Below are 72,089 nucleotides of genomic sequence, written 5' to 3' on the forward strand. Positions count from 1 at the left end.
CCCGGCACCAACTCGCCCCGACTCTCCCGCAGCTCTGGGCCCACACACACTCACTCCTTCGACCCTTGCCTCTCCTCCAGCCACAAGGGCCGATACCTCACCAGAGTTCCAGTCACCAGGCCCACAACCTCCATGATGAAGACAGCACGTGGTCTGACTCTGCTGGGTCCTAGAGCTCCTCACTTCCTACAGGGATCGTCGCCACAAACATATCTAACAATGTTTCCCGACTTTTAATAAAAATATGCATTGTAAACGATGAAAAAACACCACATTACTCTGCATGAATGAACACTTATCATAAAAAAGTGAATTTTCAAGGACTTAAGGACCTATGATAAATCCAAGGACATTCAATGCTTGAAAAACAGAGTTTCAAATTCCAGGACTTTCAAGGACCGTATGAGCCCTGAAAATAACACGTAGAAATGTGTTCTGTCCAATTCATCTGAAATAGAAGATATTATACAAGACACTGTAAATTTCATCTGCTTAGGTAATCTCTCAGGATTGGGGATGTTGTTTTTTTTAAGTTTAGTTTAGAGACACAGCACGAAAACAGACCCTTTGGCTCCGAGTCCATGAGTTCGTGGTCGGATGCAAGCCTGGGCGATGTCATATGGAGGACAGGCTGTTGCCCATGCAGCACGTCACCCCTCTCCACGTCGCTGATCGATCCAAAGGAACACAGGGCCGTTAGTTTGGCACCAGCTCCGTCGCAGGAGCTGCCAGAGCAAGGTTGTAGACAACGACGAACTGCCTTAGGGGCTCCGACTCCGGGTTTTCTTGAGGTTTACTCCTGGAGCCTTTTCCATAACTGGATATAGCCACAAGGCAGTGGAGGTTTTAAATCAGAGCTTTCCCTCTCCGAGACGTACTGCCTTCCCAGGCTGACGAGCCCCATCTGCCCGAGACTCATGGGAGGGGGGGGGGGGGGGGGGGAGTTGGGAGCGTCTACCTTCCCGTGCAGGTCGATAGCACCTGCCCACTGCCCATAAGGTATTCCCTTTGTATTACACAACTTTCAATAAGAATATAAAGCAGGATAGTAAAAGCTTCTTTAGGTATGTGAAGAGGAAAACATTAGTTAAGACCAAAGTTGGACCCTTGAAGACCGAAAAAGGTGAATTTATTATGGGGAACAAGGAAATGGCAGATGAGTTGAACAGGTACTTTGGATCTGTCTTCACTAAGGAGGACACAAACAATCTCCTGATATAGTAGTGCCAGAGGATCTGGGTTGACGGAGGAACTGAAGGAAATCCACATTAGGAAGGCTGCTAAATCCCCAGGGCCTGATGGTCTGCATCCCAGGGTACTTAAGGAAGTGGCTCTAGAAATTGTGAATGCATTGGTGATAATTTTCCAATGTTCTATAGACTCAGGATCAGTTCCTATGGATTGGAGAGTAGCTAATGTTATCCCACTTTTTAAGAAAGGCGGGAGAGTTAGCCTGACATCGGTGGTGGGGAAGTTGCTGGAGTCAATTATAAAAGATGAGATAGCCGAAAATTTGGATAGCAGTAACAGAATCAGTCCGAGATGCATGGATTTACGAAGAGGAAATCATGCTTGACTAATCTTCTGGAATTTTTTGAAGATGTAACTAGGAAAATGGACAAGGGAGAGCCAGTGGATGTAGTGTACCTGGACTTTCAAAAAGCATTTGATAAGGTCTCACATAGGAGATTAGTGGGCAAAATTAGGGCACATGGTATTGGGGGTAGATTGCTGACATGGATAGAGAAGTGGTTGGCAGACAGGAAACAAAGAGTAGGGATTAACGGGTCCCTTTCAGAATGGCAGGCAGTGACTAGTGAGGTACCGCAAGGCTAGGTGCTGGGTCCGCAGCTATTTACAATATACATCTATGATTTGGATGAAGGGATTCAAAGTAACATTAGCAAATTTGCAGATGACACAAAGCTGGGTGGCAGTGTGAACTGTGAGGAGGATGCTATGAGAATGCAGGGTGACTTGGACAGGTTGGGGGAGTGGGCAGATGCATGGCAGATGAAGTTTAATGCGGATAAATGTGAGGTTATCCACTTTGGTAGCAAAAACAGGAAGGCAGATTACTATCTAAATGGCATCAAGTTGGGAAAAGGGGAAGTACAACGGGATCTGGGGGTCCTTGTACATCAGCCTATGAAAGTAAGCATGCAGGTACAGCAGGCAGTGAAGAAAGCGAATGGCATGTTGGCCTTTATAACAAGAGGAATCGAATATAGGAGCAAAGAGGACCTTCTGCAGTTGTACAGAGCCCTAGTGAGACCACACCTGGAATAATGTGTGCAGTTTTGGTCCCCTAATTTGAGGAAGGACATTCTTGCTATTGAGGGAGTGCAGCGTAGGTTTTCAAGGTTAATTCCCGGGATGGCGGGACTGTCATATGCTGAGAGAATGGAGCAGCTGGGCTTGTACACTCTGGAGTTTAGAAGGACTAGAGGGGATCTCATTGAAACATGCAAGATTGTTAAGGGTTTGGACATGCTAGAGGCAGGAAACATGTTCCCAATGTTGGGGGAGTCCAGAACCAGGGGCCACAGTTTGAGAATAAGGAGTAAGCCATTTAGAACGGAGATGAGGAAACACTTTTTCTCACAGAGAGTGGTGAGTCTGTGGAATTCTCTGCCTCAGAGGGCGGTGGAGGCAGGTTCTCTGGATGCTTTCAAGAGAGTTAGATAGGGCTCTTAAAAATAGCGGAGTCAGGTGATATGGGGAGAAGGCAGGAACGGGGTACTGATTGGGGATGATCAGCCATGATCACATTGAATGGCGGTGCTGGCTCGAAGGGCTGAATGGCCTACTCCTGCACGCACCTATTGTCTATTGTCTATAAATGTCTGTTTCAGGAATCTGTTATTGGCATGTTGCTGAAATGGCCTATCCAACAGGACCACACCATTTATAACCATTCTATTGTCCAATAAATTATAAATGAATATTCAATAAAGCCAGGCAAATAACAAAATCCAGAAAATTTTGAATTCTACATAATAATTTTTCAAGAATTATTCATAAGTTTCTAAGCAGAGAGTTTAGATTCTTGTGCATCCTTAAAGTTGCAAATTTGGAAAATCTCTTGCCTCTTGCTTTCGTCTTTGGTAAAAGATGACTTGAATCTTCAATGTAAGCAATACTAAAACTGTTCGTTTGTCATAAAATGCTTAGATTATTGTTAATGCAAATGTAAAAACCATAAACTCTGAACACAACTGGATGAAGACATGGATGCTGGGGAAGTTGGAGAAGGTAGTAGTGATGTCTTGAAGACAGTCCAGTTTATAGCTGAGGAGATGCTGGCAAAATCAAAAATGTCCCTGGGACCTGATCAAGGTTATTCTAGGGCATTGTGAAGAGCTAGGGATGACATTGCTGGGCAACTGGCAAAGATCTTTATATTATCAATAGCCACAGGTGAGATGCTGAGAAGTGTGTTCAGCTCTGGCTGAACAATTTTTAATCATGTGATGTGGACTCGATAAGAAGTTGTCCAATATCACCCCTTCTGAATGCTCAACCCTCCGTTCACTCAGTAACAATCCCAATAATGTCATCAAGCCCGTTCACACAGGTGTTGTTGTATTCTGGCAATCTGACCTCCACCACGCTAAGGCTAGGCGTCAGCTCTCAGACAACTCATACCTATCCTTTGACAATGACCCCACATAATATCACAAGCCACCATCTCTCAGACCTCACTAATCTCATCACCTCTAGTGATCTCCCCTCCACACCCTCCAACCTCAGTTCCCCGACTATGTCAGTTTTTGCTGGGTAGGTGGAACACTCTTTGATCCAAACATACCCTGGCACCATTCCCCAACTGGTTCTCCACTACACTTACATTATATCGGGGTAGACTCCTGTACCCATGCAAAATTAATTAATCTGATTAATTTTTCTGCTGATTTTCATCCTGCCCTCAGATTCATTTGGACTATCACCGCCACCTCACTCTCCTTTCTCAATCTCTCTATCTCCATCACAGGGGACAGACGATGTACTGACATCCACTACAAACCCACTAATACCCACGGGTACCATGACTACTTCGTGGTTTGCTTGGCAGTTGTTTTGTACATGGGATAAAATGAGACTGACTTTTAAAATTAAAAACACCCATTCAGTAACAAGTCAGGATTTCAGCTATCCTTTACAATATATTTCTCTTAAAATCTACTTCCATGGTTCGTGATATGAAAAATCAGATTTATATTTTATCATGTTTGTTCACAATATATAACATTAACAGGGACAAAATTCACTGCAAACTCAGACACTGGTGTTATTTATGAATGGTACAATTTATGCTTTGATTCCCTGGTCCTCTAATGCTGACATTCAGTTGAACTTATTAATTGTGGCAAGACGGAAATCATTTCAAATAGAACAATTTATTTTGTATCTCAACAGCAATATAAAAAGATTCCTCCAAAACAGAACAGAAAATATCTCAAGTTTAAAATTTTTAAACGTGTAACAAATTCTGCATTTAAACAAAAGGAAATCTTGAGGCATCGAAGGATATGGTCATATTATGAGCAAATGGGATTAATGTGGGTGGGCAAACAGGATGGCATGGACATTGTGGGCCAATGTTCTGAATGACTATAACTGACGATCAAGCTGTTGGTTATCTTTCATTTCAGATGAACACTTGAATTTACTTGACTGTTAACAACAACTGAAGTATTGCTCTCCACAGCAGTTTTAACTACCTTTAACTACCAGTGAAGACAAGACAACATGAAAGTATTTTTGAAAAAGGATGCACAATCCAGAACCATCATTTTGTCCTTATGTTGCTGCTAACCCTTTAAGGGAGGGGTCAAAACTACACATTTGAACAAATTAACACTTTAGAGTTGAATGTTGGGCTTATAGGACTTGATATTACAATCCCTACTATAATTGGCACCTTCGTACTATCTTGAGTGAGGGTAGGGGAAAAAGCATTATTCAGAAATGTGACATTCTTAAGAATTACAAATACAACATAGAAGCAACCAGATTGGCTGCAAGGGCAAAAAAAAGATCTAATTTAAAAATTGCTGCCTACATTCTGATTCTATAATCAAGGTCCCAAAATAATCAGGAATTGATTTGAGAAACTGGGCTAAATATTCAACACTGGTTTAATTAGACAAATGTAATTATAGAATGGGTCTAAGAATCTCTGCAATCTGATTGGCTAAAAGCTGCTGCTGTACCGTGTAATTATTTTTACCGGACGTATGATTTGGAAAATAGCAGATTTTTATTTTTATTTTACTTTTTCCCCCCCATTCTATAAAACAGATGATACACAGGTCTATTTCGTGCTTTGGATGGAATTGTGTGCACGCGGAAACTTTGGAATGGTCTAAAACACACTCGGCTGCGCCTCGTGTGTTTAAACCATTCCAAAGTTACCTTGTGCACACAATTCCTACGACGCACTCAGACCTGTGCATCATTTGTAAACTGATCTTACCAATTTAAATAAAACACTAAAGAGACCTTTAATGCAATTTAAAAGATAAAGATAATTGTTAAAATGAATTGCTAAGCTGTGATTAATAAAGCAGATTGTTAAAATGAAGTGTAGAATCTTTGCTATAGCAAAATATTTTCCTAATTTGTGGGCTGAAGAAAGACACTGAAAAATCCACATAAACTAGTTTTATCCAGTACCTTCATTGTAATGGAAAGTCTTATTTTTCCTTAGACTATACATAAATAGACAATAGACAATAGGTGCAGGAGTAGACCATTCAGCCCTTCGAGCCAGCCATTCAATGTGATCATGGCTGATCATCCCCAATCAGTACCCCGTTCCTCCCCATATCCCCTGACTGCTATCTTTAAGAGCCCTATCTAGCTCTCTCTTGAAAGTATCAAGGTAGAAAATGGAATTTGAGCATCAATTTTTACTTCTGGTGTAAAATAGTGATTAATTAATGACTAAATTGATTAATCAGATATAATTTATTTAATTATTTTGCTACATTTATTTATAGACCTTTTGAAATTTGCACAACAAAAAAAGCATGGAAATGCATTAGGCCACTTTTCTTTGTGAATAGCTCTGGAATCCCTGGATTAGGCAGGATAAAAGCAAATAGATTAATCGGTAACTATCACTGGCAGGAATAAAAGAAACTCAACAATGTGAAAGACAATGAATGCAGATCCTATGTTAATTTAACAATCCAGCCAAGTGCTGATCATAAATCAACTTGATCCTGTGATGCTGGTTGGACACTTTATATTTTGGCAATAAAAGCAGTTGCAGGGACCGAGGAAGCAAATGTTCTTCTAAAACAAGTCCAGCATTTTGTTTCAGCCTACCGAACATTATATCTTGGGTATAGTTCAGAGTCTCTTACTGAGAAGGGCTGTTTGTGACTAGAATGGAATTCTGTCCAAGCAACACTTCACCTTTGGACCATGCAAAATACCTGTACAATCACATTCTAAGGTGACGAATGCAGACAACGTACTGTCTGAATACAAAAATGAGAGAAGCATTCCCATTGGAGGACACTCATTTTCTTCATGGAAAGGGTAGTTTCCTTTCAACAGGTTTTAAAACAGGTTCAAAATCTCCTGGCTAAGTTTAATTTTTGCAATCTGGACACATGTACACCTAACACGAGAGGTTTTGGGTATTTGAAGACCAGCTCACCTTTTAGTTCACTTCAATCCCACACTCCTGGTCTTTTGGCACCTGGTGCAAACGGTTGCGAGTGTTGGTTCTCTGGCTCCTTTGACCAGTCCCACGTGCTGCCAGGAAAGGTTCTTTACAGGTCTAGGCAGCAGGCTTGTCAGGGGGGTCACACTGTCCACATGATCAATTCTCCTTTGCTGTCAGCTTCACAGCTGGACAACAGTGTGAATGCATGGCATCACCTTTTAAGATTCAGGTATTTTGCAAATAATAGGCACTGCAGAACCCTAATTGCTGAGGAAAATATTTTAATTTGTATTGTTTTAAGTTTTTTGTGAAATAAAGTTTGTAGCAAAAAGCTTAGCTCACATGATCAAGATTAAATGTAGATTAAGGTTACATGAGAAACATTGATTGGTTACAGTGAAATGTTCAGTGATCAGTTGCCCAGGACTGGATTGTACCTTTCCCAAAAATAACAAAAAACAGTGCACCAAACACATCAATACAAGCAGCAATGTAAAACACAGTTCGCCATTCTGCAAGTGTATGCTGTGGAATGAAAACAAAAGAAATTAAATCCTGATTTAAGTAAAACAGACTACTAATGTAAAATGTACAGATAATCTCATTCTTGCTGTCAGTATTAAAGAAAACAAGATTTTATGGCTATTGAATACATTTCCAATTAATTCCGTTAATGGGTTTATGAATTAATTCCACTGAGAAAAAAAGTCTTGGATAGCCTTCCATACTCTCAAATAAAATATTTATTTCATAAAAACATACTTTACTTAATTTATAGCTCTACTTCTCTCCTTCTCCTGAGTTGAATGTTGTCATTTCAAAACAGGTTGCGGTATTCAGAAACTAAATATAATTCTTCAATACCATACCTAAACCCATCATCTCATTAACTAGAAGAGTGCTACCTCTGCCATATTTCTCCTCCACGTTGCATATTTTAATGATATGGAATTTCATTAGATCAAAATCCTGCAACTCTACTCAGTGTCATGCTGTAATGATTCAAGCTTGTGGCTCACTAGTGCCACCTATATGATTAGTTAGTGATGGGCAATACTTTCTGGCTTCATTAGTTCTGGCCATAACAGACAAAAGACCATTTCAAGAACTTCCAAAATCCTAAAGATTTGTCCTATTCTGTCTGCCTCTGCAAAAAGGCTAACATTCTATTTTCTACCATTACTGTGACATACAGAATAGGACAAATAATTTACTTACCTAGAAGTCCAATCTAAACATTATCATTTCAACAAATGAATGCTAAAATAGAGAGATTCATGCCAAGGTAGTCATCACTTTTCACTTGTTCAAAATATTTATAATACTTACATTGTATGTCAAGACTTTGGCAATAACTGGTCCTACCATTCCAGGAATTGTGGCAAATGTGTTTGTGATCCCAAGTAAAATTCCTGCATATCTAATGACCACAAAATAATCGATTTGAGTTCAATAATAAATGTACAGAAAACTATAGAAATATACATAAATTCTTCCACTCCATACAACAATGATATCACATGATATAGTGGATGTCGGTCAGAAGTCTATCACCTGCGATGGAGATAGTCAGGTCAAGAAATGGTAGGGAAGTGTCAGAAGTGGTCCAGGTCTATTTGAGTGCCGGATGGAAGTTAGTGGTGAAGCGGATGAAGTCAGTGAGTTGTGTGCGGGTGCAGGAGGTAGCACCAATGCAATCGTCGATTTAGCGGAGGTAGAGGTCGGGGGTGGGGCCCTGGTACGTCTCGAACAAGGATTGTTTGACGTACCCTACAAAGAGGCAGGCATAGCTGGGGCCCATGCGCGTGCCCATAGCTACGCCTTGTAATTTGGAGGAAATGGGAGGAGTCAAACAGAAAGTTATTAAGGGTAAGGACCAAATAATGCCTAATGGTAGAAGTCCAACAGAAATCTGTGATTGATAGGCTCAGCTTCTCGCCAAGAACTATGATATGCATTAGAGCCACTCCAACTAACAAGTTGAAACAGTCACATCCCAAGTAATAAAAACTCAGTTGCAACGGTATCCCTGCTGAAATCTTAAAATTCCGTAGTGTAAATCCTCAGGCATGAATCCGCTATCTATTTGTTCAAATTTTGAAAGGGGACAACCTACCAGGGGGATGCTGTAATCATGATCGTCTGTAAGAAAGGAGGCTACAAACGCTCTACTCTGATAAAGGAAAGATCATCACTAAGGTCCTTCCGAACTGTTTCCTCCTCGTTGATGAAGAGCTGTTCCTTGAATCGCAGTACCGATAGAGGAACCAGGACCAGAAACATTAACTGAATCTCATTCCACAGATGTTGCCTGGTCTACTGAGTTTTTCCAGCATTTTCCATTAGCATTACCTTATTTCTTCCAGTTATGATAAATGCCCATCATTGTATATGATTAATCGCATTGCAAATTACTTATCATTGCAGTTGGGGGAAGGTACTACCAAAGCATAATTAAAAGAAAGAAAACATCCAAACCTTCTGACAGAGATTAAGATGTTAATTTTGGAAGAACACAAATTGTTTGAAGTGGAAAAAGCAATTTCTCTTTCCCACAGTTTTAATGGGGGAGCTTTGGAAAATCATTTTGTTTTTCAACAAAATAAATCAGGTTCACTTACGATGGAGCAATATCCAGATGATTAATATTGAATCCAGACATACTGAAGCCTCCTAACGCAGAAGATATTGTAACAAATAACACAGCCGCTGTATAATTACAGCCTATATATCCAGTAGCAACCAGGAATATTGCAGGCCCGATCATACCTGTAACAAAACAAAAATTATTAGGGTTATTATACAGGTGTAAACAAGAAATTAGTTTTCCTTCTTCAGTTGCTACGTTTCTGAACTCTCTGGAGATCTTAGTTACTGCACTTAAAAACAATCAAACAATCAATTGTATATGGCAGGCACTGCTTTTAAGGGTCGGTTTTTGCTTCAGCAAATCTGAACGCAGCAAGTGAAAAATACCAGGACTAATTGCTCCAATTGTAGAAAATGAATTGCAGATCCAGGTTAATACACAAAAGGACACAAAGTGCTGGAGTAACTCAGCAGGCCAGGCTGCATCTTGGAGAACATGGATAGGTGTTGATTAAATTCAGTACCTAGCAAATTCCAATTTTACTATGAGGAGTCATTTTGATCTCACAACATGTCGATGATATGCTACAAAATACTAAGTTATCCTCTTGGTTCCAAACTATTTAGGTATCTCATACAAAATGCTTAGGTTCTTAAAAAAAAAAGTGGGTAGTAAGATAGTGGGTAGTAAGATAGTGGGTAGTAAGATAGTATTTGTTCCATTAGATTAAAACATAGCAAGTGGAACTATTCAAAATGGAATGGGGATAGAAGCAGGAAACTACATGCCAATTATCTTAACATCAGTCTTATAACCATATAACCATATAACAATTACAGCACGGAAACAGGCCATCTCGGCCCTACAAGTCCGCGCCGAACAATTTTTTTTTCCCTTAGTCCCACCTGCCTGCACTCATACCATAACCCTCCATTCCCTTCTCATCCATATGCCTATCCAATTTATTCTTAAATGATACCAACGAACCTGCCGCCACCACTTCCACTGGAAGCTCATTCCACACCGCTACCACTCTCTGAGTAAAGAAGTTCCCCCTCATGTTACCCCTAAACTTCTGTCCCTTAATTCTGAAGTCATGTCCTCTGGTTTGAATCTTCCCTATTCTCAAAGGGAAAAGCTTGATCACATCAACTCTGTCTATCCCTCTCATCATTTTAAAGACCTCTATCAAGTCCCCCCTTAACCTTCTGCGCTCCAGAGAATAAAGACCTAACTTATTCAACCTATCTCTGTAACTTAGTTGTTGAAACCCAGGCAACATTCTAGTAAATCTCCTCTGTACTCTCTCTATTTTGTTGACATCCTTCCTATAATTGGGCGACCAAAATTGTACACCATACTCCAGATTTGGTCTCACCAATGCCTTGTACAATTTTAACATTACATCCCAGCTTCTATACTCAATGCTCTGATTTATAAAGGCTAGCATACCAAAAGCTTTCTTTACCACCCTATCTATATGAGATTCCACCTTCAAGGAACTATGCACGGTTATTCCCAGATCCCTCTGTTCAACTGTATTCTTCAATTCCCTACCATTTATCATGTACGTCCTATTTTGATTTGTCCTGCCAAGGTGTAACACCTCACATTTATCAGCATTAAACTCCATCTGCCATCTTTCAGCCCATTTTACCAAATGGCCTAAATCACTCTGTAGACTTTGGAAATCCTCTTCATTATCCACAACACCCCCTAATTTAACCCCCCTCTTAGGAAAATGTTACGTTATTTTCAACCGGTTGAACACCGATTTTCTGGCACCCTGGGTTTCAGAGCCTTTCTGGATTATGTGTGTTTCTGGCCCAACAGCAGTCACGTGATAATAAAACGACAGTACACCTCTGGCCCACTCATGATACCCCTCCCATGTCTCAAAAGCACCATGAAGTGCCAGAAACTTAAATAAAACAAATATAAAATATAAACTGAATTTGAATGGAATGACCTGCCATCCCGTCCCTGGCTTGCACCATCTCCACAGCCGTTTAGATTCCCGGCTTCCGACGCCACTCCTGACTCACAAGGTGTACCAGCAAGCCTTTTATTAGGTCAAGCTCTCTGGAGAATAGATACTGTAGGTGACATTGAGACCTTTCCAAAGACTGATTCAGTCGGCTGAGTTACTCCAGCACTGAGTAATTTCACTTTAAAACTAGGCGACGATACCGCTAGCCTGCACCAGCGAGCCATTCTTTACTGGTTCACACGGCTGGTGCAGCTCATGTTGTAGCTCTTCAGTGTGCCCCCTCGGTCACCGTGGGACACCCTCCCCTTTCACCTGCTGTCACTTCCAAGGTGGAGTATGTTGGCGAATCAGGGGGAGGAGGAGGAGGCAGCGGTGGTGGGGCAAGGTGGGGATGGGAGGAGGAAGCCCTAGCCTCTGACAAGGTCGCCTCCCCCTTCTCTTCCCCCAGCCCCTTCTCTTCCCCTACCCCATTCTTCCCCCCCCCCCCCCCCCCTCCATGTAATGTGTGGTGTCTCACAGAGATTGGTGTTGGTGCCTCAGTTTCACAATTATATAAACAACTTGGATTAAGGCACTGAAGGGAGGGTTGCAAAATTTTCTGATTATGTTGAAATAAGAAGTACAATATATTTTGAATAGGACACAAGGAGACTACAAAGGGATATGGTAGGTGTATGGGCTAAATGTTAACAAATGGAATAAAAATATGGGAAAATGTGAATTGGTTCATTTAGTCTGGGTAAATTTAAAATACATTGAACAAAAAGGTGTGAGACTGTAGAATTTTGAAATGCAGAGAAAAATTGGTGTTTTAGTATTCAATTCATTAAAGGCAGTACACATATTTATTATGTAATTTGGAAAGCTAACAATGTTATCGTCCAAGTCCAGGGAAATTTAGTATGTGTAGGAAAGTAATGCTTCAATTATGTAGGACTCCGGCGAGACATATCCTGATTACTGTGAATTTTATTGGATTGCTTATTTAAGAAAGACTGTAAATGCTGGAAACAGTTCAGAGAATTTTTAGGAAACTGTTACTGCGATGAGTAAGCTGGAGGAAAGGTTTGACTGACTTGACTTGGAAGGGCTTGATTGAAGCACTTATGATCCGAGGAGGCCTTAACAGTGTGGATGTGGAGCAGACATTTCCTCATTGTATAATCTAGAACCAAGTGTAGCAGCTGTTTGAAGATAAATGGTCCTTAAATTTGAGACAGAGATGAGGCTTTTTATTTCTCCCAGAGTAATGGGCATTTTTGTTAACACTTTTCATCGAAGAGCCGTGGAAGCAGACTTACGTTTTTTTTTTTTAGGCTGATGTAGATACTTGATAAGAGGGTGGGTGAGAGGTTACCTGGGATAGGCAGGGATGTGGAATTGAGGTCACAATCTAACTGAATGGCAGAACAAGCTCGAGAGACTGAATGGCCTCTTGCAGCTTCTAATTCATGTTTTATGGATCACTTCACGGCACGAAATTTCGTTCAGACCGTAAGGTCTGAATGACAATAAAGGTATTCAATTCAATTCAACTTCACAGAGAAGCAATCTGCTCCACTGTTCCATTTGGCACCTTGCTTCCTTTCTTTCATATTTTTATTCCATGCAGTACCAACCTTTTTTTTAAATCCATTAGCCACTTATTTCCAAGATATAACAAAACATGTACGTTTGCATTATAAATGTGGAAATGCTGCTAATAATTATCTCTTTTTAAGCCAATTACTTATGTTACCATCCTTTTCTTCCTTTCACCTTTCTTTAATTTGCCCAACATATTGTCTTTCGAAAATCCAACACATAATTCTATCCATGTATTAAATAGATCCACGCTGTTTAATACCAATAGAGCTCTCAGAGTCATAACGTCATACAGCGCAGAAATAGGTCCTTCAGCCTAACTGATCCATGTAGATCAAGATGCCCCATCTAAGTTAGGCCCAACTAATAATGCAGAGTTCAGCAGCTTGAAGTTACCTGCCTAATTTCTGCTGTTCTGACATGCAGGAACAACATTAACTATCCTAGCTAATTGGCCAATTACCAATTTGACTAATTATTTTATTAATATTGGTTTTAATCTGTCAATTCTGGTTTATCAGAATCAAGACCCAAACCATGTCAGCAATTCCTCAGCAATAAAAACAAATATAAATTCTGAACCCCTTACCTATTAAGGTGAATATTTTCCGAACAGCAGATGTAGTCCAATTCTGTTTTTTAATCAGGTAATCAGCAATCAGTCCAGCACTGATCATTACTATCCAACAGAAGAGATATGGCAGAGCTGATAAAAATCCATTCTATATGTATATATATAAAGAAATATCATCATTATAGAGGATTTTCCCAATAATGGATTTATCTTTGGAAATCTTATACGGGAAATAATCAAGTAAAACTTAAAGCAAGCTCCTCCCAAATTGAATACAGCAATAGTAACCCCAATTTTCAGGTTGTGCAACACTCTAACATGAATTTGCATTAATCTGGGCCCTTTCATATTGACTCAGACTCGTGCCTGGAATGGTAATCAGCAGTCTACCCATTCACCAGGGCTGGAAGAAAAGGACTGATTTCACTGACTCTGTGCATGTCTATTATGTTGTCTAAACAGCATAATGGTATCAGGCAGACCAGCAAGGCGGTCCCAACTTCATTGTGCCTGAGATCTGACGAAGTAGCCATGGACTTTTGCCACATGTAAACTTGAGATATGTAAACATATAAACATTTTGAGATATTTGAAAACTTAAATATTTAATTTTTTTAATAACTTTAATTTTAAGTTAAGGTCATAAGGTCATAAGTGATAGGAGCAGAATTAGGCCATTCGGCATATCCAGTCTATTCTACCATTCAATTATGGCTGATCCATCTCTCCCTCCTAACCCCATTCTCCTGCCTTCTGCCAATAACCCCTGACACCCATACTAATCAGGCACCTATCTCTGCCTTAAAAATATCCATTGACGGCCTCCACAGCCTTCTGTGGCAAAGAATTCCACAGATTCACCAAACTCTGACTAATGAAATTCCTCCTCAATTTCTTCTTAAAGGAACGTCTTTAATTCTGAGGTTATGACTTCTAGTCCTAGACTTTCCACTAGTCGAAACATCTTCTCCACATCCAATCCATCCAAGCCAAAAAATATTACTTACTCCATGCCTCCGAAATCTTTGCTCTACAATCTCCATAGAAATCAGTGGACTCTTGGATTTTGCTCCACATTGGAGCTGGCAAATAATTCCCTGACCAGCCATTGGATTCCATGAGGAGTCCGGCAGTAGAGTAAACTGAAATTTTTGGCCCTGCAAGTCCCAGACTTAGCCATTTCACAAAATCATAAACGGAGGAGAAAGTCAAAATGGTATTAACTAAGTGAATGGCTCAAAAAACAAGAACAATATCAAAATTTGAGTAGCAGCATATATGACAAAAAACAAGAAGGCCAAAAGGTAGAACACAAAATGTTGGAGTAACTCAATGGGTCAGGTAACATCTCTGAAGGACATGGATAGGCAACGTTTTGGTCAGAACATTTTTTCAGACTGATGAAGTGAAGAGTTCAGACCCGAAACGTCACCTATACTTGTCGTCCGGAGATGTTGCTTGACCTGCTGAGTTACTCCAGCACTTTCTATTCTAATCAAGTTTCCAGCGTCTGCAGTTTCTTATCTCTCCACCCCTAAAAGGTAGGTTTGTAAGATTGTCTTAAAAGAGAGACTCAGGAAGGTTAGATCACATGGTAGGATGCTCTGGAAAGTTAGATCATATAGGATCCAGGGAGAGCTATCTAACTGGATACAGAACTGGCTTAATGGTATGAAACAGAGGGTTGTGATGGAAGGTTTTGTGTCAGGCTGGAGGCCTGTGACCAGTGGTATGCCTCAGGGGCCGTGTTGAGTCCATTGCTGTTTGTAATTCCTATCAACGATTTGCATGAGAATGTACATCGCAAAATTAGTAAGTATGCAGATGGCACTAAAGTAGGTGGTATCGTACACAGTGAATATGGCTACCAAGAATTACAGTAGGATCTTGATCAGCTGGGCAAGAAGGCTGAAGAATGGCAATTGGAGGTTAATTCAAATGTGTGAGGTGTTGCATTTTGGGGAAGTCATACTAGGGAGGGACCATCACAGTGAACAGCAGAGCCCTCAGAAATGTTGTAGAGCAGAGGGAGTGAGGAGTACAATTACATAGTTCCTCAAAAGTGGCATCTCAGGTAGATAGGGTGGTGAAGGCTTTGGCACACTGGCATTTATTTGTCAGTCAAAGAATTGAGAAAAGAAGGGGGATGTTATGTTCAAGACATCGGTGAGGCTGCATTTGGAATATGGAGTTCAGATTTGGTCATCCTGCTATAGCAAGGATGCCTTAGGCTGGAAAGAGTTCAGAGGGGATTTACAAGAATCTTGCCAGGACTCGCGTGCCAGGATCTTATTCCTTGGAGCATAGGAGGATGAGAAGTGATTTTCAAAAATCAAGAAGGTAAGGTGCATGCAGTCTTTTTCCTAGGATAGGGGTATCAAGTACTAATGGGCATAGGTTTACGGTGAGAAGCGAAAAATTTAATAAGAACTCGAGGGGGAATCTTTTTCGCACACAGGGTGGTAGGTATATGCCAGGTTAAATAGTCGAGGCAGGTACAATAATAACATCTAAAAAGAAATTTGAATGGTACATGGATAGGAAACATTTTGAAGATTTGTGCCTGTTGCAAGCAAATGGGACTAGCTTGGACGGGGCATCTTGACAGGCCTGTATGAATTGGGCCTTTTTCCATGATGTATGACTCTATGACAACAGAGAGATAGAGGAGTTAATGATGGGAATTCCAAAGCTAAAGTTCTAAATAGACAGCTACCCAATGATAGGAGCAAAGTGAGATACATTTTGGAAGAACAGAATAGTATCAAATATTTGCTGGGTTGAAGGTTGGACAAAGCCTTTGAGAGGGACGGCATAGTGGCGTAGCAGTAGAGCTACTGCCTCACAGTGCCAGAGACCCGCGTTCGATCCTGACTACCGATGCTTGTCTGTGCGGAGTTTGTACGTTCATCTCATGGCCTGCGTGGGTTTTCTCAGAGATCTTCGGTTTCCTCCCACACTCGAAAGATGTACAGGTTTGTAGATTAATTGGCTTAGTATAAATGTAAATTGTCCCTAGTGTTTGTGTGCGGGGATAGCTGGTCAGTGCGGACTCGGTGAGCCGAAGAAGCTGTTTCTGTGCTGTATCTCTAAACAAAACCAAACTTTTTTAAAAAATGCATATTTTTAATTGAAACATTGACTAGGTATGTTGCAAAGCCTACCTGAAGCGTCGTTGAAGATCTGCTGCTGAGGGTGTGCGCGATTTTGGCGCCGTTTAGAGGGGGCGGGTTTAAAACGCGATTTTCTCTAAGCTGTTCCAATCGAAAATGTTCAGCCTAGTTAATTATTAACGAAAAATCGCTGGAAGACCCCGTCGCAAAAGCTATTATTAGGTTTAAAGGCCTTGAATAATAGTTATAGTAGTTTAAAAATCAATCTCTAAACCCGCGACCGCCAGCAACCGCAGGGTCTCATAAAGCAAATAGCAGAAGTTAGGTTGTATATTTTTACATTAAAAAGGGCTTCTAAAGATCCCTTTATACTAAGTTTAATATTGCGAGTAGCTCAATTTGGGCCCATTATATCGCGCAGTATTTTTCTCGGCATTTGGGGCACAAATCTACCGCAATGTGAACGTTCTAAACCAGCGTGTTCCACAGGGACCCACTGGAAAGCTGATTTAAATGGGCATTTATTTACAGCAATTAAACACTAAATTCCTTCCATTTGGCCTATAAATTAATGTAAATGAGATTTAAAAATCATGTTTTATTGTGAATTATTTGTGAATATTATTTGGACATTTAGGCTATTTAAAAATGTTAATCATTTATTAAGAAATGGATAGATGTTTAGATCTAGTAATTGAAGTCTGAAATTAGCTACAATTAGGTAACTAACTAATTATATGCTTTAATTTCAGGTCATCCAAGTAAGATTATTTTATATTTGTTTCAGAATGCTTCAATCTATGATAACTGAAAATTTCATTCAGTTCTCTTAATTTTTAAGAAAGTTATGGGCTTTTGACTGTTCACGATCACAGCTTTTTTGTTATGTCCATAGAAAATCAATAGGGAACAAGATGCTCATTTCCCAGTATGAAAATGGCCATAACTTTTTAAATACTTGAGATATGAAAGTGAATTAGGTGTCAAATTAAACTTATTTTTATGCTTTATCTGATGGGATAAATTACAGACTTGATTTTTAAAATCTCAAAATTTTGTAACATTGCTACATTGACAGATCAGAATCCAATTGAGTTAGATACGTAGTGGATAAACAAGACCTGGCACAAGTTTAAGATATTGACAACAGCATTTTGGATGAACACGTTTATACAAAGGTGGTGGAATTACAGTGTTCAATTAATAATTAATTAAACTTTACTTATACTCAAACCTCCATTTATTTTGCTCATAGTTAATCGGAGAATATACAACTTACCAGGAGATTTCAGAAGGACATAGATTGGTGAAATAAGCACATGTAATTTTGGACAGAAATGTGGCAAGCGGTACATTTTGGAAAAATGGGGGGGAAAAAACCCAATGCCAAGCAACCCAAACTAAATGCTATAATTTTAAATGCAGAAGGAGAAAGAAATAGCAGTTCATCATTTTTGGTCGGTGACAAGTCAAGGTTGTTCAGGTATACGACATCGTAAACTAAAGCATTATATACCACTGGCCTCATCTGCAGCATTATGTGCTGATCTATATGAAAGTCGTTATGGCCTTTGAAGAAATTTTGGGACATTTACAATAATGTTACAAAGGATCGAGAACTTATGTTACATTTAGAAACTTGGATTGTTCTCCCTAACATAATCCTAACAGGAAGATTCAGCACACTCACAAAATGAAGGGTTTGATAAAGAAAATAGAAAACAACTCTTTCCTCTAAGAAAACTGTTGGTAACCAAAAATAGTAACTGGCCAAAGAACCAGAGGCAAGATGGAGGATTATTATTTTAATGCAACCGAGTTACAATCTGAAACAAATTGAAAATGTGGAAGTAGGTTCAAAGACAGTAACAAAGTGGTACATCATAAATGTGGTTTGACTAAAATTTCCCCATTATTATGTACTACACAATGCACTAAGACCACATTGGGAGTGAATTTTTACCTGTGGAATGACTATGTGAGGGAGCTCTTCACTCAGGAAATCTTAAAGTTTGGTTCTATTGTGTTCATTTCTACCATTGAGAAGAGATGCAGACATTTTCTACAACAGATCATGATTGGGTGTGGAAGTTTATGAATTTAATTGTAATCACATTAGTATAAATGCATTGCTTAGTATAGAAATTGCTGCTCCTAATATGCAAGAACACTACCGTGTGGAATATCTTCACTGAGTAGAGGCAATATTTGCTATGCTAAAATGCACGGACGAAAGGGGTTCAATGCCAGTTCTCAATGAGCCTAAACTGATATCAATAAAGTTGACGAGATACTGCTCATGAATATTACCCAAAGAACATCATCAGTGAGAGCAAGCAAATGTATGAGGGAACACAAATGTGTGTTGCAGATTCACATGTGTTAGCCAAGAGAAACGCGTATCTGTTAATCCTCACCCCCTTGATTGCCTTGTTTGTACAATGTTTACTGTATAGAGCAGTAAATCTAAAAAATACATTTATAGTGAAGTTCCTGTCATATTTTTGGATTTAGCTGGTATTAGAATAATTTAAACCAAACAGATAAACTGAGTTTCTTACTAACAGTGAAGTGGTGTTGGATATTAACAAAATAATAAATAATAATTAATATTAATGCAGAAATAATATCAGACAGAAATAATATTAACCACCATCAAGAACAATTTACCAAAGCATGATACAGCTTTAAAAAATCAAAAGATCTAGTTTAACTGTAGTTACTGCTTCCTCCAAATTTCACAGGAAACACTGTGGAAGCTATAAAAATGTGCACTTACCTCTTTAATGTCAAATTGTAAAATTTCTTCCATGTATGTTGGAAGCAGTGTTAATAATGTATAAAAAGTCCAATTGTAGCAAAAATGAGGAACAATTATAGCCCAGAGTGGCAAAGATTTCCATATGGATAGCCATGGTACATTTTCCTTAGAAGAACACTATGGAAATAGAAAAGGAAAAATGTCAAAGGAGAAAATAACCTATATAATTATCTGAATGCACATGTGAGCGTGGCAAAATAATCTGGAACTAGTGTTTAAGAAAGAGCAGCAGATGCTGGTTTAAATCGAAGGTAGACACAAAATGTTGGAGTAACTCAACAGGCGAGGCAGCATCTCTGGAGTGAAGGAATGGGCAACGTCTTCAGTCTGAATGAAGATGGGTCTCGACCCGACACATCGCCTTCTCAAATACTTGTTGGACCTGCTTGCTGCTTCTTGTGATTCATGCACTGAAATACCTAGATCCCTCTGAACTTCTTTCATTATCAAGCTCCCTCCATTTAGATAATAATCCATCTTTTGATTTCTCTTACCAGAGTGCATAACTTCACACCTCCATATTAACCTCCATTCACTGGGGTTTCTCCCATTCATTCAATCTATCTATCTATAGCCCACTGCAGAATCATAATGTATTCGTCACAACATGCCTTTCCACTTATTTTTGCATAATTTTTTGGGAAACTTGGAAACCTTACATTTTGTTCCCTCCTCCAGATCATAAATGTAAATATAAACTGAGAGCCAAGAAACAATTCCTGGGATACTCCATGATTTATATCCCTTCAATCTGAAAAGCATTCATTTGTTCCAACTCTTTGTTTCCTCTGTGACATCCAGTTTTCAGTCTAATGCTAACACATTTCTTGCAATATCGTGGGCCTTTAATTTATGCATCAGCTTCTTCTGTGGCACATTGTTAAATGATTTTTGGAAACTCTAAAACACTGCGTCGAGTTTCCTCTTTATCATTTTTCTCTGAGACATCCTCAAAGCATTTGAGCAAATTTGTCAAACATAATTTACTTTTCATAAAATCACATTGATTAGGTTTGACATGAAATCAATTTTCCTAAATTTCCTTTTCGATTATTGACTTTGTCAAGACATTATTTTAACATTACAAAAACAAGCTGAATTCCTCAAGTCAAGTGACAATGACTGTCCTTTGATATTAAGCAGCACAAAAGAAAAAAAAGTGACATTTAGAGGTCAGCGCCAAGGCCTCGCCATAGGAACTCCTTAGGATAATATCTTTGCTTTATCTTCAGCTGTTTCTGTAAATGAGCCTTTCTCCATTGGAGCATTGTATACTGGGCCATTTGTTAGTGATTGCAAATAATGCAACTATTTGTAGTCTCTAAAGTAACACAGTCCATGCAACAGAGATGGACAATATCTAAGCCTTAGTTGACTTGGCAAGAAACTCTCATGCCACACACGCCAGGCAATGACCATCTTCAACAAAACGCTACCTTAACTTCTAGCATGGATATTGAATGGCTTACCATTGCTGACTTTTTGATGACTTTTTTTTTGATGGGCCTCTGAAGTTAAAGTACTCAACATGTGTCAATTGTTCTGATGTGACAGCATAGCCTACCTGGCCACGAAGTGAATAAATTATGTAATCTTGCTCGGCATTAGATATAGTTTTGTGGGTTTTTGGCGAGTCACTCGCCAGCCAGAACCATAACAAACACCAGATGACTCCCAGTGCACCTGAAAAAAACAAGAAACTATTTCATCTTTAAAATGTAGGTAATCTATATATCAAAAACACAAGAAGATATACACAAAATGCTGGAACTACTGAGCAGGACAGGCAGCATCTCTGGACAGAAGGAATGGGTGACGTTTCGGGTCAAGACCCTTCTTCAGACAGAGTCAGGGGAGGGGGAGACTAGAGAAATGGTAGGGTAAGGTGTGAAAACGACAGATCAAAGCAGGCAATGTTCAAGGAAATGTAGAATGGTACATTGTTAGCTGAGGGGAAGGTGACAACGACGCATACAATCAATAAAATATCAGTGAAATTAATCAGGAAGACAGTGAAACTAGTTGAACTAAGATGGGGGAGGGATGGAGAGCTGGAAATCAAGGGTTACTTGAAGTTAAAGAAATCATACCGCTGGATTGTAAGCTGCCCAAGTGAAATATGAGGTGCTGTTCCTCCAATTTGCATTGGGCCTCACTCTGACAGTGGAGGAGGCCCAGGACAGAAAGGTGAGTATGGTAATGGGAGGGGGAGTTAAAGTGTTTGGCAACCAGGAGATTGCATAGGCCTCGGTGGACAGAGCGGAACAATCACTGAGCCTGCGTGTGGCACAATGCATAATACAAGAATCTTGTGCCTATGTACACCAATTTAAAGATTCCACCACCAAAAATACATTTATATAATACATATTAGCAGCTTCAGAAATTGTAAAACTTGACCAGTGAAATAATTCTGACGTGATAGGCTGTTTCCCTGCTAATGTTACTTGAAACATAAACAAATAAAAAATAGAAACATGCAGGGAATACTCATTTCAGACTGTATTTAAAACTATATTGTACAATATATTCACCATTCCAACTCTGAATTGGTGTAATATGCAATAGTTTGTAAAGATCCAAAAGGGTATTTACCAATTTTGTAGACAAATGTAAGAAGTAACCTTCCGACTAATCCACAATGTTAAGTTCCAGTTACAAAGTTATCCTCAACAAATTTGTTCTACTGCAGGTTTGACAAGCAGAAACGTAACCCTGGTACCCCCTCCCCCTCCTCCACAACCAACACAGTCAGACCCCAGTCTGTAAAGACTAGACCCTTCTACACCCACTCCTCCCCAATTACCACTTCGCACCTACTTAAAGCAAGACTCCAGTCTGAAGACTGGACCCTTTCCCACCCACACCTTTCCAATCACTACAATTAGTGTTTAAAAAATGTTGAGATTCTCTCTCCTGAAGGCCACGCCCCTTCCGGAGGGACTATAAAACCCGGAAGTGTTGAGTGCCTCAGTCAGTCTCTCTAAGATGGGGGAAGCGAGAGGGTCATGTCTCTCAGTCCGAGCTTAGAATAATACTGAATACATGTGTACTAAACCGTGAGTGCCCTTAATGTGGTTTGAAAATGCTTGCTAAAAATGTTTTTTGGTTTGAAAATGCTTGCTAAAAATGTTTTTTGGTTTGAAAATGCTCGTTAAAAGTGTTTTTTGGTTTGAAAATGTATGCTAAAAGTGTGTTTTGGTTTAAGAATGCTAAATTTGCCTTGCCTAATTGAAAAGTTGGTTTGAGAATGCTAAAGTTGCCTTGCCCAATTAAAGTTGCCTTGCCCAATTAAAGTTGCCCAGCCAAATGCCACAGGTTTGTTTTGAAAATGCGCCTTTTAACTGTGCCTTATAGAAAAGTATGCAACAGTTTTTGGAAGGAAAAGCAGTGAATAAACATTTTATTAGATCAGGACTGTGTTTAATGCAAAATTGCCGCTCATTCCATGACTTCCGCTTAGTGGAGAGATGGCGCTGAGTGCGTCGTTTCAGCTTAGTGGAGAGATGGCGCTGAGTGCGGAAGGCCCAGAGTGAAGACTCCACCCTGAACCATTTGAATAATTCAAGAGAGTTTACTGCCATGTATATGGTGAGTGTGTTTGTTGAAAGTTAGTTAAAGCACATTTTTGCTGTAGCAGCAGCTGTAGAGGAGTGTTTGAGTAAAAATGGCTTTAAACGTTTGAATCATTTGGTTTAAACACAACTGTGTTCTTATTTTCAAACTTCTTACATAGAGTATATGGTTAGTAACAGGATTCAATATGCTTACCATGTTCTGAAGTTACTTGGCATTTTAGCATTGGTGCTGTGTGTGTGTGTGTGTGTGTGTCTGTGTCTGTGTCTGTGTCCGTCTCCCAACCCTCTCGTGTGATGCTGGGTCTCACTTAGTCTAGTATTATATAAAACTCTCTTCGTTTGCTTGTTTGTTTGTTTGTTCGGTTGTCAGTCACATTTACTTCAAAACCTGACGCGGTCACAGAGAAATCTTTACATATTCCGGTAGAGATTTACCTCATTAATTCAAAAATCTCCTCATCTAAAAATTTGGTTAATTATTTCCCCGAGTTTTTTTACTAAAATTGTTTTAAAAATATAACTGCTGCATGACGTCACAATGTCTTTGCTCCTCGCGACCAGCTGTGCAGACTTTTCAATGCGCAGCCAGTTACGTGGATTGAAGCTCTGCTGGGCTTCTTGAAGTTCAACAACATAGCGGCGGCAGTCGTTATTGCAGAAAGAACGAGCAAGTTCTGCAGATCCCGAGGTCACCGGAGGTCACCGGCTTGATTTTGAATCCTCTCCGTCTCCCCCGCCCGATTGTCTGTCACGCTGGTGAGTGCGCTGCCGGCCCTCCGCTGTTTTTCAGTCCTCGGAGCGCTGCGGGCCTCGCTCTGGTCAACGACGCCCGTGGCCTACCTCGGGCCCCGGCTCCTGATGGGGAGGCGTGTACTCTACGACTTCGGTAGCTGCTGCCTCTACCCCCTCCTCGATGCAAAGAGAGAGGGGGGGCTCCCACAGCCCTGCAGCCGGCCGTACCGCCCCAAGCCCCCCCCCCCCCCCCCCCACGCCATAACTCGCAATCCGACGGCCAACCCGAGAGATGCCAACCAGCACCCGAGTGCAGATCCCGATATGACAGAAAGTATAAACACAAAACAAGTAACCCAAAGGCAGTTCCCCGTTTGGGAAATGCCTAATTCTTCTTTTGATCCGGCCAATGCAGTGAGTGCAAATAATCCCTGTACCGTAAACGTCTATACCCCATGGAAGCCGTATGAGATGATGGCAATTTTAAGTCAAATGCCCGATCATAGAAAATCACCTGTTTCCTTTGTGGATCACTTAAGAACTACAATGCGTGTATATCACGCAGACATATCACGCAGACTCCAGAGATTTATGGCCAATGATCCAGCAACTAATTACACCAACTGAACACTCTAGATTTTTAACAGCTTTGGGACATCCAACCCATGAAGCACTGGCAAATATAATTGTGGATAATGGTGCAAGGGAAGAGGCAGTTTTAACAAGTACTCTTCAGAAGCCGATTGATTTAGCCAGAATCTTAGATATAAGACCAAAAAAGGTGAGGGAGCAGATGAATTCTTAGAATGATTTTCAGATGTATATATGGACTGCCTTCCCACTAGTGTGGCTGAATCCATTAAAACCAATAAGATGGACTGGACAGAAAATAGTGCCAGTCAGATGGCTCGGGCAGTAAGATATCACTGGAGAGATATAAAGAAGCAGGAGAGTCAGCCTGCAGTAAAACCTAAGACTGAATATGTAATTAGAAAAGAAGTGCCAAAATCCGACTCTGAACCATGGATCCCCAGAGTAGCAGCAAATTATGGATTGGGAGAAATTAGGGTTCCAGAATATTTAGCTCGATATCACAGAAAAATACCTGACCTAGAGACAATCCCACAGAGACCACCGAACATCAGGAGTAGGCCAGTGTTATATGTATGGAGGAATAGGTCACTGGAGTAGGGAGTGCCCAACTAGAGAAGGAAACGAAAGTGGGGGTCACGGAAGAAATTTCCAAGACAGAGGGAATGGGGAAATTGTAGAGGCAGCTGCCTTTGAGTCACCGTGTTCAGCACAACAGGCTTTAATTCAGGCTTGCATTATTGGGGAAAATGTAAAGGTAAATATTTACACTGTTTCTCGGACGCATTTGGAGTGGTGCATGATTTTGAACAATTATGGATAAATTGGGGATTTCTTACTTCAGCAGGGACTCAAATTTCAAATAAACAATTGGTGACAGATTTATTGAAGGCCTTAATGCTACCCAGACAAATTTCTGTTATGAAATATAGCGCCCACACAAAAGGACAGACTCCAATAAATATCGGGAATTGTAATACTGATTTAGTGTCAAAGAAAGTGTCATGGGAATGTAAGATGGTAGTACCAAAATGATGAGGTAAACTAAAAGTTTAAATAACAAGTCCCCCTCGGAGAGACTGATGCCAACCATCCAAGAAATAGTTAAACTGCAGGAGGAGGCTACTAAAGAACGATGGAGACAGCTTGGATGTGTACTGGATTGTATGACTGGACTATGGACCACTGTAGCAGGGCAAACTTGCATGACAGATTCTTTGGCAGTATGGGTTATAGAATGTATGCACTATGCAACCCATTGTGGTGCAAGGGCAGTAGGAGACACTCTTTTGGCTACTTGGTGGCATCCAAGGTTACAAACTTTAGCTCAGAAGTAAGCAGTAATTGCCTGGTCTACAGAAATACCATCCATGGAAAGGAATAGGATGCGAAGATCGAAAAACACCATTGCCTATGGGTCCGTTCGAGACACTACAGATGGACTATATCGAATTAGAAAGGTACAAGGGTTATAAATATGTACTTGTCATAGTCAATGTATTCAGCCGGTGGATTGAAGCTTACCCAACCCTTGATAATAAAGTGGCTACTGTTGTCAAGGTGTTAATGAGAGAAATTGTCCCTAGATTCAGCATCCCTTTTCGACTTAGTTCAGATAATGATCCACACTTTATTGAACAAATCAATAAAGAATTTTGTGAACAACTGGGGATCCAGCAGCAATTGCACTGTGCTTATCGACCACAGGCTGCTGGACTTGTAGAAAGGGAAAATCAGACCCTTAAGACTAAATTAGCTAAATTAAAGGCAGAGACTGGACTTGGTTGGATTAAATTACTCCCAACAGCTTTATTTCAGATTTCAGAGTCACTCCTGTAGGGAAATCTATACTGAGCCCAGCTGAAATTGTTTATGATAAACCTTTAAGAACACCTTGGACTCAAAATGCAATGAAGATAATTAACTTCCATCATATGACTGCGGAGATGATCGACTACATTCTAGCTTTGACCAGAGCATTGAGGGGCTCGCACTGTAGAGTAAGAGCAGCCTATAGCGGGATGCCTTCGTTAGCAGCTTCAACTAAAGTGAAACCTGGAGACTATGTCCTTGTAAAGAATTGGGTGAGAAAAGGATTAGAAGTTCGCTGGAAAGGACCTTACCAGGTTCTCCTAACGACCCCAACAGAAGTGAAAGTAGACGGAAGGAATGCATGGGTACATCTCCTCCACTGTAAGAGTATCAGTGGAAATAGGGACTGCTAACTTACTTTATTCCGGGTTCTCTTAGAAATTTCATACTCTACTATGGATCAAGCACAGATGAATTATCAAATTGGATAGAGGGGATTTGCGCCCACGAAAACCCGGGAGGTGAAGACTCATCGGACAGAAATCATGAAGCTACGCCCACGAAAACTCGGGAAGCTTGATGAAATTCTGGGAAAATATATCAGCATCGTTTTGTTAAGATATCTGTTAGAATGAAGCGGCCACTGTTGTACTTTGGTTATCATTAATGATGGGTTATCATATGATAAAAGAACTAGACTAAGGGGGTTAGCTCTAGGAGCATAATTACATAATCAATAATGTGTTATTATTAATGTTTAATGTATTATGTGTCATTCCTAACTGTCACAGCATGTCATGTTGTCACTTGCGGGCAGAGCACTAAGGCAAATTCCTTGTATGTGAATACTTGGCCAATAAATGTATTCATTCATTCACTCAAGTTATCCCAAACAAATGTACAGTACAAAGCAACATTTCAACTTTATAAAGAGGAAAAAACAGACATTACAGACACATTAGGTGTATTATTATTTCATTGCAGGTATATTTATCTGTAGCCTAAAACCTGGCAAACTTGCTAAATTTGCAGTTCATGTGGTATTTTGTGGATGGATATTATAACCGAATGATTTGCTTCGCCATTTCAGAGGGAGATTTAAAATAATAATGTTGAGTAGTTCTGACTGGCTGGGCAAGTTTCTCTTATGGAAGATGATGAGATAACTGGGATTTCATTATACAGGTGCACAACCTTTTATCCGAAAGCCTTGGGACCAGACACTTTTCGTAATTCAGAATTTGTCGGTCTTCGGAATGGAAATTTTTTAGCGTAGATTTTAAAGGCTGGCTCAGTGGTAGAGTGCTCGGCTCATATCCGCAAGGTCGCGAGTTTGTGCCTTGATCCCGGCAGTAAACTCGGTCGCGAGTTTGAGTCTTCAATGTAGTTTTTTCTTGCAGAATAAATGTTTGTATGAAATGCAGTGTAGGAGAGGTGTACTGACTGTGTGGGCAGAACTTTGGAAGTGATTGCCCACCAGTCTAAAAAGCCGCTGTGTCTCCCTGTCCCTGGGATAGCAGGGGGCGATCAAATAGCACAATACCCCCTCCCCCTCCAACTCCAGAGGAATCCGCTCCCCGATGGGCCGCTACGGCGACAAGTGGCAGTTTGCCCACAGCCCGAGCTGCGCCCCCTCATCCGCCACCCCAAGAACAAGACGTACCTTGCACACCATCAGCTTCTGCCCCTACATGTTCCTCTGGAGTTGGAGCGGGGCTGGGCTGGAGTTGCTGTTGGCGGTGGGTCTCTGGGATCTCCGTGCTTGCAGTGGGCCTGGGGGTCGGTGTCCCGTTGGTCCTGACGTCTCCGGCCACCCCCCTGGACTGGAGCTGAGACTGGGAACTGTACTGCCCTTGCCCCCTCCCTCTGCAACTGCAAACAACCCCACTCTCCTGCAAGGGCGGGCGGTACAGTTCCCGGAGGATGGCAGGTGGCTGGAGACGTCAGGACCAACAGGAACCCGCTCCCCGATGGGCCTCTACGACGCCCCGAGCTGTGCCCCGTCATCCGCAACCCAGGTTCCTCTGTAGTTGGAGCGGGGCTGGGCTGGGCTGCGGGTCTCTGGGATCTCCGTGCTTGCAGTGGGCCTGGGGGTCGGTGTCCCGATGAGGGGGCGCAGCTCGGGGTACGGCTTCTGGTGGTCCTGACGTCTCCGGCCATTTTGCAGTTTTCCTCTGGAGTTGGAACGGGGCTGGGCTGCTGCTGGCTGTGGGTCTCTGGGATCTCCGTGCTTGCAGTGGGCCTGGGGGTCGGTGTCCCGTTGGTCCTGACGTCTCCGGTGACAGTGCAAAGCCCCCGCGCCGGTGCAATGGGCGGGGAGCTGGAGAGGGGAGGGAAGGGGTCACACACATGGCCGGGAAGCAGAGGGGTGTAGGTGGGGTGAAACTGAAGGGAGCGACAATCTGCTGCTGCCTGCCCTGCTGAGTTAAAAAGTTCCCACGCAAGACTCACAATACACTGTGTATCGTGAGTCTACCGTGGGAACTTTTTAACTCAGCGGGCAGGCAGCAGCATATTGTTAATTATTAACCCTCCCGCGCAATATAGCCTCACCTTCTCTTTTATGAATGGGGATTTAGTTCCCCTTTCTTCGAGGACCGACCGGAGGTTCCGCTGTCACCTCTGCGGGCCGCCCTCGGTGGACGTTTTCAAGGACCTTTCTTCAAGGACCGAAAAAATGGCCGCTATTCGGAGGTTTTCGTTATTTGGAACTTCGGATAAAAGTTTGTGCACCTGTATCACCTTTATTCATTCTAGCTTTTTAAGCCAAATTAAAATTCCCAATCTTCCATTGTAGAAATCTTAACAGATGCTTCCCAAATCATTAGTCTAATATCTATCACCCTACAATATCTTATGTTGTACCAAAAAGTTAATTTTAAATAATACCATCAGGCATTGAACAATTTCATTTAACAAATTATTTAAAAACAAAGTAACACAATCGCTAAAAACAAAAGCATGCGTTCAAGTGGGCTCTATTTTATTACTTCTTCACAAAGTAGCTTTATGCCTTTGGAAGAAATTGAGACTGGAAGGAGGGTGGTGTGTGGGAGGGGGGTGGTGTGTGGGAGGGGTGGGGTGTGTGGGAGGGGTGGGGGGGGGAGGTGTGTGGGGGGGAGGGGAGCTGCGTGTGTAGGGGAGCTGCGTGTGTGGGGAGGTGCGTGTGTGGGGGGAGTGGGGGAGGTGGGGCATGCGTGTAGTGGAGGGGGGGACGTGTGGAGGAAGGAGGGGGTGCGCGGGGAGGGTTGTGTGTGTGTGGTTGGGGGGTGTGTGTGTGTGTGTGTGTGTGTGTGTGTGTGTGTGTGTGTGTGTGTGTGTGTGTGTGTGTGTGTGGTTGTTATGTGTGTGGGGGTTGTGTGAGTGAGTGTGTGTGGGGGTTGTGCGAGTGTGGGGGGGGTTTGCGTGTGTGTGTGTGTGTGTGTGTGTGTGTGTGTGTGTGTGTGTGTGTGTGTGTGGGGGGGGTCGTGTGTGTGTGTGTGTGTGGGGGGGTTGTGTGTGTGGGGGAGTTGCGGTGGTGTGTGTGTGTGTGTGTGTGTGTGTGTGTGTGTGTGTGTGTGTGTGTGTGTGTCTCAGCGGCTACTGCCCCCAGTGCCTGTCGCACTCACGGCCCTCGCCAGAGAACACAGCCGGCCCCCACCCGTGGAACACAGCCCACACTCCGCTCCTGAAGGAGCCGGTGATTGACTCGTCGGGTGCCGGAAGGGGCTTTACCTTCATGGTGACTGACAGGCGAGAAGATCAATCTGCTGATCTCACGATTTTTTAAACCTTCATAACATTTGCAATATTCCACCGATCGGAACATGATTTGGTGCGCTTGGAGCAGAGGAGAACGGTGAGTAAGGTGACGAAAAATCCAAGCGATATAGGGTACCGTTTTTGCTCAAATTTAAAAACAACGCAAACCGGAAGAGGACAAGATGAGTTTTAGTAATAGTATAGATAGAAGATAGATGGATCAATAATAAAAACTAATAAAGAATATAAAGCCAAAGTAAGTCTCAAACAGAAGTCCTGAATTTGGATGCTTTTAGGGTAGAAGCAAGAGAATCTAAATGTCAAAGGGCAAGGTAAAAAAGGATTCCAGCTCTCACTTGCTTCGCAGTGAGTCCTGTTCAACAATACACAATGAGCTGCAATTAATGAATTGTATATGGCACAGTGGCACATTTACTGACTGTTATGCATAATTATCCTTCCCCTTGGATGTAATTTAGACAGATTAACAATATAAAACATTTCCAGGCAATGGCAGATCCATAACAACTTAAATATCTTAGAAACACCTTGGGTTAAATGATTTAGGACAAAGGGAGAAAACAAATTAACTTTCAATAATCAAATTATAATCCAATGCTTTATAACTACACTATGATGCCTTACCAAATATGTAGAAAACATATGACCAATCCAAGTAATAGGAAATTATTCCAGATAATGGAAGGGAAACAACCGTTCCAAGTTGGGCACCTAGAAATGTACATAAGATTTAGAATATGATAGTATGTGGCATATTTAGGGTATTAAATAAAAAAATTATGTTTATACTGACACTTAACTTCTTTGGCTCAAATAAACAACTTATCACGCGTGTACAATGTGAATATTTATCAATATCAGGTGTTTCATTTCATATAATACAAGATAGACTGCAATCATATGCAGAATTAATTAAATAAATGAATATATATATATCACTGACTGAAGAAAAAATGCATCAGATCAAATATTATCATCAAAAGGCTAAAGCTAGAAACATAATAACATTTTCATTTGGAAGTATGCAAAGCATAATAGGAGGGATTCTAACTGTCCAGTCAATACTGCATGCCTTAATAGTTAAATGGAGATAAAGTTAAATGAAAAATAGGCAAAGCTCTAGAAGCCCTTTTAAAATGCAAGCAATTCCAAAAATGTTAAAATTATGTTTTGATTTTTGGTTAAAATTGCCATCATGATCGGGAATATCGTTCTGCTTTCACAAAAATCGCAATAAACGTGACATCCTGGTAGTTAGCGTGTAATTAATACTTCCATGATGTTAATCATGTTAATTCTGCTCATCTTTGGTAAGTTTAGCCCCTACATAAATGTCATCACAAAGAATGGTACATGCTTTAAACACAGTTCACTCACCTGCATATGATAAACTTACAAGTGTGCTCCTTTCTAAAGGTGGCGCCCATTCAGCCCACATTGCATGCATGGCAGGGAAGGTTACACCCTATTAAAAAAAAAAAGAAAAAAAAGTCAATTCTCATAAATGTGGAACGATAAATATTCACAGAGGGAAAACATAGACTGCTTTACATTATTTGATCACAAATTCTATTCACTACCCCACTAATTTTCCCTAATGCCTATGATATTTAAATGAAAAATACTAGACACTCAGCAAGTCAAGCAGCACCTGTGGAGAAAATAAATGAGTGGTTGCTTCAGGTCCAAGGCCCTTCATTAGAACTGACCCAAAACAAACAGTTTCTTATTCCAGACATGCTGTCTGACCTACTCAGTGTGTCCAGTATTTTCTATTTTTATTTTAGATTTTCACATCTGCAGTTTTTTTTCTAATCTAATCAATATTGCAAAATTCTTAAACATTGATGAAGTTAGTACATACCTCTCCGAGTCCTTCAATAATCCTCAATACAATTATGCAGTTATAACCCAGTTCAGCTGCTGGTGGTGTCAACAGTGTTAAAACTGAAGTACAGAGTATGCCAAAGCCAAGCAACAGCTTCCCTCCAAATTTACCAGCTAGATATCCGCCAGGAATCTGAGTAACGATGTAACCGTAGAAGAAAGCACTAAGGATCCAACCCTGTACATTCGAATCCCAGTTATATACCTTGCCCTGTTAGAGACAATAAGAAGTTTGTCATAAAATATGATTTTGGCAACATTTTTCATGGTAAAAGATAAAATGTCAACCTTGATATGGGTGTAATAAATAAAGTAATAAATAAAGAAATAAATAAAACAGTTCATTACCTGGTTAACATAAAATCCATTAAAATACATCTCCAGGTGCATTTAAGAACAATTTGATTTAATCTCAGGGTAAAAGCTACTGTCACTCCCTACTATATTTTTAACCATGGTAATTTTTTTGTATGAAATAAACAAAATTGCCACATGATCTATCAAGTAATGAACAGTTAAAGAGCAAGGTTTTAAAGCACATCCTTAAAAAGGAGAGCAAGAGTTTAGGAAGACTGAGCTTAAGGCCTCAGCAATTTAATGAATAGTCAGCAATGAAGGAGCAATTAATTTCATTTTTTTTAAACTAAGCCACAATAAGAGAGTTTTCCGAAAAATGCAAGGAATCATGGGATTTGTTAAAGGACATTCACGATAAAGAAAAAGTAAACGAAGCGTTGGCTGTATAAACTGAGTATAAATTCTTATCTTTATCCATAATTTGTGTAAAAATATTTCATCTGAGGATCGGGGCTGCCAGATAGCGGGACAGGGACGGGACACCCGGGAGGGGACGGGGACGGCCCAGCAACAACTCAACAGCACCCACAGCGTTGGAGACCCGGGCCCGGGTCCGACCCGGACAAAACGCAGGCCTGCACACTCGCAGCAGCAGCTGCCGATAATGTTTATCACGAGTGACCTATGACCTGGGCATGCACAGTCGGAATACCAAATTCGCTTATTGAAGAAGCACCTCGAGTTGCAGGCTTGAGTTATGGAGAGAGGCTGAATATCACCATTTGGAACATAGGAGGCTGAAGGTTGACCTTATTGAGGTGCGCAAGATCATAAGGGGGTGGATGAAGTGAATGCCATTTTTCCCTCAGAGAAGAGGATTCTGAAATGAAAGAGCATAGGCTTAAGATGGGTCCTCAGAGGCAACTTTTTAACTTAAAGGGTAGTCCGTATCTTAAACGTGCTGCCAGGGGAAGCTAAGAGGGATATGGGCTAATTGCGGCCAAATACAGTGCCTTCCATAATGTTTGGGACAAAGACCCATCATTGAATTATTTGCCTCTGTACTCCACAATTTGAGATATGTAATAGAAATGTAATCTTTAGGTAGGTGGCACGACCGACGTCGCAGCGGCCTCTGCAGTCCTATTTTTATTTTATTGTCCTGTTGAGGGTACAGTTTGTTGTGGGTTTTTGACTGTGTATGTGTGGGGGGCGGGGGGTGGATGGGGGAAAACTTTTAAATCTCTTCCCTGTACGGGGACCCGACATTTTCCCTGTCGGGTCTCCGTTGCCGTTGGGGCCTAGCACCATGGAGCAGCCTCCAACCGGAGCGATCTGGGGGCTCAAGTCACGGAGCCTGTGGAGCTGCGGACCTACCACCGTGGAGCTGGCCAGCTTCCGGAGTGTGGAGAGTTCGGAGTGTGGAGAGCTGTGATGGCGCGCGGCTGCGACCTGACTCTGGTGGATGTGACACCGGGAGCTTGCGGGTCCCCGGTGGGAGACCGCTTTGCGGGGCACGGGTAACGGCGACTTCTCCCGCCCGAATTGCGGGGTTGAAGGTGACCTGGAGCGGGGCCTTACATCGCCCGGCGGGGGCTCCAGTGTTGGGACCTGGAGCAGGGCCTTGCATCGCCCGGCGCGGCTTTAAATGGCCGCGGACTTGCTAGCGCCCGCCGGGTGCTTTGATTGACATCGGGAGAAGAATAGAGAGCAGGGGAGAGACAAGACTTTGCCTTCCATCACAGTGAGGAGGAGATTCACTGTGATGGATGTTTGTGTAAATTGTGTTGGTGTGTGTCTTGGTTCTTTTCTTGTATGACTGCAGAAACCAAATTTCGTTTGAACTTCATGTGAGGTTCAAATGACAAATAAACGGTATTGTATTGTATTGACCATTTTTAGCTTTGAAAAATCCTTTGTTGATTTAGCGGTATGTATGGGATCATTTTCTTGTTGTGGAATGAACAGCCGGCCAATTAGTTTTGAGGCATTTGTTTGAACTTGAACAGATAGGATGTGTCTATGCACATCAGAATTCATAACGTTACTACAATCAGCAGTTGTATCATCAATGAAGATAAGTGAGACAGTATCTTCAGCAGCCATATATACCCAGGCCATAACACCCCCATCACCGTGTTTCACAGATGAGGTGGTATGTTTTGGATCAGGGGCAGTTTCTTCACTCCTCCATACTTTGCTCTTGCCATCACTCTGATATAAGTTAATCTTCATCTCATCTGTCCACAAGACCTTTTTCCAAAACTGTGGTTGCTCTTTGAAGTACTTCTTGGCAAACTGTAACCTGGCCAACCTATTTTTGCAGCTAACCAATCATTTGCTTCTTGCAGTCTTCTGCAGAGTGACAAATCCACACCTGACTTCTGAAGAGTGTTTCTGATCTGTCGGACAGGTGTTTGGGGATTTTTCTTTATTCTAGAGAGAATTCTTCTGTCATCAGCTGTGGAGGTAATCCTTGGCCTGCCAGTCCCTTTGCGATTAGTAAGTTCATCAGTGCGATCTTTCTTCTCAATGATGTTCCAAACAGTTGATTTTGGTAAGCCTAAGGTTTGGCTAATGTCTCTAACAGCTTTATTCTTGTTTATCAGTCATTGGCACAACTTTGGTCCTCATGTTGATAAACAGCAATATAAGCGATACAAATCTCAAATTGATGGGTCTTTGTCCCAAACATTATGGAGGGCACTGTAGGACTAGACCAGATTTGTAACCTTGGTCAACATGGTCAATTTGGCTGAGTGGTTGTTTCCATGGTGTATAACTGTATGACTCAGGATATTGAGCTGGGAGAGGTAACAGAAATCCAGAATATTTCTACAAATTGCTGGAGTTTCTGGTTGGGACCCTTCTTCAGACTTGATAACCTATCCATATTCTCCACAGATGCTGCTTGATGCACTGCGTTACTCCAGCACTTTGTGTTCTGTGCAAGAACCCAGCATCTGCAGTTCCTTGTGTCTAGAATAGTTTATTTACCATTGTCAGCTGCATCCAGGATGTTGATGGTGAGCTTTTTCTAATCTCAAATTTATGAATTTTTTTCAGCACGAGATTTGGCAAAAAATCTGTAGTTCTATTACTTGATGCGTTATTTGAACCTAGCAAATAGAAAGGTAAATATAATGTAAGCATTATTGCAAGGGAATACACCTAACATATGGTGTAGGGATTTGCTCTCTGATTTTAAAGTGGAATATATTTCTTTTTGATGCAGCATTGGAAGTTCACTATGAAGAGGTTGACATTTGGGGTATAGCTGAGCAGGAAATAGCAGGCTGAAGGGGTTTTGACAGAACTATTTGACAACCTCAAATTGCCAGAAAATACTGAAATATTACCCAAACATTTCTCCACCTAAACCTTCTTAAAGCCCAGCAAGGTGAATGATAGAACTTTGCGTACAAACAATGAAGAACATTTTCAACTTTTTCATTTGGTTCTGCAGATTTGTTGAAGAGGCAGGAGGTCAAGTCTTCTGATTGGTATTTCAATTTCCTAACAAAGAGACACCAGATTCCCAGTGTTTTTCCAGGTGCTCTTCTTGCATTTTGAATAGGTATGGCTCAGGGATTCCCACATGTATATTATTGTTAAAACATTTTTGAGCATTCCATTACTGTAATGCGACTCTAAATAACAATTTCTTGTATTTGACATCCAAGTGATCTGGACTGCCACTTTCACTGACTGAATGTAATTATAGTTATGACATTGTAAGTACAGTAATGACCTGAGAGAGAAAGTGATCTTTTGGCGTATACTGTAGCAATGTTACAAAATTTTGAGATTTTAAAAATCAAGTCTGTAATTTATCCCATCAGATAAAGCATAAAAATAAGTTTAATTTGACACCTAATTCACTTTCATATCTCAAGTATTTAAAAAGTTATGGCCATTTTCATACTCGGAAATTAGCATCTTGTTCCCTATTGATTTTCTATGGACATAACAAAAAAGCTGTGATCGTGAACAGTCAAAAGCCCATAACTTTCTTAAAAATTAAGAGAACTGAATGAAATTTTCAGTTATCATAGATTGAAGCATTCTGAAACAAATATAAAATAATCTTACTTGGATGACCTGAAATTAAAGCATATAATTAGTTAGTTACCTAATTGTAGCTAATTTCAGACTTCAATTACTAGATCTAAACATCTATCTATTTCTTAATAAATGATTAACATTTTTAAATAGCCTAAATGTCCAAATAATATTCACAAATAATTCACAATAAAACATGATTTTTAAATCTCATTTACATTAATTTATAGGCCAAATGGAAGGAATTCAGTGTTCAATTGCTGTAAATAAATGCCCATTTAAATCAGCTTTCCAGTGGGTCCCTGTGGAACGCGCTGGTTTAGAACGTTCACATTGCGGTAGATTTGTGCCCCAAATGCCGAGAAAAATACTGCAGGATATAATGGGCCCAAAATGAGCTACTCGCAATATTAAACTTTGTATAAAGGGATCTTTAGAAGCCCTTTTTAATGTAAAAATATACAGCCTACCTTCAGCTGTCTGCTTTATGAGACCCTGCGGTTGCTGGCGGTCGCGGGTTTAGAGATTGATTTTTAAACTACTATAACTATTATACGAGGCCTTTAAAACTAATAATAGCTTTTGCAACGGGGTCTTCCAGCGATTTTTCGTTAATAATTAACTAGGCTGAACATCTTCGATTTGAACAGCCTAGAGAAAATCGCGTTTTAAACCCGCCCCCTCTAAACGGCGCCAAAATCGCGCACACCCACAGCGACAGATTTTCAACGACGCTTCAGGTAGGCTTTGCAACATACCTATATATTGTGGAGAAATAGTGATACCGCTCCATTATTTTGAATAGGCCATGCACCTGAAGTGTACAAGAAGAGCTGGGTTGACTGCTTATGCTAGATTGGAGGCTATGGGCTTTGGAAACCTTCTTCAGATGTTCAATAACTGTGCACTGGAGGCAACAGTGAGTTTTATTCCTGACTGGCCTAAGTGGGACCCGTTGGGTCCCAGCATCACAAGTATGGGCTGGTCCTCCAACGCAATATTCCACCTCTCCACCTTTTTCCAATATTGGTGGCCAGTGGGGGGGGGGGGGGGTCTGGAGCACGAGTATCGGTGTTGTGGGATGAAGGGACTGGTTTCCAGAGGGCTAGTATGGACTTTGTGGGCAGAATGGATTCTTGGGCTGGCGGCTCAGTCACTCAAGCTTGTTGTGCTGGCAGCTCACTCACTCATGGCTGGTGGGCTGGCTGTTGACTCACGGCTATTTCTTGAAATTCCATTTCAAGCAGGGTGCAAGGCCACCAAACTCAAATGCAGTTTCATACCATTTCAAGCAGGGTGCAAGGTCACTAAAGACAGCGAGTCGTGACCGCTCCCTCCTCCATCTTGCAGAGACTGAGCAACGCCCACACTTTTCGGTTTTATAGTCCCTCCCCTCCCTCCCACCAGAAGGGGCGTGGCCTTCATGGCATGATTGACAGGAGAGAGAATCTAAACATTTTTAAACACTAATAACTCTTTTATTTTTCATCGATGGGAAAAATCCTCGGCACCTGATGAGCAGAGGGGGATTCTGAGTCAGATGACCAGAAATCACAGCCGTACGTGGTAGCGTTTTTTCTAAAAATCAATATAAAGCGCAAACAGGAAGTGGTCAAGATTAGACTTTTAATTATATAGAAGGCAAGGCAACTTTAATTAGGCAAGGCAACTTTAATTAGGCAAGGCAACTTTAATTGGGCAAGGCAACTTTAATTGGGCAAGGCAACTTTAATTGGGCAAGGCAACTTCAATTGGGCAAGGCAACTTCAATTAGGCAAGGCAACTTTAATTGGGCAAGGCAACTTTAATGGGGCAACACAGTTTTAGCATTTGCAAGCCATAGGCAACCAGCTTTAGCATTTCCAAACCAAAGGCAACACAGCTTTAGCATTTCCAAACCAAAGGCAACACAGCTTTAGCATTTCCAAACCAAAGGCAACACAGCTTTAGCATTTCCAAACCGAAGGCAACACAGCTTTAGCATTTCCAAATTATATTTTCAAACGATATTAAGGGCACTGACAGGTCAGTAAAACCACTCACACTTTAGTAGACATGTGTTCAGTGTTATTCACAGCTCAGACTGAGAGACGCGACCCTCTCGCTCCCCCATCTTGCAGAGACTGACTGAGGCACTCAACACTTCCAGATTTTACAGTCCCTCCGGACGGGGCGTGGCCTTCAGGAGAGAGAATCTCAACATTTTTTAAACACTAATAACTCTTTTATTTTTCATCGATGGGAAAAATCCTCTTGTCCTGCGCAGCGGAGGGGGACTCTGAGTAAGATGGGCAAAAATCACAGCCATAAGTGGTCGCGTTTTTTCTAAAATCAATATACAGAACAACAGGAAGTGGTCAAGATCAGACTTTTAGTAACATAGATGTTTGCCTTATAACCATACAACAATTACAGCATGGAAACAGGCCATCTCGGCCCTTCTAGTCCGTGCCGAACACGTATTCTCCCCTAGTCCCATCTACCTGCACTCAGACCATAACCCTCCATTCCTTTCCCGTCCATATAACTATCCAATTTATTTTTAAATGATAAAATCGAACCTGCCTCCACCACCTTCACTGGAAGCTCATTGCACACAGCTACCACTCTGAGTAAAGAAGTTCCCCCTCATGTTACCCCTAAACTTCTGTCCCTTAATTCTCAAGTCATGTCCTCTTGTTTGAATCTTCCCTACTCTCAGTGGGAAAAGCTTATCCACGTCAACTCTGTCTATCCCTCTCATCATTTTAAAGACCTCTATCAAGTCCCCCCTTAACCTTCTGCGCTCCAAAGAATAAAGACCTAACTTGTTCAACCTTTCTCTGTAACTTAGTTGCTGAAACCCAGGCAACATTCTAGTAAATCCCCTCTGTACTCTCTCTATTTTGTTGACATCCTTCCTATAATTAGGTGACCAAAATTGTACACCATACTCCAGAATTGGCTTCACCAATGCCTTGTACAATTTTAACATTACATCCCAACTTCTATACTCAATAGGTACACAAAATTGCTGGGGAAACTCAGCGGGTGCAGCAGCATCTATGGAGCGAAGGAAATAGGCGACGTTTCGGGCCGAAACCCTTCTTCAGACCATTCTATACTCAATGCTCTGATTTATAAAGGCCAGCACACCAAAAGCTTTCTTTACCACCCTATCTACATGAGATTCCACCTTCAGGGAACTGTGCACAGTTATTCCTAGATCCCTCTGTTCAACTGCATTCCTCAATTCACTACCATTTACCAACAATGTCCTATTTTGATTTGTCCTGCCAAGATGTAGCACCTCGCACTTATCAGCATTAAACTCCATCTGCCATCTTTCAGCCCACTCTTCCAACTGGCCTAAATCTCTCTGTAGACTTTGAAAATCTACTTCATTATCCACAACACCACCTATCTTAGTATCATCTGCATACCTTCACCGAGATATGGAGCTAATCACATCATGGACCTTTGTTGTTGGGGGTCAATGTTGTGCCATGGGATCAAGTTGATACAGCATCTTTGTCTAACATCTGTTTAATGTTTGCCCCACTTTTTCAAATACTTTTTCAGCGAATGATCAAAGGATGATTTGGAGCTCTGCTTCCAAATTTGTACGTCTTTATACTGAAAGTTGACATTGGAGTGATCTTGCATCATGAAGGTGATGGTGGTTGAACTACTTATAATTCATACAGTAGATTAGCTTCAGACTGACAGGAAGCAAGTTAGAAATGGGGAGCAATCCTGCAGAGAGAAAGACTGGAGGAATGGCACAGCCTTGCTCGACCATAGTGTGCACAGGGATTTGATCCACAATGGATCTGTCAGTGAAAATAATGGCCTGAAAGCAGAATAGAGATGAATTTCTGATAGCCACCAAATTTAAGAAGGAACTTTCTCAATCGTTGAAAGTCAATGGCTGGTGGTAAAGTTGTAAGATGCCTTATGATTGAAGCTGCGCCATGGATCTTTCTTCAGGTCACATCATAAAGATCTTGCAGCTGCACTTCCTGATGAACAGAATTCTCACTAAGAATACATGGTGAACGTGATTAACCATACATAATGCCCTCTTGGATTGACACTTATCACTGCAAAATCCAATCAGAAGAATTGAAACCACTAGCAGGATGGACTGCAGAAATGTAAGCATTAGTACAGCTACAAGCACACACACAATAACGTTAACTTACTTATGAAATGCTTTGTATAGAATGAATAATTTTCTACTCGCCAGTTGTCAGCAATTATGATGCCATGATTTGCTCATTTTTTGTAACTTTACCAAAAATATAAAGTATTTCAACTGGTGGTACGAATGGAGTCACAGCTATGTACCTTACCTTTTTTTCATAATTTTGATGGGTAACGTTGGAGTGTGGTGGACATGCCTCAACACTGCCATTCTTAGGTAAAGTTCCATTATCATCCACCATCTCAACCAATGCAACGCTAAGGTTCACACGTAGTGCATATACCATAAAAAATCCACAAAAGGCCAATATCGCCAGGCTGTATCGAGCAGAGCAGCAAGCTGACACTGGAGAAAACATTGGGATTAGTTGTTGGAAATATAAATACATTTACTTGCATACAATCCCACATTTAAGAACACAAGAAAATAGGAGGCAGCCACTCAGCCCGTCAACTCTGCAATACCATTCATGATGATCATGGCTGACCCAGGCCTCAATTTCTCTTCTACACCAGTTCCCCACAACTACATCCTCTTTAATTACCTACAATTCCAGAGATTCCCCATCCCGCTGCAAAACAAAATTCCTACACGGTTCAAATTTAAATGACCACTTCTGTATTTTGTAACTATGTCCCCTCTTTCAAGTTTCTCTCACGTGGAAACATCCCGACATCTACCCTGTCACACACCATTAGGATTCTATGTGTTTCAGTAAGATCACTCCTCATTCTTCTAAATCCCAGAGTACAGATCTAATTTCTTTAGCCATTGTGATAGACCATCCTGTCATCCCAGGATTAACCTAGTGAATCTCTTTTGGTCTCCCTCCAATGCTGGTATACCCTTTCTTAAATAAGGGGATCAAATCTGTGCATGTTACTCCAGAAAAAGCCTCACTGCCAGCCCTACAATTGTAATTTTCCTACATGTGTTTCTAAATTCCAAACCTATGCCATGTACCATCCTGTTTTCTTATTCCAATTAGTGCATAAGAACACCTAAAACTCTGTACCCTGCCCATCTGTAATCTTTCTCCATTTAGATAATTATCTACCTTTAGTTTCCTCCTACCAGAGTGCATGACATCACAATATCCCACATTAATCTCCGTTTACCAAGTCTTTATCTACTCTAGTCAGTCTATCAACCTATCATATCATGTGGCCTACCTATCTTTTTGTGTTACTGTAAATTTGGATACCTTGTACGCTGTCCCACCCTCCAGATCATTGATGTAGTTAATTATTGTGGGCCACAAACAGATCCTTGGAACACTCTGTAATAAAAAAAAAGAACTGCACATGCTGGCTTATACCAAAAATAGACACAAAATGCTGGGTCAGATGGCATCTGTGGAGAAAATAGATAGGTGATGTTTTGGGTCAGGACACTTCTTCAGAATGTTTGTGGGGTAGGGGGTAGGGGGAGGCTGGAAACAAGAAAAGACCAGGAAAAATCCGTGATGGCAACAGATGACCTCAGGCAGTGAGATCCCCTGGTAGGCCAATTGTTGGCTAGAAATTATATGATCCCAAGACAGATACATCAAGATACACCATAACTAGTCAGCAATTGGCCTATCACAGAACCACCCTGCCTGAGTTTGTTTATTGCCGGCCCTGTTTTGTCGTGGTCTTTTCTTTCTTCCAGTCCCCCCCCCTTTACAATCAGTCTGAAGAAGTTTTCAGAATCACTGATTTCCAACTTGCTTGATACAGTCAAGCCAAGTCGAGTTTATTGTCACATGTCCAAGTATAGTGAGGAATGGGTATAATGAAAACCTTGATTGCAGCAATAGCATAGCCTCGGATAAGTATATAACCTCTCCCAGGAAGGGTTCTCAGAGACTGTGCTGTTGAGTTAATTGACATATTTACAAACATTTTCAATCAATCCCTGGCGCAATGCATGTTCCCCACATGCCTCATTGGAAACATTGGAAATAGTGCCAGTTCCAAAGCAGACAATCATAACCTGCCTCAACGACTACAGGCCGGTTGCACTAACACCAATCATCATGAAGTGCCTGGAGAGATTGGTCCTTAAGCACATCAAGGCCACTCTCCCATCAACCCTGGATCTACACCAATATGCATACAGAGCAAACAGACCAACAGACGATGCCATTGCCACTGCCCTCCATACTGTACTGCTCCACCTAGAACAACGGGGAACATAGCACAACTGCTATTTATGCAGTTTACAGCTCTGCATTTAACACAATCGTACCCAGTAGACTGGTCTCCAAGCTGCCCGACCCAAGCTTCGTGAACAAAATCTGCCTGTGGATTAAGGACATCCTTACAGACCAGCCACAGTCAGTCAGGATGGGACCCCACCACTCCCCCACTCTGACACTAAACACAAAACCTTCACAAGGCTGTGTGCTGAGCCCCCTCCTCTACTCCCTCTATCAGGGCCGGATTTAGATGAAGAGAGGCTCTAAGCTGTTCCACTTGTGAGGCCCCTCCCAATCCCCCACCCCCACGACTAGAGGAAGATGGTCCACCAGATTGACACCGACTTGCAGCCGAGCATAGCCAATGAGATAAGGGGCCGGAAAGCTGCGCGTTTTATTTATTTATTTATTTATTGCCAGTGCTAGTGTCGAGTTATTGGCTTAAAACACTATTATTCTGAAATGGAGGGCAAGGAAAATTACTGAAGGGTTGTTTAGAGACTACAATGTGTTGTGACAGCATATGTAAGAAAGGCCTATAACAGTGTCAAAAATATTATACACCTTGCAGGGCTCTCACTTAATTTTTTTTCTCTGTTGTCAGCTGGGCAACCTTGGCAGCTTTTTAAGTTGCCCCTTAAGAATTTTGTAAGTTTCTATAAGATCCCCCCTCAATCTTCTAAATTCTAGCGAGTACAAGCCGAGTCTATCCAGTCTTTCTTCATATGAAAGTCCTGCCATCCCAGGGATCAGTCTGGTGAACCTTCTCTGTACTCCCTCTATGGCAAGAATGTCTTTCCTCAGATTCGGAGACCAAAACTGTACACAATACTCCAGGTGTGGTCTCACCAAGGCCCTGTACAACTGCAGTAGAGCCTCCCTGCTCCTCTACTCAAATCCTTTTGCTATGAATGCTAACATACCATTCGCTTTCTTCACTGCCTGCTGCACCTGCATGCCTACTTTCAATGACTGGTGTACCATGACACCCAGGTCTCGTTGCATCTCCCCTTTTCCTAATCGGCCACCATAATACATAACAGGAGATAAAAGTTCAGTGTGTTTATATACCATAGACCATATATATATACACAATAAATAAACAGATAAAATGCATTAGGCTGTTATTGTTCAGCCCCCCACCACCTCCAGTTTAAATTCCATTTAGAATATTTATAGAGGACCAGGAAACCAGAAGCAAGAGTTACTCCAGGGAGTTACTCCAGGTCCAGGGTCAGGGAGCGATTCTGCGTTGGTTTTCAGCGGTCGTGGCGAGGCGGCAACCGGACAGCATTGGCGGCCAGATCTCCCACAATTCAAAGCGAGGGAGAAAGTGCCCAGCGCCGACCAGATACCATGGCAGTGCGCATGCGCAGGGCGGCCGATGATGTGCTGGCCATGGTTGTGCACATGTGCAGGAGGAGGATGTGCTGGCCGTAGCAGTGCGCATGTGCAAGGCGGCCTGCCGTGCCGGCGGATGAGGAGCGAGCGGAGAGCAAAGACTCAGCGGCCCGGACATGGATAGGGATGGCGGGCGGAGACGGAGAGTGACAGACAGAGAGAGAGAGAGAGAGAGAGAGATAGAGAGCGAGGCCCCGCCCAGAGTTGAACGGCAGGTGTCCTACCTTGGCCGGAGGCTGCCTAGAATTCAAGGCCCTAGGCTTCAGCCTATGAAGCCTAGTGGTAGATCCGGCTCTGCAAGGCCCCCCCTAGATCTCGAGGCCCTAAGCTTAAGCTTGTCACGCTTACACGTAAATCCGCCCCTGCCCTCTATACCTATGACTGCATACCGACCCACAGCACAAACACCATCATAAAATTTGCAGACGACACAACAGTGGCGGGGCAGATCACTGAGGGCGATGAGTCAGCTTACAGGGAGGAGGTACAGAGGTTAATAGGCTGGTGCTCAAGGAACAACTTAGCACTCAATACAAAAAAAAAACAAGAGCTCATCATTGACTTCAGGAAGAAGCAGGGTGACCATCCCCCACTGCACATAAACGGAGAAACAGTGGACAGAGTCTCTAGTTTCAGGTTCCTCGGCACCCACATCTCAGCATCTCAGGCGGTCGACTAACACGCACTCCCTGGTAAAGAAGACACAACAACGGCTTTACTTCCTAAGATCACTCAGGAAAGTCAACTTGCCACAACAGCTGCTAGTATCATTCTACCGTTGCGCCATAGAGGGTGTCCTGACACATGGCATCCTGGTATGGTATGGCAACAGTTCTGCGGCTGACAAGAAGTCTCTGCAGAGAGTCATCAATACAGCCCAGAAGATCACCAACACACACCTCCCTGCCCTGGAAGAGGTCTATAGCTCTCGTTGCCTGCGGAAGGCATCACGCATACTAAAGGACTCATCTCATCCCGCACATCACTTGTTTGCCCTTCTGCCCTCAGGAAAGCGTTACAGGTCCATCAAATCACACACCACAAGATTAACAAATAGTTTCTGCCCCAAGGCCATCACCACATGAACTCTGCACTGAACAGACAGCCCCCATAGCCAATAGTTTGTACTGCCACAACACTATACTGTGAGTGGATATTTCTTAATAAATTAATAACATGCCATAGTTTGGTCACAGAACATGATATTGTGATTTTCATCAGATGGTATTTAGCATTTTACCTAATTGCAGAAACAACCATTACAAGTGGCTTTAATTATTTTACTCATTCCATTTACAACAGTGAAAAGTACATAAGTTAAACCAGCTTCTGCAGTTCTTTCCTACAGAGAAAGGTACAGCACAGGAACAGGCCCTACGGTCCACAATGTCTTGCCAAACATAATGCAAAAATAAACTAATCTCATCTGCCTGCACATGGTCATGTGAAACAATCCACCAGTTTTATATCGTGTTTATAAAATGGAACTCTAAACTAGAATTTATATATGAGAGAATTCAGATGCTGGAATCTGGAGCAAAAAAACAAACTGTTGGAGGAATTCAGCAGGTCAAGCAGCACTGTGGTTTCACATGGATGGTTGACTTTTCAGTTTGAGACCCTGCAATAGCACTGAGAGTGTAGAGGGAAGATAGCCGGTAAGCAGTGAGACAAGAGCTGATATGTGGAACCAAATGGGATGGGGATGATGAGCAGATGGAGCCAAGTGGAGGATATAGATGGGCAAAGTAGAGACAGAGACTCTTCGTGGAAACAGATAAAGAAGGGATGATGGGCAGACATTAACAGATGGAGGAGGGAATAGAAAGGATGAGTCAAAGGAAAATACATTTAGGTTGGTGTATGTGGGTGATGGGCAGATGGAGTGCAGAGAATGAAAAGGGGGGGGGGGGGGGGGGGAGACCTGAATTTAATAAGTCACATCAGTAACTTTAATGAGGAAACAAAGTTCCATAATTAACTTTTTAACTACTGTTTTAATGAAAATGGTGCAGCTCCTTTGTTGAAATCTCATCGTTTGCTACTATTGTCTTTCAATTTCTCCCATGAAACTTTTATATAATGTATGTTTGATCCCATCCTATTCAGTGCCAGGCAATTTTCCAGTTCTAGACAAACCCCAATACACCTGGTCATACACCCTGATATTTTTTCATGCACACATAATTAAATGTACATATTGAGGTACTCAGGAGTCACAATCATCTTTTGAAATGGCAATACATGTTTATAAGATTATTTGAAACAAATCCATGGCTTAAAACAAAATTGTATATAATAGCAAGAAAGTTTATCAATTATTGATTGATTGATACAGCTTAAGTAAAATGTGTCAAATTTAACATCAAGGTGGCAATTGATTCAGAAGAATTTGAATGGTAGCAAGGCAGGGACCAGCATGGATGCAAAAAAAAGTTGGAAGAACTTAAGAGGTCAGGCAGTATCTGTCGAAAGAAATAATCCAACAACGTTGGCTCAGAACTGTCTTTTTGATTAAGATTCCACAATTTGCAATCTCTTGGATCGTCGCTTGGTGGAACAGAGAAGGTACATTGATGAAGATGAAAAGGAGGTGGTAGTAATTGAATGTTGAAATATCATGAATTATTTTGATATGGAATCATTTTCAATGCCAGATATTCGCACAATTAGCAGACACCAATTCAAAGGTTTATGAGTCAAGAGTGGTTAATTGTCATGTGTGCCGAAAACGGAACAACGACATTCTTACTTGCAGCTGTAAAGGTCTAGAACCACCGGCTACCAACAAAACGAACGTGAAAGGATTTTAAAACATATAACAAGTCATACATTTCCCTAAATAATATGGTACCAAATTGTACAATAACTTTCAGAAATTAACTAGATTCATATCATATGCGGAAATATCTGCCCCATGGGGAAATAACAAAGATTTGGGTAATTGTCAAGAGGCGCTGGAGGGGCGATAACCAATGCTTCCTGCACTTGACTTTGTACATAATTCTCTTTATTTTAAAACAGAGGAAGATTCGTGCCCCAATTATAAATCAGAGAATCTTGCATATCTCTCCAGAAGAAGAAACTACAGAGGTTAACAACCCTGGATCTGCAAAGCGTTGACATTTGCCACCCTCCGATCACAGCGCCCACCGCCCCCCGGTATAATGCCGCGAGTCCGCCGGCAGTGTGGGGCGGAGGTTGCTGCCACGCACCTTGCCTGCGCTCCCCGCTCAACAGCGGCTGCTCGTCCTCCTCGCCCGACTCCTCCATGTCCCAGCCTGTCTCCGCTCGTCAACAACCGGATCCACTCGCCGGTCACGCGCGCGCGCGCACCACTTCCGCGTCCGCGGCTCCCAACCGTCGTCAAGCTGCCGCGAGAGAGCGCGCGGACCCTGCACGTCTCTGCAGAAGCTGCAGAGGTTGCAACCCCAAGGAACTGCAGATGCTGGTTTAAACCTCAGATAGACACACAAAGTTCAAGTGTTCAAGTGAGTTTATTGTCATGTGTCCCTGTATAGGACAATGAAATTCTTGCTTTGCTTCAGCACACAGAACATAGTAGGCATTTACTACAAAACAGATAAGTGTGTCCATATACCATAATATAAATATATACACACATGAATAAATAAACTGATAAAGTGCAAATAACAGAAAATGGGTTATTAATAATCAGAGTTTTGTCCGAGCCAGGTTTAATAGCCTAATGGCTATGGGGAAGTAGCTATTCCTGAATCTGGTTGTTGCAGTCTTCAGGCTCCTGTACCTTCTACCTGAAGCTGAAACAAAGCTGCAGTAACTCAGCAGGGACAGGCTGCATACCCATTTCCTTCTCTCCAGAGATGCTGCCTGTCCCGCTGGTTTACTCCGGCTTTTTGTGTCACCCATTAATCCTCTCCATTGATGCTGCCTGTCCCGCTGGTTTACTCCGGCTTTTTGTGTCTATCTGAGGTTACAACCCTAGATTTGCAAAGAGTTAAGACATTGCGGAGCGCAATAACAGAATTAACTCACTGAAACCTTAACATTGGAAGAAGTAGATTTTTTGCTGGCTGCATGGTCTGCAATAAGCGAGTTCGGTATTCTGATCGTGCATGCCCAGGTCATAGGTCACCTGTGAAAAACATTCTCGGCAGCTGTGGCGCTGCGTTGTGTGCAGTCCTGCGTTTCGTCCGTGGTTGGGATCAGGCCTGGGTCTCCGGCGTTGCGGGCGTTGTTGAGTTGCTGCTGGGCCGTCCCCATCCCCTCCTGGGTGTCAGTCCGTGTCCGGGGTGGCCCTAGGCTGGCGGGGTGGTGGCGGCCCCGGACTTGCAGCCGACGCGGGTGGGGGGGGGGGGGGCGGGCACCAGCTCGGCTCTGCCCGTCCAGCTGGGTTGGCCGACTGCCGGGGCGCAGGCCTGGAGCGGTGGCGGCCCCGGACTTGCAGCCGGCACAAGGGGGGGAGGCGCTGGCTCCAGCTGTCGGTTGGCCCGGCGGGCAGGCGGAGTTGAGCTGGGGTTGGCGCTTCTCCGAGCTGGCTGGGGGTCGCTGCTCCGGGCTGGTGTCCCGTCGGTCCGGGACACTCGGGGGACAGTCCAGTGGCGATTAGGTGCAGGAGTAGGCCATTTGGTCCTTCGAGCCAGCATCGCCATTCAATGTGATCATGGCTGATCATCCCCAATCAGTACCTCGTCCCCGGCCTTCTCCCCATATCTCCTGACTCCGCCATTTTTAAGAGCCCTATCTAGCTCTCTCTTGAAAAATTCGGCAGCACTTGCGGCGCCGGGATCCGGGTTCGATCCTGGCTGCGGATGAGGTATGGGTCTGTGTGCGTGCAACTGCCGAGAATGTCTCTCCGCCGGTCCATTCTCCCCCCCCAGCACCCCCGTCTCCCACTCACATCTGCCCCCTCTATCTCGCTGTTACACCCCGCTCTATCATTACCTGGCACCCCCGTTCCTTAGATTAAATATATTTTTAGACATAAATCATGAATAAAGATAAGAATTTATACACAGTTTATAAAGTCAGCGTTTCGTTCACTTTTTCCTTATAGCGAGTGACCTTTGACAAATCCCATGATTTCTTGTGTTTTTCGGAATACCACTCGTTTATTCAATAGACAATAGACGCAGGAGAAGGCCATTTGGCCATTTGAGCCAGCACCGCCATTCAATGTGATCATGGCTGATCATCCATAATCAGTACCCCGTTCCTGCCTTCTCCCCATATCCCCTGACTTTGTTATCTTTAAGAGCCCTATCAAGCTCTCACTTTAAATTATCCAGAGAACCGGCCTCCACCGTCCTCTGAGGCAGAGAATTCCACAGACTCACATCTCTGTGTGAAAAAGTGTTTCCTCATCTCCGTTCTAAATTTCTTACCCCTTATTCTTAAACTGTGGTCCCTGATTCTGGACTCCTCCAACATCGGGAACATGTTTCCAGCCTCTAGTGTGTCCAGACCCTTAATAATCTTATATATTTCAATAAGATATCCTCTCATCCTTCTAAATTCCAGAATACAAGTATTCTTCTTCATGTTTATTTTTTTGTCAAGAGTATGCAATGAATGTTTCTAATTTACAATCTCAACGCTGGAAATACACACAATTGGATTGTCGCAGCAAGGGACGGGTTGTTAAGATAGTTTTGTCTCCCCAAGAAGGATAGGAACAGGAATAGGAATACTTTATTGTCACATGTGACGAAGCACAGTGAGATTATTTGTTTGCATAATATATACAAATGTCTTAAGATGTACAACCCCCTTGGTAAATAGAGCAACAGCTTTGCCGGGTTGACAACTCATTTTGAAACACGTTTCAAATATGGTACAGGTATCAAGTTTCAACTTGAAACACTAAAAACACACTAATGGATCCCTTTTGTAAACGATGCCCTTTAACTATTCCCCAAGCCTAAACCAATAGCACCACATAAATTTGCAAACTCCACCATATAAAACGGACAAGGAAGCAGGGATAGGAGAATCACACAAATGGCCATGCTGCCTCATACTTCAAGGGACTGGGGATCAATTCTTACCTCCGTTGTGTTTGAGTGGAGTTTGCATATTCTACCACAATGTCAAACCATTAGGTTAATTACAATCTCTCAAATAACACTAATTTATAGATTTTTTTCTTTCATGTTGATTTTCTGTTGTCCAATCAGTTGATTGATCTGGAAGTACAACTAACCCATATCGGTGCCGTAAAGTTTGGTGATTTGCCAGTAATTATTTAAATCTCCTTACACTTTGATGGTTCAGGAGCCATTCATAAAGAATAATGACTGAGATAGATTGACCATCGGGCAAGGATACACAACACAACGGGGAAAAGACAGGAAGAGTTGATGTGGAATCGTGGTCATTACGATTTTCTGAATGGGAGAGGTTGAATGGGTTGGCTCGTCCTGCTGCTTCTAATTCTTACATTTACTTGATATTTTCAAAAACAATGAAACCTTGAGAACGGAGTAGATCTCAGAAATACTACAGGTGATATTTAAGGTGATATAGGTTGAATATCCTTATTCTGATTAATATATTCAAAAAGTTACCTAACCTAATTAACTTACATTTTGCAGCAATGAAAGTCCTGCAAGCCATCATCAGCTGTAACTCAAGTGATTTTTGGTGATAGGAGTATTGAAAGAACAGTCACATGTTGAGTAAATCGTCCCTCAGAGTTGTAACTCACAGGATGATTTGAATATTTTTATTTTGGAAGGAGGACTGTAGAACGACAGCAGAAGTATCAATTTTAAATTTAATTTGGAAAAGTTAAATAGGTCTTAAGTTGTTGGGAATCTTACCACTGCTGTGGATATACCAAAACAAAATATAGCTGTTGCTCTTCCACAAACAGCAAATCAGAATATTAGCAGGAACAATCGAAAGTTAATCCTGCAATTTTTCTTTCACAAACTGAATTATTTAGATCATAAAGTGCCTGTCACTCCATTTATATTCTAGCCCACTCATGATGGTAATGGGGAAATATTAGATTAAAATAACACATGCAAGTGCCCTTCACCATTCACTTTCTAGTAATTGAGGGAGACAGCACTGAAACAGGTTTTCGCCCATCAGATCCATGTTAACCATCAATTGACACTAATCCTACATTAATTCCATTTATTACACCCCCACATTATCATCAGTTTCCACCAGATTGTACCATCTACCAACTAGCCTGGGACCAGTTACAGTGGCCAATTAACCTTAAAATCTGTATGTCTTTGGGATGTGGAAGGATACCAGAGCACTCCAAGGAAACCCATGTGGTCACAGGGAGAACATTCAAGTTCCGCACAGATGACACCCAAGGCCAGGATTGAATCTCGGTCTCTGGCTCTGTGAGGCACAAGCTCTATTAGTGGCAGAATGCTAAAACCACTGCAGCGTAATTAGAACATTGTTATAATCTGAGATCTCTGAATGTAGCATGTCCTCCACTCAAAATCAGCTAGTCTGCCCAGTCTGAAAATCTATTGCAGTTGGGTCTGCCGTGGCTGTCTCTGGTAGGCTTCTGAATTACAGGAACCAAGTCTATCCATTTTGTTGATTGTTCCATCTGCATGCTTATTGATCTTATAGTCAGCTTTCTCTGCTTTGCATTGACTCGATTATTAGTGCTTTAATCTGGACAAAGCATAACCTAAAACAGGAGCGGTCTCAAGCCCTCTGAGCAAATACCACACCCTTTGATCTGTTTGAGAATGCACTGGATAAGACAAAGTCTCTCAATGCATACTGGCCATACAAAAATAACTATGGAAGAACCAAGGAGGAAATTGGAGCAGAGGATGGGTATATAACCAAATAACAATTACAGCACGGAAACAGGCCAACTTGGCCCTTCTAGTCCGTGCCGAACACTTACTCTCCCCTAGTCCCATCTACCTGCACTCAGACCATAACCCTCCATTCCTTTCCCATCCATATACCTATCCAATTTATTGTTAAATGATAAAATCGAACCTGCCTCCACCACTTCCACTGGAAGCTCATTCCACACAGCTACCACTCTCTGAGTAAAGAAGTTCCCCCTCATGTTACCCCTAAACTTCTGTCCCTTAATTCTCAAGTCATGTCCTCTTGTTTGAACCTTCCCTACTCTCAATGGGAAAAGCTTATCCACGTCAACTCTGTCTATCCCTCTCATCATTTTAAAGACCTCTATCAAGTCCCCCCTTAACCTTCTGCGCTCCAAAGAATAAAGACCTAACTTGTTCAACCTTTCTCTGTAACTTAGTTGCTGAAACCCAGGTAACATTCTAGTAAATCTCCTCTGTACTCTCTCTATTTTGTTGACATCCTTCCTATAATTAGGCGACCAAAATTGTACACCATACTCCAGAATTGGCCTCACCAATGCCTTGTACAATTTTAACATTACATCCCAACTTCTATACTAAATGCTCTGATTTATAAAGGCCAGCACACCAAAAGATTTCTTTACCACCCTATCTACATGAGATTCCACCTTCAGGGAACTGTGCACAGTTATTCCTAGATCCCTCTGTTCAACTGCATTCCTCAATTCACTACCATTTACCATGTACGTCCTATTTTGATTTGTCTTGCGAAGATGTAGCATCTCACACTTATCAACATTAAACTCCATCTGCCATCTTTCAGCCCACTCTTCCAAATGGCCTAAATCTCTCTGTAGGCTTTGAAAATCTACTTCATTATCCACAACACCACCTATCTTAGTATCATCTGCATACTTACTAATCCAATTTACCACACCATCATCCAGATCATTGATGTACATGACAAACAACAGTGGACCCAACACAGATCCCTGTGGCACCCCACTAATCACCGGCCTCCAACCTGACAAACAGCCATCCACCATTACTCTCTGGCATCTCCCATTCAGCCACTGTTGAATCCATCTTGCTACTCCACCATTAATACCCAACAATTGAACCTTCGTAACCAACCTTCCATGAGGAACCTTGTCAAAGGCCTTACTGAAGTCCATATAGACAATATCCACTGCTTTACCCTCATCAATTTCCCGAGTAACCTCTTCAAAAAATTCAAGAAGATTAGTCAAACATGACCTTCCAGGCACAAATCCATGTTGACAGTTCCTAATCAGACCCTGTTTATCCAGATGATTATATATATTATCTCTAAGTATCCTTTCCATTAATTTTCCCACCACTGACGTCAAACTAATAGGTCCCTGTGGCTAGGTTTAATCTTAGAACCCTTTTTAAACAATGGAACAACATGCGCAGTACGCCAATCCTCCGGCACTATTCCCGTTTCTAATGTCAATTGAAATATTTCTGTCATAGCCCCTGCTATTTCTACACTAACTTCCCTCAATGTCCTAGGGAATATCCTGTCAGGACCTGGAGACTTATCCACTTTTATATTTTTCAAAAGTGTCAGTACTTCCTCTTCTTTGATTCTCATAGTTTCCATAGCTACTCTACTTGTTTCCCTTACCTCACATAATTCAATATCCTTCTCCTTGGTGAATACCAAAGAAAATAAATTGTTCAATATCTCCCCCATCTCTTTTGGCTCTGCAGATAGCTGTCCACTCTGACTCTCTAATGGACCAATTTTATCCCTCGTTATCCTTTTGCTATTAATATAGCTGTAGAAACCCTTTAGATTTACTTTCACCTTACTTGCCAAAGCAACCTCATATCTTCTTTTAGCTTTTCTAATTTCTTTCTTAAGATTCTTTTTACATTCTTTATACTCCTCAAGCACCTCATTTACTCCATGCTGCCTATAATTATTGTAGATCTCTCTCTTTTTCCGAACCGTGTCCAATCTCTCTTGAAAACCAAGGCTCTTTCCAATTTTTACTATTTCCTTTCAAAAGAACAGGGACATAAAGATTCTGTACTCTTAAAATGTCATCTTTAAATGTCCTCCATTTCTCCTCCACATCCTTCCCATCAAACAAAATGTCCCAATTCACTCCTTTTAAATCCTTTTGCATCTCCTCAAAGTTAGCCTTTCTCCAATCAAAAATCTCAACCCTAGGTCCAGTTCTGACCCTCTCCATAATTATATTGAAACTAATGGTATTGTGATCATTGGACCCGAAGTGTTCCCCAACGCATACCTCCGCCACCTGACCTGTCTCATTTCCTAACAGGAGGTCCAGGACTGCCCCGTCTCCAGTAGGTACCTCTATGTATTGCTGCAAAAAACTATCCTGCACACATTTTACAAACTCCAAACCATCCAGCCCATTTACAGAATGTGTTTCCCAGTCTATGTGTGGAAAATTGAAATCTTCCTCAATCAGTGCATTAAGACTATATGAGGTAGACTGCATTAAGATTATATGAGAGAGGGGAGAATACTGAACTGGGAGCAAGGAGAAGAAATGCATAATACGGCTTAAGAAACCATAGAATCATAGAATAATGCAGCACAAAGTGACACTATTTCAACCCATTCCGCCCTTTGATAAAGCTTTCAATTGGGCGCACGTTCATTCCATATGACAAACAAGCCTTGTGAAATTGCTTATGGATGGTCGTAGTTTTCATGGTTTGTGTGTTCATTTAGAGGATGATGTTAAAATGATTAACATGCTGCTTTCTATACATTGTCCAGTTCAGCACACAATGAAAGCTATCTGTTTGCAGAATTTGTACTTCTAAAATCAACATTAACATTAACACACAGTTCCCCAAGTAAAATCATGACTGTAGGGTATTTTAGTGTACCAGAATGCTGCCTGGATAAGGAGGTATTAGCAACAGTGAGAAATTTGTCAAACGTGGATTGTTTTCTTTTGATCACCAGAGGTTGCAGGTAGGCCTGATAGAAGTATATACAATTATGGGAGACATAGAGAGGGTAGAAAGAGAGAACCAGAACAATCATAAAAGCGTAGAGAGCATAGTTTTAAGGTGAGAGGGCAAAGTATAAAGGCGATGTGCATGGCAACTTTATTTTACACAGAGTGGTGGGTGCCTGCTATGTGCTGCCGGAGGTGGTGGTGGAGGCAGAAATAATAGTGGAATTTAAGAGGCTTTAAGATAGAGACATGGTTATATACAGGGAATAGAGGGACATGGATCATGTGTACGCTGATTAGATTAGTTTATCTTGGCATTACGTTCGGCACAGACATTGTGCCGAAGGGGAACAACAGAGATTTTGAGATTGGAGGAATGGTCCTCACAGCTCATATATGGGGTTCATCTTCCTTCAGCTGTTGATTTCATGAAATATCTGCAGATGGTGATGGATGGTGACAGATGTCTACAGTTTTCACTGGGACTGTTGGCTGTGCTGCGAATGTGACCATCAATTTGAATTTCTTTGTCTCTGGTTCCTTCTGGGGTGCTTCAAGAAACATCTTGAAGAACTTGCAATTGACCATACAAGAATGCATAATCAAATGACAAATAAACAAAATGCCAGAGCAGTGATGCCTCTCTTTCAACTCTAACTTTCTGCCTCTCTGTCTCTCTCACCACAACCTTCATTCCTATTTAATTAATCTCCTCTTTATCTCTCTCCATCCTTCAGCACCCTCTCCATATCCTCCACAGTTATCTCTCTCGTATTTTCCATTCCTGGCTCTCTACCTCCTTTACTCACATTTGTCCTTATTCTATCCACCTGTCCCTTTACACATTTTATCTTCATTCTTCAGGCACTTCTCTGCCCCACCCTACACTCTTGTCTCTCTGTCTCCCCAACTTCACTCTATATCTCTCTCTATCCTCTACTCCTCTCTCTCCCCAACTTCCACTCCCATCACTTTGCAGCTTCCACGCTCTCTTGCTCCATTTTTCAGACGTTCCTTTATTTATCTAACACATTATCATACACATTTGTACCTGATCGCATCACATCTCTTTCTCTGCATCTTTAAGATCTCTTTCCACATCTTTCAGATCTCTTTCCACATCTTTCAGATCTCTGTCCAATTCTTCAAACCTCTCCCCATCTTCAGATCTCACACCTCCCCTTCAGATCTTTTGCTCCCCATCCTCCACACCCCTTGCTCCCCCATCCTTAACTCCTCTGTCCCTCTTTGCCCACACTTTTCAATCCTGCCTGACTCTCCTCCTCTCTATCCAGCTTTCTCTCCAGCCTTCCCTCCTCTCCTGTTCTCCTCATGCTTCACTTCTGCTCACACAAAGATCCCTATGTTGCACTTTGCGCTAACTCACCTGAAACCACTATGCTAAGGAGTCCAGATTGGTTGAGTGGGGGAGCCCAATTTGACCAGAAAGCACTTAGAGCAGGAAAGACTGAACCCTAGTGAGATGTGAAATAAACAGTGGAAAATTTCAAATCGTTCAGATTTGTTCAACAATCAAAAACATAAAGAACTGAGCAGTATCGATAGAGAGTGAATGCTCAGAATAAATTTTGCTTGCATTTTGCGTCACTGCATGTCCAAGATCTTGCTGATCACAGCCATATAAGGTGGATCGGAATTAATAGAAGTACAGGCAATTGATCCCTGTCTCACCACAATGAGGCCCAGGCATCAAACATGCCAGCAGTGAGAAGACAGCACCAAACAGGCACCATCGCTGTTCTGTGGAGAGTGAAAAGGAATTATTGTTTCTTGTCAATTACGTTCTTCAAAACTTTAAGAAAGAGAATACAAGTACTTTTTATATTGCAGATTGGAGCAGAAGTGAAAAGAAGAAAGTGCATGTTAGCGTAGGATGGGAACCAAGGTTGTACGTGACTACTTTTGGCGTTGTCTACAAGAGGGAAATGAAGTTTGGTTAATCCAAACTGATCAGCTCTGATTAACAGCCTTAATTAGAGCTGCTTAATCACAGCTCCAGGGACCTAGGTTAAATCGTGAGCTCAGATGCTGTCCATGTGGAGTGTGCAAGTTTTCCCCGTGACCGCGAGGGTTTCTCTGGATGCTCGGGTTTCCTCCCACATCCCAAAGGCATGCATGTTTGTAGATTAATTGACCTCTTTAAGATTGCCCCGACTGTATGGAATGGGCGCGAAAATGGGGTAAAATAGAACTAGTTTGAATGGGTGATTGAAGGTCAGTGTGGACTCAGTGGGCCGAAGGGTCTTTTTCCATGCTGTATCTCTAAACCAAACTAAACTAAACATGGCCAATGTACAGTGAGGATAATGATATGGGCTGATGGAAACATCTTTACAAACTCCCACTGAAGCCCATAAGAACTACATCCAAAAGGTAAATCAAAATCCATGCAATATACCTCTGCCAAACCATGACATAGGAAGCTCCGCTGCAGGTGGAAACAGAAGTGAGTTGAAAGCACTGCCAAGTATTCCACCACCAACAAGTAGCTTCCCTCCAACTCTGTCTGCAATGAATCCAGCAGCAAATTGGAAAACAATATAGCCATAGTAGAAGCCCCATAGGATCCAACTCTGAGTATCAACACTCCAGTTGTAGACCTTATCCAGAAATAAATGGAGATAAGTACAAGAGTCAGACTGGATAGCTGTTTATTAAAACATACAGGGACTGAAGTGAAAATGAAGCATTAGAGGATGTGGCACGTAGAAGGTTGACGTAAAGTATCATGATTTTTTGTGTGGGACAATGAATGAAATGCTGGGGAGACATCTGTGTGAGAAGAGAGATTAATTAAACATTAGATAAGTACTGGGCGTGGATGGAATAATTGGATTAGACTGGGTCAAGTATTTATGAATATCGGGTGTGAGGAGGCACTGAATATTCAAGGGTATACCTCATATCAAAAAGACAGACAGGTGGGAAGAGGGGGTGGGGTAGCTCTGTTGGTGAAGAATGAAATTCAGTCCCTTGCAAGGGGTGACATTGAAACAGGAGATGTGGAGTCAGTATGGATAAAACTAAGGAATTGTAAGGGTAAAAAGACCCTAATGGGACATCCACAGGCCCCCAAATGGTAGCCTGGACATAGGGTGAAAGTTGAATCAGGAGTTAAAATTGGCATGTAGCAAAGGTAATGCTGTGGTTGTTATGGGAGATTTCAACATGCTGGTAGACTGGGAAAATCAGGTTGGTACTGGACCCCAAGAAAAGGACTTTGGAGAGTGCCTTCATGATGGATTCTGAGAGCAGCTTGTATTGGAGCCTACCAGGGAGAAGGCAATTCTGGATTTAGTGTTATGTAATGAACCGGATTTGATCAAGGAAAGAGCCATTAGGAGGTAGACCATTAAGTCAGGTTTAATCTACAATTAGAGAGGGAGAAGGGTGAATCGGAGGTGTCAGTGTTATAGTTGAATAAAGAGGACTATGGGGCCATGAGGGAGGAGCTGGCCATAGTTGACTGGAAAGATACCCTAGCAGGGATGACAGTGGAACAACAATGGCAGGTATTTATAGGAATAATACAGAAGGTGCAAGATCAGTTCATTCCTAAGAGGAAGAAAGATTCTAAGGGGAGTAAGGGGTCACCGTGGCTGACGAGGGACATCAGGGACAGTATAAAAATAAAAGAGAAGAAGTGCAACGTAGCAAAGATGAGCGGGAAGCAAGAGGATTGGGTAATGTTTCAAGAGCAACAGAAGATAACTAAAAAGACAATACGGGGAGAAAAGATGAGGTACTAAGGTAAGCTAGCCAGGAAATAAAGGCTAAAAGCTTCTTTAGGTATGTGAAGAGGAAAAAATTAGTTAAGACCAAAGTTGAACCTTTGAAGAGCAAAAAAGGTGAATTTATTATGGGGAACAAGGAAATGGCAGATGAGTTGAACAGGTACTTTGGATCCGTCTTCACTTAGGGGGACACAAAAAATCTTCCTGATATAGTAGTGGCCAGAGGATCTGGGGTGACGGAGGAACTGAAGGAAATCCAAATTAGGCAGGAAATGGTTTGGGTACACTGATGGGAGTGAAGGCTGATAAATCCCCAGGGCCTGATGGTCTGCATCCAAGGGTACTTAAGGAAGTGGCTCTAGAAATCGTGGATGCATTGGTGATAATTTTCCAATGTTCTATAGACTCAGGATCAGTTCTTGCAGATTGGAGGGTAGCTAATGTTATCTCACTTTTTAAGAAAGGCGGGAGAGGGAAAACGGGGAGTTATAGACAAGTTAGCCTGACATCGGTGGTGGGGAAGATGCTGGAGTCAATTATAAAAGATGAAATAGCCACACATTCGGATAGCAGTAACAGGATCGGTCCGAGTTAGCATGGATTTACGAAGGGGAAATCATGCTTGACTAATCTTCTGGAATTTTTTGAGGATGTAACTAGGAAAATGGACACGGGAGAGTCAGTGGATGTAGTGTACCTGTACTTTCAGAAAGCATTTGATAAGGTCCCACATAGGAGATTAGTGGGCAAAATTAAGGCACATGGTATTGGGGGGTTGAGTGCTGACATGGATAGAAATTTGGTTGGTAGACAGGAAAGAAAGAGATGGGATTAACGGGTCCCTTTCAGAATGGCAGGCAGTGACTAGTGGGGTACCGCAAGGGTCGGTGCTGGGACCGCAGCTTTTTACAATATACATCAATGATTTAGATGAAGGGATTTAAAGTAGCATTAGCAAATTTGCAGATGACACAAAGCTGGGTGGCTGTGTGAACTGTGAGGAGGATGCTATGAGAATGCAGGGTGACTTGAACAGGTTGGGAGAGTGGGCAGATGCATGGCAGATGAAGTTTAATGTGGATAAATGTGAGGTTATCCACTTTGATAGCTAAAACAGGAAGGCAGATTACTATCTAAATTGCGGCAAGTTGGGAAAAGGGGAAGTACAACGGGATCTGGGGTTCCTTGTTCATCAGTCTATGAAAGTAAGCATGCAGGTACAGCAGGCAGTGAAGAAAGCAAATGGCATGTTGGTCTTTATAACAAGAGGAGTCGAGTATAGGAGCAAAGACGTTCTTCTGCAGTTGTACAGAGCCCTAGTGAGACCACACCTGGAGTATTGTGTGCAGTTTTGGTCCCCTAATTTGAGGTAATTTAAAAAGGACATTCTTGCTCTTGAGGGAGTGCAGCGTAGGTTTACAAGGTTAATTCCCGGGATGGCGGGACTGTCATATGTTGAGAAAATGTAGCAGCTGGGCTTGTACACTCTGGAGTTTAGAAAGATGAGAGGGGATCTTATTGAAGATTGTTAAGGGTTTAGACATGCTAGAGGCAGGAAACATGTACCCGATGTTGGGGGGGGGGGGGGGTCCAGAACCAGGGGCCACAGTTTAAGAATAAAGGGTAAGCCATTTAGAACGGAGACGAGGAAACACTTTTTCTCAAAGAGAGTTGAGAGTCTGTGGAATTCTCTGCCTCAGAGGGTGGTGGAGGCCGGTTCTCTGGATACTTTCAAGAGAGAGCTGGATAGGACTCTTAAAGATAGCGGAGTCAGGGGATATGGGGAGAAGGCAGGAATGGGGTACTGATTGGGGATGATCAGCCATGCTCGCTCGAATGGCCGAATGGCCTACACCTGCACCTATTGTCTATTGTCTATTGTTAATATCACATTCAGTGTAATTATACTCTTGTTCACTCTTCATCCCCATCCAATCTAACCCTCATTCTTGCTTACACTATTAAACTGGTGAGATATGAAAAAGGTACAAGGGAAAAGAGTCTGAAGAACGATCCCGACTCAGTGGCTGCCTGACCCGCTGAGTTACTCCAGCTTGCTGAATCCATTGCTATCTTCTTCACTTTACTCCCTTTCCCTTTTTGTCATCTAGAAATATTGATTTTCTGTCTCGATTAATAACCCACATCAAAATATCAATGATACCAATAAGAATCCCATGTAAGTACAGTACATTGCCTGATACTCTGAAGAACCACAGTTGACCACATAGCAATGTTACAACATTTTGAGATTTAAAAAATCAAGTCTGCAATTTATCCCATCAGATAAAGCACAAAAAGAAGTTTAATTTGACACCTAATTCACTTTCATATCTTCAGTATTAAAAAAGTTATGGCCATTTTCATACTCTGAAATTAGTATCTTGTCCCCTATTGCTTTTCCATTGACTTAACTCAAAAGCTGTGATCGAGGACAGTCAAAAGCACATAGCTTTCTTAAAAATTAAGGGAACTGAATGAAATTTTCAGTTATTATAGATTGAAGCATTCTAAAACAAATATGAAACAATCTTACTTGGATGACCTGAAATTAAAGCATATAATTAGTTAGTTACCTAATTGTAGCTAATTACAAAATTAAATTACTAGATCTAAACATCTATCCATTTCTTAAGAAAAGGTTAACATTTTTAAATAGCATAAGTGTCCAAATAACATTCACACAAGAATTCACAATATAACATGATTTTTAAATCTCATTGTCATGAATTTATAAGCCAAATGGAAGGAATTTAGTGTTTAATTCCCGTAAATTAATGGCCATTTTAATCATCTTGCGAGTGAGATTTTATGGAACGTGATCGTTTGGAACGTTGCGGTTTGCGGTGAATTTAAACAGACTATTATCTAAATGGTGGCCGACTAGGAAAAGGGGAGATGCAGCGAGACCTGGGTGTCATGGTGCACCAGTCATTGAAAGTGGGCATGCAGGTGCAGCAGGCAGTGAAGAAAGCGAATGGTATGTTGGCTTTCATAGCAAAAGGATTTGAGTATAGGAGCAGGGAGGTTCTACTGCAGTTGTACAGGGTCTTGGTGAGACCACACCTGGAGTATTGCGTACAGTTTTGGTCTCCAAATCTGAGGAAGGACATTATTGCCATAGAGGGAGTGCAGAGAAGGTTCACCAGACTGATTCCTGGGATGTCAGGACTGTCTTATGAAGAAAGACTGGATAGACTTGGTTTATACTCTCTAGAATTTAGGAGATTGAGAGGGGATCTTATAGAAACTTACAAAATTCTTAAGGGGTTGGACAGGCTAGATGCAGGAAGATTGCTCCCGATGTTGGGGAAGTCCAGGACAAGGGGTCACAGCTTAAGGATAAGGGGGAAATCCTTTAAAACCGAGATGAGAAGAACTTTTTTCACACAGAGAGTGGTGAATCTCTGGAACTCCCTGCCACAGAGGGTAGTCGAGGCCAGTTCATTGGCTATATTTAAGAGGGAGTTAGATGTGGCCCTGTGGCTAAGGGGATCAGAGGGTATGGGGAGAAGGCAGGTACGGGATACTGAGTTGGATGATCAGCCATGATCATATTGAATGGCGGTGCAGGCTCGAAGGGCCGAATGGCCTACTCCTGCACCTAATTTCTATGTTTCTATGTTTCTATGTTTCTAAACCCCATATCGGCAGGAAAAACACTGCCCGTTCGTATATTTGCATAATCACATTTTCGCTGATGAAATTTTGATTAAAGCAATCCTAAGAAGCAAGTTTATATGTAAAATATACGACTTACCTTATGTTTTGTCCCCTACGTGAGATCCGTCCCGTTGTCGGCGTTGACGGCGTTACAAGTCGCTTTTTTATTTTACTCCAGCCATTAAATTGTCCCGCATTTTTTTTTTTTTTAATTCACAGAACGGCAGTTGGAACGATTATTCAGCATTAGGTAGTAGCCCGGGAAAATATATCTCGGACAGGCAGGAGAAAACGGCATTGTAATCCCGCCCCACCCCCCTCAAAGGCGCCAAAGTCGCGCACACGACCAGTGACAGAACTGCAGCGCCGCTGAAGGTAAGTTTTGTAACATACCTAAACCACATACACCCATTCTGTTTTCCTCGGCAATTTACACACTTTGGAAATAATGTTGGGAAGTATAATTTGACTGGGTTTGGTTGAAGTCGTCAATTCTGGGTGAGCTCATATGATTATTAACCATAACCACAATTGCAACACTGATATTAATGCGCAGTAACATAGTCACTGATAATCCAAGAAAGGTGAGGACTGCCAAGTTGTATCACAGTGAACAACATACTGGTTTATAAAAGAAAACAATCTTAGCATTAGTATGCTGGCCAAGCTTTCAGAATGCATGTACAATAATTGCAAATTTTGCAACTCCACCAACTTTTACAGGAAAAATATTTGTCCAATTCAGTAAATATTGAAACTGATTTAAGCAGCACAAGATGAAATATTATATGTGCATGACAAAGAGAATATTTAAATCATTCAGTCCTACATCTAAGTGATCACTTACAAATGTAAATAAGAATGAACGTAAAAAGTAGGCAAGGCAAGGCAAGGCAACTTTATTTATATAGCACATTTCATACACGAGGCAGACTCAAAGTGCTTCACATAAAAACATGTCATACAATAAAATGAAATAATAAAATGAAATAAAATAGAAGAATTAAAAGAAAAGAAAAGCAAAATTAAAAATGCATTATAAAAAATGCAAAAGTTAAAAGTGCAATGTAGTTAAGATTTAGCTGAAAGCTAAAGTAAACATAAAAGTTTTCAGTCTTGTTTTAAAAGTGGTCAAAGTTGAGACAAGTCTTAAATCTTCAGGAAGTTTATTCCAGCTATTTGTTGCATAGTAACTAAATCCTGCTTTCCCATGTTTTGTATTTACTCTGGGAATCACTAACAGATTGGTTTCAGAAGATCACTAGAAGGCTCATATAGTGGAAGCATGTCAGTGATATACTTTGGTCCTAAACCATGTAGTGATTTATAGGTGAGCAGCAGGATTTTGAAATCAATTCTCTGACATACAGGGAGCCAATGTAAGGATTTAAGAATTGGTGTAATGTGTTCAAATTTTTTGGTCTTTGTTAGAACTCTAGCAACAGCGTTCTCAACAAGCTGTAGCTGCCTGACAGTTTTTTTCGGAAGACCTGCAAGGAGACCGTTACAGTAATCTAGCCTACTAGTAATAAAGGCATGTACAAGTTTTTCTAAGTCTTGAGCTGACATGAGTCCTCTTAATCTTGCTACGTTTTTGAGGTGATAGTAGGCCGATTTTGTTACTGATTTGATGTGACTGTCGAAATGTAAATCTGAATCCATAATAACCCCAAGATTTCTGGCTTTGTTTGAAGTTTTCAGGGACAGAGAGTGAAGGTGTTGGGTTACTTTAAGCCTTTCTTTTTTAGCACCAAAAACAATTATCTCCGTTTTGTCCTTATTTAGTTGGAGGAAATGTTGGCATCCAGTCTTTGACTTGCTCAATGCACTGGCATAGCAGATCTATGGGGCGATAGTCATTTGGTGATAGCGCTACATAGATTTGAGTGTCATCAGCATAGCAGTGGTGGTCAATATTATTATTTCACATGATTTGCCCTAGTGGGAGCATGTAGATGTTGAATAAAGAGGGCCCTAAGATCGAACCTTGCGGGACTCCACACGTCACGTTGGTTGGTTCTGATACAAAGTCGCCAATGGAAACAAAATAGTTCCTATCTTGTAGATATGACCTGAACCAACTTAAGATTGTGCCTGAAAGCCCCACCCATTTTTCCAACCTGTCCAAAAGTATTGAATGATCAACAGTGTCGAATGCAGCACTGAGGTCTAATAGCATTAATATTGAATCTTTGCCAGAGTCTGTGTTAAGACAGATGTCGTTTACAACTTTAATAAGGGCGGTCTCGGTGCTATGAAGAGGTCGAAATCCTGACTGGAAGTTGTCGTAGCAGCCAGTTGAAGTCAGGAAGTGATTAAGTTGCTGGAGGACAACTTTCTCAATGATTTTACTTATGAAAGATAGGTTTGATATTGGTCTATAGTTGTTAATAATAGAGGCATCTAGGCTCCGCTTTTTTAAAAGAGGTTTAATAACTGCAGTTTTCAAGGCTTTTGGGAAATTGCCTGATTGAAGAGAGCTGTTAACTATTTGCAATATGTCTATTGCTAGGCATTCTTAAAGAAGTTGGTAGGTAAAGCATCAATGCAGCAGGTGGATGGCCTTAGTTGTGTCACCGTTTCCACAAGGGTTTTAGAGTCTATGACATTAAAGCATGTCATCATTGCCACGTTACTTTTGCCTAAACAGGGTGGTGATCCAACATTTTTGTTTGAAGCGGAGATATTGATGGCACGTCTGATGCCTTCAATTTTATCAGTATAAAAGAATGCAAACTCATTGCATTTCTGCGTGGAATGGAGTTCAGGTGGTATTTGTGTTGGGGGGTTGGTCAGTCTGTCAACAGTTGCAAATAGGGTTTTTGCCTTATTAGTGTTGTTGTTAATGATATTGGAGAAAAATGTTTCTCTAGCACTTTTTAAGTCTAAATTGTAGGCACGGAGGCTCCCTTTATAGATGTCATGGTGAATATGAAGTTTTGTTTTCCGCCAGATGCGTTCAGCTTTCCGGCATTCTCTTTTCTGGGCTGTTACAAAAGCAGCTTTTCTCCAGGGTGCCTTTTGCTTACCAGAAATCGTTTTAACCGTAACAGGTGCAATGACATCTATAACTTTCACAATTTTGGAATTAAAGTTATCTACAAGATCATCAGCAGAACATGGGTTTAGAGGTGGTAACAAGGAGATGGCATTTTTAAAGAGTACATTAGAATGTTCATTTATATACCGTTTTTTGACAGTATTTGATTTTGTCTGTATGTCGGGAATAAAAGATATATTAAAGAAAACACAGAAGTGGTCAGACAATGAAGGATCAGTCACGAAAATATCAGAAACATTGAGACCCTTTGTGATAATCAAGTCCAGGGTAGAAGTAGAGGAAAGAAAAATGTAGTGCACAAACTATCTGACTACTAACCACTTGCAATGAGGCAACAACAATATGTAAGTAATGAACAAATGTATAATTAGGAACATGGGAACAGGAAGTAACTATGTGTCCTACTGAGTCAAAAATAGGTATTTAACAGAGAAAACGTGAAGTCAAATGCAGGCACAAAATTAAAATATGGCAAAATGATTAAACAAGTGCCTGGCCGAGATCAAACAGGATGCAGTGATGAATGTACAAGAATCCAACTAGGAATATGCAAAGAAAATCTTATCCATTAGTCATGACAAACGTGCAAAATGTCTGATCAATATACTTAGTCCTTAACCAAGATGGACATATAGGCTGCGAGGATCCCAATATTAAAACAATAAAGAAGCAAACCTACCCTTATTATCTTTATCAGTGTCCAGGATTGCATATCTTTCACTAACATCAGAAATACTCAAAACTGCAGCCACTGTGGAATTCTTCAATCCAGTGCTTTTCCTTGGGCATTGCTTCATCCTGCACTCTATCCTGCACTGTGTATTGTGAAGATAATGGACTGAACTATAGAAGAGCATCTGCATTGTTTGATTAAGAAATGCAAATCCATTATGACTAAGATATAACTCTTAACTGTGTTCTCTGGCTGACATTTCTCCGAATGATGGCACCATCGGGTGTGGTGAAGAAATTACTTTTATAACAATCAAACAGGATCGCTTCTTAATAAACAGACAACTCACAATACGGTTGGTAGACCAGTTCAAATCTTTATTTATTATCGGCCGATGGAAGTGGCTAGGAAACCGCAGCCAAGTGAGCAACACAGACACTTGGCTGTCCTCAGTCCACTTCCCTGAACAACGGAATTACATAGTCTGAAGAAGGGTTTCGGCCCGAAACGTTACCTATTTCCTTCGCTCCATAGATGCTGCTGCACCCGCTGAGTTTCTCCAGCATTTTTGTGTACCTTCGATTTTCCAGCATCTGCAGTTCCTTCTTGAATACATGGTATTATATACTGTTTTTTTGTCACCTTAGCACATTCCACAAACATTAGTCATGGTCAGAGGTACAGAGAATACACGTTACTCAGGATGCGTCTGAGTTGTCTCGTCCCATCAGTTGCATCATAGGCATCTTGTCATGTGGTACCCTCACACTCACCCCCTACGACGTGTACGTGGCACTGAGCAGGATTAATGCACGAAAGGCTGCTGACACTGACAGCATCCCCGGGCGCATCCTCAGGGCCTGTGCTGCGCAGCTGACAGACATCTGGACTGACATCTTCAACCTGTCACTTGCCCAAGCAGTTGTCCATACGTGCCTTAAAACCACCTCCATCGTGCCGGTGCCAAAACACTGCACTGCGGCGAGCCTCAACGACTTCTGCCCAGTTGCACTTACTCCCATCATCATTAAGTGCTTCGAGAGGCTGGTCCTGGCACACCTCAAAGGCTGCCTTCCTCCCACACTGGACCCCTATCAGTTTGCCTACCGCAAGAACAGGAGTACGGAGGATGCCATCTCAACGGTACTTCACTCCGCCCTCTCCCACCTCGACAACAGAGACACCTACGTGAGAATGCTGTTCATCGACTATAGCTCAGCATTTAACACCATTATCCCCTCAAAACTGATCACCAACCTCAGCGACCTGGGCATCAACCCCTCCCTCTGCAACTGGATACTGGACTTTCTAACTAACAGTTAGGTCAGACAATCACACCTCTTCAACCCTCACCCTGAACACCGGCGTTCCACAGGGCTGTGTGCTGAGCCCCCTCCTCTACTCCCTCTTCACCTATGACTGTACACCTGTACATGGTACTAACACCATCATCAAGTATGCAGATGATACAACGGTGATTGGCCTCATCAGCGACAATGATGAGTCGGCCTAAGATGAGAGGTCCAGCTCCTAGCAGCATGGTGCGCTGACAACAACCTGGCCCTTAACTCCAAGAAGACCAAGGAGCTCATTGTGGATTACAGAAGGTCTAGGGGTGGCACGCACACCTCCATCCATATTAACGGGACGGAGGTGGAACGCGTTTCCAGTTTCAGGTTTCTGGGGGTCAACATCTCCGATGACCTCTCTTGGACCCACAATACCTCAACTCTGGTCAAGAAGGCTCACCAGCGTCTCTTCTTCCTGAGGAGACTAAAGATGGTCCATCTGTCTCCTCAGATTCTGGTGAACTTCTACCGCTGCACCATCGAGAGCATCCTTACCAACTGTATCACAGTATGGTATGGCAACTGCTCTGTCTCTGACCGGAAAGCACTGCAGAGGGTGGTGAAAACTGCCCAACGCATCACCGGTTCCTCACTCCCCTCCATTGAGTCTGTCCAGTGCAAGCGTTGTCTGCGAAGGGCACGCAGCATCGTCAAGGACTGCTCTCACCCCAGCCACAGACTGTTTACCCTCCTCCCATCCGGGAGGCGCTACAGGTCTCTCCATTGCCGGACCAGCAGGTTCAGGAACAGCTTCTTCCCTGCGGCTGTTACAATACTTAACTCTGCACCTTGGTGATTGCCAGTCACCCCCTCCCCCCCCCCCCCCCCCCCCCCCCCCCCCCCCGGACACTCCTTCCCCCAGAAAAATTGCACTACTGCTACTGTATGTACATATATATGTTTTAATGTTCCATTATTCTATGTCGCTCTTCTGGGTGAGATGCTAACTGCATTTCGTTGTCTCTGTACTGTACAATGCACAATGACAGATTGAATCTGAATCTGAATCCTGAGGCGACCCGACATCGGAGCTGTGGCGTTCCGACGGCAGCGGCGACCCGACCTCGCAGGATCGGCCACGTCGGGAGCTCACAGGTCGCCTCGGAGCGGAGGTAGATTAAGGAGGGAAGAGACAAGGACTTTAAGATTTTTGCCTTACATCACAGTGAGGAGGTGCCTGGTGAACTCACTGTGATGGATGTTAATTTTGTGTTTATTGTGTGTATTTGTCATTTTTATTATATGTATGACTGCAAGGCAACGAAATTTCATTCAGACCAAAAGGTCTGAATGACAATAAAGGCTACTGACTTTGACTTTGACCTGAATCTGAATTACAAGGAATTTACATATCAAGGCATCGGACATTTGGTACAAGATACTTGCACATCGAAGTAATCAGTCACTGCATACCTCAAAGGCATCGGGCATTGTCCCAATACCCCTTACAGGGATTAATCTGGGCTTCCTCTCTTGTCAAATGGTAGACGAATTTTAAAGTCATTCATTATCTCAATACACAGCAACCTGAGGTAAACCTAGACTTGCCTTTCTGTATCAATCTACTGGAGAAAAGCCTGCTTTGAGACTAAAATATAAGTTGTAAGCTGGCCCAGGAATTCATTTAATATTTTCTTATATTTTTAACATAATTCAGCCTTATCAGTGGCAGCCTCGCCTGCATCTGTTCGCCCTTCTCCCTTTTTTAAAATTATTTTTGGGTTGTCAAAAAGTTTTGTTTTGGAGGCCTTTTAGTCTTTTTATGGATGGGGGATGGGGGCAGGAAGGGGGAAACCATTTTTTTCCAGTCCCTACCTGGTCGTGGATGCCTCCTTCCTCCGAGCCGCATCATCGCCCCCTCCTCGCGGCTTACCATCTGGATTGGCGTGGCCTTTCCTGCCAGAGACCGGCCAGAGCTTTGAGCTGCAGCTTCAGTGGCGGCGCAGCACTGAGGTAGCATCGCCAAGCGAGCGATGCCTTACCCGGGTCACCGTGTGGAGCTCCGGAGTGCTGGGACTGCCAACTTCAACATTGTGGAGCTGTGGTCTGCGGAGCTTCCAGCCACGGCGGCGCTGACTTTATCATCGCAGAGCCTGGGATCTTTCGCAGAGGTTGCCAGTGTTGGAGCTCCACCTAGCGCGGCCTGTGGCCTTCGGTCTCTGGTAGGAAGCGGCTGTTTCGGAACTCCAAGCCGCTGAGAGCGTTCTTCAGATGCCGGAGTTCCATCATTCAGCGAGAGGGCCTGAAACATCGGACCGCCGTAGCGGTGACTGTGGAGGTCTCAATAGGCTCCGACCACCGGTGAACATAGAGGAAGTGGACTGAACTTTGCTGCCTTCCCTCACAGTGGGAAACGTTGATCCCGCTGTGGGGGGATGTTTTTTATGTTTAATGTTAAATTCTATAGTGTTGTGTTTATCTAATTTGTGTGCTGTATGGCTACTCAAATTTCACTGGGGTATGTGACAATACATGTCCTTTGTCCTTTGTCCTTATGTTTTGTAACCACTAAGTTTGTTTCTATGATTATATGACAGAGTGGGGCTCATTAATATTGAAATGGTGTTCAGATTCTGTGTGCCAGCCATCTGGGTGGGGTGACAGCAGGTAACATCAATGACGAAGTGGAGGCTAAGATTAGCACTGGAAACAAAAAGGATTCCTTGGGCCTCTCCTGCTGTCCAATTCCCTACTACTTACCAATCATTGATCCCAGCCCTCATTCCTTGGGTCCTCAGCAATTGTCCATGGCCATACAATGGCCATCTCATCTTTCTGGTAATTCACTATAAATTACACCCATTAATTAACATAATGCAGTAGATGGAATATGGAAATGCTAGAATCTAATGGAAACTGTTCCCAAACTACAGATTGGGAGTTTCTTTATGATTCTCTTTCACCCTGCCCTCTTCTGCACTTCATTGACAGATAATAGGAAAATTAGATGACCATTTATCCTTTCTGATTAATCCTTTATATCGGATAGATCATGGCTGATCTAAATCTAAACTTGGATGAATTCAGAGACCCGCACTCTTCTGAAGACCAGACACCGGGCATTCATGACTGATGATACAGTGGTCTACAAGAAGTCCAGATACGGCCTTGGTAAGGCCATCAAAAAGGCCAAAAGGGACTTCTCCTCCAAACTAGAGGATGAGACAGATGTTCGGCAGCTGTGGGGCCTGAATGCAATCACCTCCTACAAGGCGAAATCAAGAGGCAGCTCGAATGTCGGCGAAACATCACTCCCTGACGAGCTCAATGCGTTTTACGCACGCTTTGATAGGGAGAATACAGATGTGCCTTCCCGAGCCCCCATTCGCTGTGATGGTATTTCAGTCTCAGTCACAGAGGCCGACACCAGAAAATCCTTCAGAGGGGTGAACCCTCGAAAAGCGCCTGGACCTGATGGTATACCAGGTCATGTTCTAAAAACCTGTGCGGACCAACTGGCTGGAGTTTTTGCTGACTTTTTCAACCTCTCACTTCTGAGGTCTGAGGTTCCCACCTGCTTTAAAAGGGCATCAATTATACCAGTACCCAAGAAGAGCAAGGTGACATGCCTCAACCATTATCGACCAGTGGCACTAACATCGGTGGTGATGAAGTGCTTTAAGAGATTGATCATGGCGCAAATCATCTCCTACCTCGACAAAAACCTGGACCCACTGCAGTTTGCCTACCGCCCCAACAGATCAACGGTGGATGCGATCTCGCTGGCTCTCCACTGCGCTCTAGACTACTTGGACAACAAAAACTCATATGTCAGGCTGTTATTCATTGATTACAGTTCGGCATTTAATACAATCATCCCCTCCAAGCTGGTTACCAAGCTCTCAGATCTGGGTCTCTGCGCATCCCTCTGCAATTGGATCCTCGACTTCCTCATTCAAAGACCACAGACTGTTCGTATTGGTGGAAATGTGTCAGCCTCGATAACAATCAGCACGGGAGCACCACAAGGCTGCGTGCTCAGCCCCCTGCTGTACTCACTCTATATTCATGACTGCGTAGCCGGTCATAGTGCGAACTCCATCATCAAGTTTGCTGACGACACCACAGTTGTGGGACGTTTCACTGATGGGGACCAGTCACAGTGTAGAAGTTTGATCAACCGACCGACCAAATGGTGCCAGCACAATAACCTGGCCCTCAACACCAGCAAGACCAAGGAACTGATTGTGGACTTTAGAAGTGGTAGGTTGGGAACCCACAGTCCCGTTTATATCAACGGGTCGATGGTGGAGAGGGTCAAAAGCTTCAAATTCCTGGGCGTGCATATTTCTGAAGATCTCTCCTGGTCCGAGAACACTGATGCAATTATTAAGAAAGCACATCAGCGACTCTACTTCCTGAGAAGATTACAGAGAGTCGGTATGTCAAGGAGGACTCTCTCAAACTCTACAGGTGCACAGTAGAGAGCATGCTGACCGGTTGCATCGTGGCTTGGTTCGGCAATTTGAGCGCCCAGGAGCGGAAAAGACTAAAAAGTAGTAAACACTGCCCAGTCCATCATTGGCTCTGACCTTCCTTCCATCGAGGGGATCTATCGCAGTCGCTGTCTCAAAAAGGCTGGCAGTATCATCAAGGACCCACACCATCCTGGCCACACACTCATCTCCCCGCTACCTTCAGGTAGAAGGTACAGGAGCCAGAAGACTGCAACGTCCAGGTTCAGAAATACCTACTTCCCCACAGCCAGCAGGCTATTAAACTCAACTGAAACAAAGCTCTGAACATTAATAGACCATTATCTGTTTATTTGCACTTTATCTGCTTATTTATTGATGTGTGTATATAATTTATATAATAGTATATGGACACAATGATATGTTCTGTATTCATGCCTACTATATTCTGTTGTGCTGAAGCAAAGCAAGAATGTCATTGTCCTATCTGGGATACATGACAATAAACTCTCTTGACTCTTGACTATATTCAATCTATTTTTCAATGTT

General features: G+C 42.3%; 1 protein-coding gene across 1 annotated transcript; it reads right to left on the bottom strand.

Moving 5' to 3' along the window:
* Window positions 1–6,946: 6,946 nt before the first annotated feature.
* slc17a5 (solute carrier family 17 member 5) lies at window positions 6,947–47,169 on the bottom strand. Its single transcript, XM_033021720.1, has 11 exons — window positions 47,060–47,169; window positions 40,410–40,606; window positions 31,694–31,927; window positions 31,207–31,294; window positions 30,454–30,540; window positions 20,919–21,037; window positions 19,313–19,471; window positions 13,436–13,568; window positions 9,304–9,451; window positions 8,012–8,102; window positions 6,947–7,207 (listed from the first exon to the last, which is right to left on the bottom strand). The coding sequence occupies exons 1-11, from the start codon at window positions 47,115–47,117 to the stop codon at window positions 7,088–7,090; spliced, it is 1,434 nt and encodes a 477-aa protein (XP_032877611.1). The 5' UTR covers window positions 47,118–47,169; the 3' UTR covers window positions 6,947–7,087.
* Window positions 47,170–72,089: the final 24,920 nt, after the last annotated feature.

Source organism: Amblyraja radiata, chromosome 5, assembly GCF_010909765.2.
Source record: "Amblyraja radiata isolate CabotCenter1 chromosome 5, sAmbRad1.1.pri, whole genome shotgun sequence".
NCBI classification, from domain to species: domain Eukaryota; kingdom Metazoa; phylum Chordata; class Chondrichthyes; order Rajiformes; family Rajidae; genus Amblyraja; species Amblyraja radiata.

Excerpts from the sequence above, each read along its gene's own strand:
- slc17a5 (XM_033021720.1), bottom strand. The coding sequence starts at position 47,117 with ATGGAGGAGTCGGGCGAGGAGGACGAGCAGCCGCTGTTGAGCGGGGAG. Across the intron at positions 30,541-31,206 it reads TGTAAGTTTATCATATGCAG|GTGCCCAACTTGGAACGGTT; the intron begins GTGAGTGAACTG and ends GTACATTTCTAG. Across the intron at positions 9,452-13,435 it reads GAAAATATTCACCTTAATAG|GTATGATCGGGCCTGCAATA; the intron begins GTAAGGGGTTCA and ends GTTTTGTTACAG.